This window comes from Megascapheus bottae, chromosome 2 (genome assembly GCF_031878675.1).
Source record: "Megascapheus bottae isolate mThoBot1 chromosome 2, mThoBot2.hap1, whole genome shotgun sequence".
NCBI classification, from domain to species: Eukaryota; Metazoa; Chordata; class Mammalia; order Rodentia; family Geomyidae; genus Megascapheus; species Megascapheus bottae.
The window spans coordinates 51,612,537-51,684,625 of NC_143510.1; the positions used below are offsets into that span (position 1 = coordinate 51,612,537).

Here is a 72,089-nt window from a genome sequence, read left to right on the forward strand (position 1 = left end):
TGTTGGATTTCTGTTCTGATCTCTTCAATGATCCATTGGTGATTCAACAATGTGTTGTTCAGTCTCCATGAGTTACAGGGTTTTCATTGGTGGAGATGTGTGTTCAGTTCCAATTTGATGCCTTTGTGGTCTGAGAGCGTGCAGGGAATAATTTCAGTGTTTCTGAATCTGTCTAGGTTTGTTTTATGGCCTAAGATGTGGTCTATTTTGGAAAATGTTCCAGGTGCTGCTGAGAAAAACGTATATTGTGTTGTTGCTGGGTGGAATATTCTGCAGATGTCTGTTAGATCTAGTTGGTCTATATAGTTGTTCAGTTCTAAGGTTTCTCTTTTGAGTTTTTGCCTTGTTGATCTGTCCATAGGTGAGAGTGGTGTGTTAAAGTCACCAACAATCACTGTGTTTCGATCTATGTATGGTTTCAGTGAAAGTAAAGTTTGCTTGATGAAGGGCAGAGCTCCGGGATTGGGTGTGTAGATATTTAGGATCGTTATGTCTTCCTGGAGGCAAGATCCCTTTAGTAGTATGTAGTAACCTTCTTTGTCTTTTCTTTTTTTTTTTTCAGTTTTAATTCCTGTTTCTTTTTTTTTTAATTTTTTTATTGTATTTAGTAAAAGGGTTACATGATATTTGCCAGATAGAAGGTGCATTAATTCACATACATTGATACCCTTTCACATGTCTTGGTACCCATTTCCCTCCCCCTCCCACACCCCCCACCCGTCTTGGTTTTCCCCCCTTCCCTATCAAATTTCAAATATCCAAATACAAATAAATTCAATATATCAGATAACAAAGTGAGATACTATACCAATATGAGATAACCAAGGGACAGCAAGTTGTGGTATTTGTACACAATGGAATTCTATGCTGCTGTCAGAAAGAATGACATCGCCCCATTTGTTAGGAAATGGAAAGACTTAGAAAAAATCATATTAAGTGAAGTAAGCCAGACTCAAAGGAACTTAGGCTTTGTCTTTTCTTAATAATTTTAGTTTGAAGTCTATTTTATCTGATATGAGGATGGCAACTGCAGCCTGTTTATGGGGGCCATTAGCTTGATAGAGTGTATTCCAACCTCTCACTTTCAAAAGATGATTGTTTTTTGGGGTAAGATATGTCTCTTGAAGACACTAGAACGTTGGATCTTGCTTTTTGATCCAACTAGACAGCCTATGCCGTTTAATTGGAGAGTTAAGTCCATTGATATTGAGAGTTAGGATTGAGAGATATTTATTAGTTCCTACCATTTTTAAAAGCTTTTATTAGGGCCTGTGTCTTGACCGTTCTTGTGGTCCTTAGATGGTATAATGTTCAGGTGCCATTTCTTCCCCTATATTGCATTTATTTTGGTTTTCTATGTGTAGAACATCTCTGAGATTTCTCTGTAGTGTTGGTTTTGTTGCTACATATTGTTGCAGCTTTTCCCTGGAATGGAATGTTTTTATTGTTCCCTCAGTTATGAATGAGAGCTTAGCTGGGTACAGTATTCTTCGTTGGTAGTTATTTGACTTCAGGGCATGACATATATGCTTCCAGTCGCTTCTTGCTTGCATGGTCTCTGCTGAGAAATCTGGGGTTATTCTGATTGGTTTGCCTTTATAGGTTATTGATACCTTTACCCTGGCTGCCTTCAGGATCCTTTCTTTGGTTTCTATTCATCTAGTTCGGATTACAATGTGGCGGTGGGATGTTCTTTTCTGGTCTGGTCTGTTTGGGGTTCTGAAAGCTTCTTGTATCTGGATGGGCCTGCCCTTCTGGATATTTGGGAAATTCTCTGAGATGATTCCCTGGAGTATATTTCCAATACCATTGACCTCTTTCTCCAGACCCTCCTCAATACAAATTAGCCTTAAATTAGGCTTCCTAATTGTATCTTGGACCTTCTGAAGCACTCTCTCATATTTCCTAGATTTGCATTGACTTATTTTCAGTTCTTTCTCTATAACAACTAAATTATCTTCAGCCCTGGAAATTCTCTCTTCTGCATTGTCTAACCTGCTATCAAAGCTATCTACTTTATTTTTCATCTCCCTTTTCCAATTGCTCATTTTTGGTGCCTTGCCTCTCTTCTTTTAGATCATGTATGGATTTCTTTAGCTACTTGATTTCCATTTGAGTGGTTAGCTCAGTAGCTTTATTTTCTTTGGACATTTGCTGGAGTTCAGTCACCTTTTTATTTGTGGATTCTATGAATTCATCCATTTTTCTTTGAAAAACCTTTATTATGGCCTCCTTTATGGCTTCTTCTTTTTCACTTATCCCCTTGTTTATGGTTTCCTCTTGTTTTGTTATGGCTTCCTCCCTTATCTCTTTCTTTATATTTTCACATTTTTCATTAATGATGTTTACCAATTGCATTTGTATAGCACTTGGGAGACTCTCCTCTAGGTTTGCCAGTGACTGTTCTATTGTCTGTTTATATTGGGTGGGGGATGTTATTTCTTCATTTGACATTTTTCTTGAGTTTCTTGTTCCCATTTGAAAATGGGAGCAAGATTAATACTAAATACGATTATAGTTTTTCACATATAACCAACCTAGACCTCTGTAGCTGGCAGACACTAGATGTTCACAATTTTTGGTTGGTGTTATCACTCTTTCTTTTTGTGCACTTACAGACCAGTCCAATACAACCACTGATAGGCGATTTATGACCAAAACTGAAAGCCTCTCAATCCAATCTCTATTGTATTTAAGTCCCTCTGAGCCTAGAGTATAATTGAACACCTAGATATACAGTATTGCTCAACAGCCATCAAGTGTAGATCCATGCATTATAAGGGTTGAAAGACGAACAGAAGACCAGAGATAGAAAAATAGAATGAGAGAGATCAGGGGAGGTACAAGAGGATTAACATAGGAGTGTAAGATTATTATAGTAATGAAGAAAAGGTATAGCGTAAGGATACCTGACCTAAGTTGGTAAGTAGGTAGCGTATTTGAGTACAAAGTTTGGGAAGTATTAGACAAAACTTATGTGTTGCTGCACAGCTAGCTCTCAGCCCAACCAGTGGCCTCACAGTGGGCCTTGGGATGGATCTGCGAGCTTCAGTCTGAGCACGCTGGGCAGACATTTTCCTGTGCTGCTTCCAGGGGCGGCCCCGGCCAAGAGTCTGGGGTTTGAGAGTTTCCAGGGGTTCTCAGCAGGATCAGCAGGAGACCCCTATGTTCCCAGGGGCGGGGCCCAGCCGAGGACATGCGCTCCAAAGGGGAGCCGTCCCTTTCTGATTCTCAGAAGGGAGCTTGGCTGCTGGTCGGGCCTTCAGATCCCTGCTGTGTTTCCACTGCTTTGTGAGAGAGTCTGTGACTGTGGTGGGCCCCTCGGTGCTGTCTTGCTCAGGATTCCCAGCTGGAGGATGACCCACTCAAGATTTGAGGGGGACAGCTGCTGGCTCCTATTTTCCTGCACACCCCACCCGCTGCTGTAAGGCAGGGACTCAGCGCCCTCCACTCTCCAGATCCAGTGGCCTGGGAGGGGATTCTGTTGGGTGGGTGGGAGCTCGGACACCCTTGCCTCCCCTGGTGGGGTGCTGAGTCTTACCGTACCCCGCCTGTCAGTCTCCAGTCAGAGGGCTGGGAGTTGAGCCTGTTGGGCGGGTGGGAGTTGGGACAGTTCTGCCTCCCTTGGTGGGGTGCTGGATCTTAGCACCGCCCACCTGTCAATCTCCAGTCAATGGCCTGGGGGAAGGGGCTGTTGAGGGAAGGGACAGGATTCTAAATTCCTTTCCCCCTTGCTCCTGCCAGTCTTTCTTGGGTGGGAGGGAGGGGTCTGAGTTAAGATCTATGGCTTGGCACCAGCTCTGCTTTCCCGATGTGTTTGGGGACCCTCTGTGTTACTCACACCTCTGCGTTCCATCTGTGGGTGTTCCACGGTGGTGGGGAGTCTTTCACTCGCCTCCGGTCTCCGCCGCCTGTGGTCCACGTCTAGGTTCCGCTGCTTGCTGTTCTGGTTCTGCGTCTGGGTTCCGCTGCTTCTGCGGCTTGCTGGCCCAGTCCTATGCTGGTTTCAGCGGGTCGGGGCTGCCCGGGCCGGCGCCCTCCGCTGCCGCTTTTCATGGCACAGAGCCGGTGGGGAGGGGTGGGGGAGAGGACCTTGAATTCCAAATTCTTTGAGAAATTTGGATGTGGGCTTTATCTGGATTTCTTTTCTGGTTTGAGTCCTTCTCCGTTGCTTTTTGAGTTTGTTGTTGTGGATTCTTAAGGTAGTTGGCTCGTGGGACTCCCTGGTTCTCTCTTTTTGTGACAGAGAGCTAGGCAGCGTCCCTATTGTCTCATCGCCATCTTCCACTCGAGATTTATCCTTGTGGTTTTTTTTTTTTCAATGTGCTATGTGAAGTTATTTCTTTACTGTGTTGATGTTTTCTATTATTGTTTCCTTTCCTCCCCTTAGGGTTTATCCCCTCTTGTTGTTGTAATCTGACTTTGTACCTGGTGTACTCTATATGCATTTATTTGCTTGTTTGAATCCAGAAATGGGACGAGAAGTGGAAAAACAAGATGATGAGACAAGGACAAAGGGTGAAACAGTGTAACAGTGATATTTACTGGACAATATGTTTCAGTTGAACTTTACAACTTGGTTGGGGTGGGGGAAAAAGAAAATGGGAGCTCGCAGAAGCATGAAGGCGCTGGAACTATAGGGACTCAGCCTAGCTCTCTCCCACAAGAAGAGAGAATTGAGAAATCCCAGGAACCAAGTATCTTAAGAAATCAACAACTACAAATTTACGAAGCAAAGGAGAAGTATACAAACCGGAAAAGAAACACAGATAAAGCTTATATCCAATGTTCTCAAAGAATCCAAAATGCAAGGACCCCTCCCCACCACTTGCCAGAACCTCTGAGCTGCAAAAGTTGTGGCAGCAGGCTCCAGAGCCAGGAAGCTTGGAACTCCAGCAAGCGGTGGAATCCAGATGCCGGAATCCCACACAGAACAGGTGCGGACAGCACAGACAGTAGCCGAGACTAGAGTGGAGGCAAATGACCCTCCAACATCATAGAGAAGCTCAAAGCCAAACCCCGAAGTGTAAGTAGCCAAGCAGGTTCCCCCAAACCTATCAGGAAAGCAGAGCTGGTGAAGAGCTACAGAACTTAACCCAGACCCCTCCCACTCTGCTCAAGAAAGATTGGCAAGTGCAAGGGGTGGGGGCAAGGAATTCAGAATCCTGTCCCTTACCCCAAAAGCCCCCTTCCCCAGGCTACTGACTGGAGACTGACAGGCAGGCACTAAGACCCAGCATCCCAACAAGGGGGTATGGAGGTGTTCCTGCTCCCACCTTCCAAACAGCCTCCTCCACCAGGCTAGGGAATGTAGAAACTGAGCGGCACTAACATTCTGTCTTGCAACAGTGGGTGAGGGTGTGTGTCCTTGTGCCTGAATCTGAATATGCCAGAACTCAGAGAGATGCCCCCTGCTGTGAGTCTCTGGCAAGCCAGCACCAGGGGGGGACCTCCCAACTGAGTCACAGAAAGATTCACAGTCAAATGCAGCCCCGTACTTCTGGGGGAAATCAGGGGTGCTCTCTGCTCTAGTATGGAAAAACAGAAAGAGCAGGGATCGTAACCCCGAAACACAGAACAAAACTGGCGGACAGACCAGCAAGGGCCAAGCCTGCATTCAGAACCAGAAAGGCCTGGCTCCACCCTAATTCATAAACTCGCAGAGCACAGGTCCTCAGGTGGGCCCCGACCCTGGGAATAGCTGGCCAACTAGCATTTGTGCTAGCTGAGACCTTGGTATGCCACTGCACAAGTTCCCAAGGGAACTTGTGGATACATAAGCAAAATCTGCACAGTCAGACCCAGTTAGCAACGGAATTAATTTGGCTGAGAACCACACATATACACAGATACCCAGAACCACCAGCCCCAAACCAAGTAAAGACTTCTGTCTATTGACCACAGAGTGAACCTAAAATAGTCTCAACTCCCCTAATGCAGAAATCACAGCAACAAATAATGAAATAAATAAATAATCAAAGTCCCATACAAATCCCAAAAGGAAACAAGAGTGAAGGGATGACAGAGATGTCAACATCCAAAAAAATGACACCTGAAGAGACATGAAACATGACTCTGTTCAAGGAGATGAACAGCTATATGAATACATGCACACTAAACCAGCATTACAAAAATATTAAATAATCAAGAACAAATTTCAGAACAACAAGAACTCTCATCAAGCATCTATCACCTATAAATCACTGAACACAAAGGTGGGAAAAAGAGAGAGAAAGAAACTCAGAAGTAAAAATAAATAATGACAAGGACACTAACCACTTGTCCATAATTTCCCTAAATGTGAATGGGCTGAATAATTCAATCAAAAGACACAGAACAGAAGACTGGATTAAGGAACAAGACCCATCAATATGTTGCCTCCGAGACTCCCACCACACTGTCAAAGACAGAAACAAACTCCAAGTGAAAGAACAGAATAGAATTTTCCACTCCAACGCACCGTGCAAAAAAACAGGAGTAGCAATCTTAATCTCTGACAAATTAACTTCTCAGTAAAATTAGTACATAAAGATAGCTACTACATATTAGTACAGGTTACAATTCATACCCAGAATATTACAGTTATAAACATTTACTCCCCCAGCATGGGAGCACACAAATTCATCAAGCAAACTCTCTTAGAATTACAGACCAAGATAGAATCAAACACAGGCATAGTGGGAGACTCCAGTATGCCACTCTCATCAAATGACAGGTCAACTCAACAAAAGATAAGCAAAGACGCCACTGACTTAAATGACACCACAGCCCAGCTGGGCTTAACAGCTTTACATAGTCTTCCATCCAACAGCAAAACTTTATACATTATTCTCAGCAGAACATGGAACATACTCCAAAATAGTTCATACAATAGTTCATATAGAAAACTTGTGCAGATAAAAGAGGACTGATATAATCCGATGCATTTGATCTGATCACAGTGTAATCAGACTAGTTCTCAACAACACAGTAAAAGGTAAAAAAAACATGCAAACACTTGGAAGCTGAACAACACACTTCTGAATAACCCCTGGGTTACAGAACAAATCAAATGAGAAATTCAAAACTTTCTTGAATGTAATGACAATCAAGAGACATCACAAAGGAACTTAGGGGACACAGCAAGTTCTAAGGGGCAAATTTATCGCACTAGGAGCCCATATTAAAAAGACAGAAGAACATGTAAATAACCTAAACAAGAAATTGATGGACTTACAGGAGCAAGAAAAAGTTAATCCTAAAACAACTAGAAGGACAGAAATAACACAAATAAAGTCAGAAATATCAGAGACTGAAATAAGATCTACCATACATAAAATTAATAAATCAAAAAGTTGGTTCTTTAAAAGAGTCAACAAAATTGACAGACCCCTGACAAGATTAATCAAAAAAAGGAGAGGGGAGACTCAAATAAACAAGATTAGAGGCTCTATGGGAACAATCAAGACTGATATCCAAGAAATTCAGTCCATTATGAATAAGTACTAGCAGGGCCTATATTCAAAAAAGCAGGAAAATCCAGTAGAAATGCATAATTTCTTAAATAAATATAGTCCACCCACATTGAACCATGAAGTGGTAAACAAACTGAACAAACCAATTTCATACAATGAAATAGTGGAAGCAATGGCCAAAATGCAAACCAAAAAGATCCCAGGTCCAGACCGTTTCACTGCAGAATTCTACAAGACTTTTAAAGATGAAGTAATACCTACACTCTTGAAACTATTCTGAGAAATAAAAGCAGAAGGTGCCATACCAAACTCATTTTATGAAGCTTATATTAAGCTCATCACCAAACCAGGGAAAGACCCAACACAAAAAGTGAATTACAGATCTATCTCTCTAATGAACATAGACACAAAAGTCCTCAATAAAATACTAGCCAACAGAATCCAGAAATAAATTTTAAAAAATCATACACTACGATCAAGTAGGCTTCATCCCACAGATTCAAGGCTGGTTTAACATTTGCGAATCAATTAATGTAATACATCATATCAATAGAACTAAGGATAAGGATCATATGATAATTTCTCTGGACATGAAGAAGGCAAATAACAAAATGCAACATCCATTCATGTTGAAAGTACTAGAAAAAAAATAGGAATAAGAGGTACATTCCTTAAAATAATTAAAGCCATGTATGACAAACCTACAACCAGTATTATGCTAAATGGAGAAAGACTGGAATCATTTACCTTAAAATCAGGAACTAGACATGGATACCCACTCTCTCCACTTCTCTTCAATATATTGCTGGAACCCTTAGCCAGAGCAACAAGGAAAGATAAGTACATCAAAGGGATCCACATAGGGAAAGAAGAAATTAAACTATCCCTTTTCACAGATGACATGGTCCTCTACTGAGTGACCCAATAAGCTCCACTCCCAAACTACTAGTATTAATAAATCACTTTAGCAGTGGCAGGATACAAAATTAACCTGCAAAATTCAGTAGCCCTCTTGTATGCCAACAATACACAAACAGAAGACCAAATCAAGAAAATGATCCCATTTGCAATAGCTTAAGAATTAACTTAACCAAAGATGTAAAGGAATTATTTAATGAAAAATATAAAAGCCTAACAAAAGAAATTAAAGAGGACACCAGGAAATGGAAAGACATCCCATGCTCATGGGTAGAGAGAAGCAACATAGTGAAAATGGCCATACTGCCAAAACTGATATACAAATTCAATGCAATCCCCATCAAAATCCAAAAGACATACTTTTTCATATATATTTATTGTAATTAATAGAAGGGTTATATTATATTCATCAGATAGAGGGTACATTACTTCACATACATTGATACCCTTTCACATGTCTTGGTCCTCATTTCCCCACCCCCCTGCTCCTCATCTTTTTCCTCCTTTCCCTATCTGATTTCAAATAACCAAATATGCATATATACAATATATCAGATAACAAGGTGAAATGCTGTAACAATATGAGATAACCAAGGGACAGCAAAGGAGAGGAGAGATAACAGTACATTAAGGCCAACACTCACTCATTATATGGTTTTTGTTTCGATATCCTGGAGGTCCTTTCATTTAGCGTCATACTATATGGCCTTATATAACTAGGTTTTGTTCTGTTGTAAACTGCTGCTAGGAGAGCCCAAGGTTTCTACTGATTATGAAAAATGAGGGAAACCATTGAGCCTATGGCTTACTTCACTTAATGTGATTTTTTCTAAGTCTTTCCATTTCCTTACAAATGGGGCAATGTTGTTCTTTCTGATAGCAGCGAAGAATACCATTGTGTACAAATACCACATCTTGTTGATCCACTCATCAACTGATGGGCATCTGGGTTGGTTCCATATCTTTGCTATGGTAAATAGCGCTAGTGGATTTAGTATGTCCTTATTCCTGGACAATTGGGTAAATGCCAAGTAGTGGAATTTCTGGGTCATAGGGGAGCTCTATGTTTAGTCTTTTGAGGAACTGCCATACTGCTTTCCATAGTGGTTGAACGAGTTTACACTCCCACCAACAGTGTAGTAGTAATCCCTCCTGGTCACAGCCCTCCAGCATCTGTTGTGATTAGATTTCTTGATAATGGCCATTCTAACTGGAGTGAGGTGGAATCAGAGTTGTTTTGATTTGCATCACTTTTATGGCCAGAGATGTCGAGCATTTCTTCATGTGTCCATAGGCCATTCTTATTTCTTCTTCAGAGAAGACTCTCTTTAAGTCCAAAGACATTCTTTACTGAAATAGAAGATATAATCCAAAGGTTTATATGGAACAAGAAAAGGCCTAGAATAACTAAAACACTTCTAGGCAAAAAAGCAACGCAGGTGGTATCACAATACCAGATTTCAAACTCTACTATAGAGTCATAATAAAAAAACAGCATGTAATTGGCATAAAAATAGACCAGAAGATCAATGGAATAGAATAGAAGAACTAGAAATAGAACCATGTACCTATAGTCTATTTCTATTTGAGCCAAAGATATACAGTGGAACAAGCACAGCCCATTAAATTATTGGTGCTGGCAAATCTAGGCAGCCACATGCAGAAAACTGAAAATTGACTCTAGCCTTTCTCCATGCACAAGCATTAACTCAAAATGGATCAAAGACCTCAATGTCAGACTGAAGTACTTGAAACTGCTATACGATAGAGTTGGCGAGACACTGGAACTCATAGGCAAACGTAAAAATTCTTGAGCAGAATCCCAGGGTCACAACAGATTGGAGAGAGACTCGACAAATGGGACTACCTAAAAATAAAAATTTTCTGCACAGATAAAAGCATAACTACTCAAGTAGAATGACAGCCAAACAACTGGGAAAAGATATTTACCAATAATACATTAGACAAATGCTTAATATCCAGTATGTACAGGGAACTCAAGAAACTAATCCCCCCCCAAACCCATCAAACCAATCACTAAATGAGTAAAGGAACTAAAGAGAGACTTATCAAAAGAAGAGGTTAATATGGCAGAAAAGCATATGAGAAAATGCTCCTCATTCATGGTCACAAAGAAAATGCAAATACCACCTTACTCCAAACACAATGGCCAATATCCTGAACTCAGACATCGCCAAATGCTGGTGGGGTTGTGAAGGAAGAGGAACCCTACTGTACTGCTGGTGCGATTGTATGCAAGTTCAGTCACTCTGGAAAGCAATGTGGAGGTTTCTTACAGAACTGAAAATTTACCTTTCCTACAATCCTGCCATACCACTTCTGGGCATCTACCCTGAACATCATAAACCAAGATATGATAAGGACACCTGCTCAGCTATGTTCATCTCTGCACTATTCACAATAGCCAGGTGATGGAAACAATCCAGATGCCCTACTGCAGATGAATCGATACACGAAATGTGATATATATACATATATATGTATATATGTATATATATATATATACACGCACACAATGGAATTCTACCTAGCCAACACACAAGGTAAAATAATGGCATTCACAGGGAAGTGGATGAATCTAGAGTGAATCATGTTGAGTGAGACAATTCAAGACCAAAGGAACAAAAGGTGCATGATATCCTGAATATGTGGCTATTAGATACAAACAGTACAAGAGTGAGGACTCAGTTTTTGCATAGCCAATGCTAAGGACATGATAATTAAAATATAAACACAACTACATAGACATAAAAATCTATGACTCTATAGGCATATCATTTTATTACATATATTAATATGTATCTATGACATACAAACCCTCAGCATAATTTTAATTATGTTCTTAAATCTAAGTGCCAACAATAAAAAATATATGAAAAAAAATCTAAGTGCCAGTGATTTTATATAGAGATTCCCTTCTTGAATACTTGTTAAACATGTCATTTGAAATATGATGTAAAAATCAATATCAATAAATTCTTCTAAAAAAAGAAATCATCCATCTCTACTAAATTTTTCTCTTTCTTTGAATATAGTACCTCGAAGTACTTATTCATAGTGGAGTGAATTTCTTGGGTATTGGTCGTGATTGTTCCCATAGGGTCTCTAATCTTGTTTACTTGATTCTTTGAGAACGTTGGATATAATAAGCTTTATCTGTGTTTCTTTTCCAGTTTGTATATTTCTCCATTGCTTCTTGAATTTGTAGTTGTTGATTTCTTAGAATAGTTGGTTGTGGGATTCCCTGATTCTCTCTTTTTGTGGGAGTGCTAGGCTGGGTCCCTATTGTTTCAGGCCATCTTGCTCCCTCCTGATTTCTTAAATAAATAAAAGCTACCCACATGGAACAATGAAGAGGTAAACAAATTGAACAAACCAATTTCATACAATGGGATAGTGGCAGAAGCAATCAGAAACATGCCAACTAAAACAGCCCAGGTCTAGATGGTTTCTCTGTGGAAGTCTACAAGTCATTTAAAGATGAATTAAAATACCTACAATTTTGAAACTCTTTCTGAGAAATAGAAGCAAAAGGAGCCATACCAAACTCATTTTATGAAGCAAATGCCACACTCATCCCCAAACCAGGGAAAGACCCAAGAAAGAAAAGAGAACTACAGACCTATCTCTAATGAATCAACTGATATTTGACATAGGAGCCAAAGATATACAGTGGAACAACCACAGCCTATTCAATTATTGGTGCTGGCAAAACTGGGCAGCCACATGCAGAAAACTAATAATTGACCCTAGCCTTTCACCATACACAAGCATTAACTCAAAATGGATCAAAGATCTTAATATCAGACCTGAAATCTTGAAACTGTTACATGATAGAGTAGGAGAGACACTGGAACTCATAGACACAGGCAAAAACTTCCTGAACAGAGTCCCAGGGTCACAACAGATTGGAGAGAGACTCGACAAATGGGACTACCTAAAAATGAAAAGTTTCTGCACAGATAAAAGCATAACTACTCAAGTAGAATGACAGCCAAACATCTGGGAAAAGACATTTACCAATAATGCATTAGACTAATGCATAATATCCAGTATCTACAGGAACCTTAAGAAACTAATCTCCCCAAACCCAACAAACCAACCACTAAACAGGCAAGGGAACTGAAGAGAGATTTATCCAAAAAAAGAGGTTAAAATGGCAGAAAAACATATGAGAAAATGCTCCTCATTTATGATCACAAAGGAAATGCAAATGAAAACAACTCTGAGATACCACCTTACCCCAAACACCAATGGCCAATATCCTGAACTCAGACATCGCCAAATGCTGGCGGGGTTGTGAAGAAAGAGGAACTATACTGCTGGTAGAATGTAACCTAGTTCAGCTGCTCTCCAAGGCAATTTGGAGGTTTCTTAAAGAACTGAAAATAGACCTTCCCTAAGATACCACCATACCACTTCTGGGCATCTATCCTGAACATCATAACCCAGGACATGATAAAGACACTGCTTAGACATGTTCATCTCTGCACTATTCACAATAGCCAAGCAATGGAATCAACCCAGATGCCCTAGTGCAAATGAACGGATACAAAAATTGGTATATATATATATATATATATATATATATATATATATGCAATGGAATTCTACATAGCCAACAGGCAAGATAAAATAATGGCATTTGCTGGGAAGTGGATGAAATTAGAGAAAATCATGTTGAGTGAAATAAGTCAAGACCAAAGGAACAAAAGGTGCATGGTCTTCTTGATATGTGGAATTTAGATCCAAACAGTATAAGGGTGATGACTCAATATTTGGGTATCCAAGGTTATGGACATGGTCTTGGAAACATAAACATAACTACATAGGCATAAAAATCTATAATGGGATATTCTATAGACATAATATTTTCTTACATTTATTAATATGTATCTATGACATACAAACCCTCAGCTTAATTTTAATTATGTTCTGAAATCTATGTGCCAGTAATTGTATATAGAGATTCCCTTCTTGAATACTTGTATGTTAAACATGACATTTGAAATATGATGTAAAAATCAATGCTAATAAATTCTTTAATTAAAAATTACATGTAAAAAACAAAAGGAATTCAATTTATATTCTACAAAATTGAGAAAAGTAAGGGAAATGGTTGATAAGGAAGATCCAGGTGAGAATGCTGTAAGAAGTGACATTGTTTAAGATATGTTGTATTCACTGTTTTCTCAAATGGAAACTCTTTTTTACAACTATTTAAGGATAAAAATAAAAAAGAAATAAACCATGTACTACCAATAATTGGCACTTGCACGCCAAGTTAATAACAGATAAAACATCAGACTTAGTTAGGAAAATAAATCCAGTATTATAATAATTTAGTATCCAGAGATGGAACTAGGTTGTGGACAACAGGTCAGGAAGGTAGAGCTTCCTGAAAACCTCTCAAGCCACTGTCCCAGACAGTACATATTTGCACATATCAACCCAAAACGTCAATGTGGTTAAATCCTTTACTTACCAGCAGAAACCAGGATGGTTGAAACTCCCAGTAATATAAGGAGTGCTAAGAGCATCATGGTGCTGAAATGAAGACCTAAGAGTCACATATAAGATAGCTCCAGTACTAGAAGAAGGCAAGGTGTTGACTCCAGAATTCTAGATGTGATGTTTTATATATAATGAGTGCACCAATTAGGAATTCCAGTTAAATGTGTGGCTAGATAATTGTTGGAGAAGTTGGAGCACAGTGGACAGAGGATATTCAAGATTAAAGCCGGAAGTCATTGAAAAAAGTCTTGCCTTCTGATCCTTGATTCTGATATCACAGTTTTCATTTGAAGAATGTATTTGTTAAATATGTTCCAGGTCATAACTTTCTTTCACCTAACTCTTACTCTGGGACTTTTAGCTACCTTGTTGTAATCTCTTTTGTCAAGTTGGGCAATACAAGGCCCAGTGTCCTTGATGTGAACTGCTCCTTCTAAAATTATAATCTTACAATGTTTCTATTTTCTACTTGAGGTAGAATAGCAACCTGCAAAGTCTTTCTTGTCCAGGCTGTGCATTCTAGAAACTGACTTCCTTCCTGGACATGTGTGGAGTGTCATCAGGCCTTAGGCAGATTGATTCCAATGATAATATAAAAAATAAAAACAAAATTTCTTTTTATTCAAGTAACCTGGATTAAAAATGCAATATCCAACCAGGCATTGATGGATCTTGCCTAGAATCCCAGCTTATCTGGATGCAGTTGGGCAGGAAACTACAAGAGAATCTTATCGCCATTAGACTAACAAAAAACCAAAAGTGGAGCTGTGGCTGAAGATTTAAAACAATGGTCTTGAGGAAAGGAAACATCATCCAAACCCTGTGGAATCCACAAAATTGGCACACACATGAAAAGCAAAATCCAAGAGGAAGAAGAGAACAGAGGAACTATTTACAATTAAACTAGGTAATCAGTTACCTGTTTTTGTTTGAAAGTATCACTTGGTCCCCATTCTATATACTTACCCCAACTCCTTTTGGGAAGTGCAGTGCATGCCGCTCTTTTCAGGATTACTACCATCCTGAATAGGCTGAGTTTTGTATGTTTCAAAACTTGTTACTTGAAACTAAACAGAAAGGTTTCCCTATATGTATTTTTTTTTTATGGAATGCCTCTCAGAAAAGAGTGAAAACCTGTAATTGTGTGAGGATTCATTTTATGTCTTGGGATTAAGCCTCTTCTTAGAGGACCATGAGTTTGAGAAATGAATTCTTTCTATTTTTCTGGTTAGAGATAAAAAAAATTGGAAATTAAAATTGCAGAAGTATTCTGTGTGGTAAACAAGAGAATTTCCTTATCTCAAAGTCTGAAGAGTCAACAAGTTTTTGGTCTCTCTAGAGGAACAGCTGAACCAGATAGTTCCTTTTTCTGCCTAAATTTCCAACATTTTGATTTGCATAATATGTGCAGAAAACAAATTGCTCATTTAGCCAAGTGATGATGAAGAAGCAATCATAACTTTAGCTCAAAGAAAAGCATATTAGCTTTTGTGTAAGTTTTCACATTGCCCAAGGATCTTTCTTTCTTTGCTTCTTTCTTTATTTCTTTGTTTCTTTCTTTCTTGCTTGCTTGCTTGCTTTCTTGCTTTCTTTCTTCTTTCCTTTTTTCTGTCTGTCTGTCTTTTTTATCAAAGCCATTTTTAAAATTTTGTCATTTTCTCTTTTTTTCTGCTACTGGATTGAACTTAGTGTCTCCAATTCTTTTTTTTTAATTGTCGGGATAATGTATAGAGGGGTTGCACTTACATTCATTAGGTAGTAGATGCATTACTTCTCACACATTGATGGCCCTTCTCATGTTTTTGTCCCTATTTACCTCCCCCCACCCTTTCCACTCATCTTGCTTTCCCCCCTTCACTTTCCTATTTCAAATAAACAAATACAGTATATCAGGTAACAAAGTCAGGTATAGTAACAATATGAGATTAACCATAAGGACAAAAAAGAGAAGAGAAATAACATAGTACATTAAGAACAACAATCACACAAGATAAAGCTCGGTTCCTTCATTTGTAATAATTAGTACACATCTAGGACTCTCCTAGCAGAGAATTACATTAGCTCAAAACCTATGTGCATAAGGTCATATAGGATGAGACTAAACGAAAGGAACTCTAGGATATGGAAACAAGTGCCTCCACTTCTCACTGTGCTGGCTGCTCCTGGATTTTAGTGTCCCATGCAGTTAATTGGACAGAGAATGAGACACACTGTTCTGCCTTGAATGGCTTTCTCCTCTTGGCACGATCCTATAGATCTCCTGCTCCAAACCAAGCACCAAATAAAAGGGGTACATGATTTTATTAGTTGGCTTTTTATTCTAATTTTCTCCTGGTCACTCAGTGGCCCTATCTGATGATGACATTTTAGGAGCTTGCTGGGTCCACCTAGAAACCTGATCTAAGATATTTGATAGCTACTGTTCAGTACTAAACATTTTGAATACTGAATGATTGCACTAGAGCTATACCAGAGCTTCCATCTGCTCTTTCATCTCTGATCATCACATTCCACAAGAACAAATCCTTGTATGTCATGTGATAGAACGGTTTGGTGGGATGATCCTGGACATTGAAATCTTGTAAGTGATGATTTAGTTTGATTATGTAAAGACATGACATGGCTCTAGTATTATGTCTAAAAAAATACCAAACATAAAGTCTAGTACAGAGACAAAAACACAGAAGGTTTTAAATAAAAGTCTTGAATGGATTGTCTGAACAATGGTGAATTCCAGAAATTCATAATAAAGAAAACATACATGATTATATACACATTAACTATTTATTTGAAAGATGATTGAAGTGATTGGACATGCGAAGGTACATTGCCAGGGTGGGGTCTGATGGGCTCAATTCAAATGAAAGGCGGTTCTGGTCCAGTCAAGAGGAGCAAATCCTGATGATGAAAATGTTTGCGTTCTTACTCCCAAATTTATACCCACCAAGAATTCAATATTTCTTCTAAAGTGTTCTGAAAATGTAAAATAAAACAATGTGAGGAGGTTGGTCATGAGGATGGGGACTGTATTCTCTGAGTCTTGGAATCTGAGTGGAGAGGATGAACTACAGAATGCTACTGGAATGCTACTGTGTTCCCAGGAGTCACCTGGAGATGAATGCAGCAATGGAAAAAAGACCTCATGCTGATGAAGATCAGGTTCCCAAGTCGTCCTGACTCTCTCACAGAGGAGTGCACCTGCACAAGCTGCATCATCAAACCTTTCTAGTGTCTGAATATTTCCTAAATACAACAATGATTTTAATTAAAAATGAAATGTTTGCATGGCACACTGAGTTTTGTTCTTCCAGTAATTTCTACTAAGGATAAAGTTTGTCCAATACCATTATTACAGCAAGGATGCAGATAATATTGAAATCTAAAAAAAAATACTTTAACTTCTTCCCTCCTTTGAAATTTATATATTAACTTGAATCAGAACATAAAGAATTAGAGAGCGGTGGGAAGAAAATCAAAGTTTATTCCTGCTACCCTTTTTTCCTCATGGAGTTTGCTAAGGTTAGAAAAAAACAGAGAATATGTAAGAATAACGAGTGTCACAAAGAAAAGAACCATTAAGGCCAGGAGTTTGGCCTAGTGGTAGAGTGCTTGCCTAGCATGCACAAAGACCCAGGTTTGATTCCTCGGTACCACACACATAAAAAAGGTGGAAGTGGTGCTGTGGCTCAAGTGGTAGAGCACTAGCCTTAAGGAAAGCCCAAGGACAATGCTCAGTCCTCAAGTTCAGTTCCCAGGACTGGCAACAAACAAACAACTACTAAGATAAAATGTTCTTACCCAGAAAGCTTCTGGGGAGAGTGAAACTATCTATGTAGTATCATCTGCAGCAGTGTCACTTCCAACAGAGTCATCTGAGGACATTGAAATTAGAGAGAAAACTGTCAGGTGACACAGCCTCTTTCCTTCAGGTAATAATGTTTCCCACCCATTATTGCATATACATTATTTCATTCCAAAATCATGTCTGCATTCTTGTTTTTAATGTGCTCACATCTTCATTCTACCAATAAGCTACCATTATTCCCCATTCCTTTTGTCACTTATTCTTGCTGAGAAACAAACATAGTGAGTCTTCATCCATGTACTGTGATAGTAACAGAGAAGTTATATCTCGTAACAGAGCTAGTTATTTCTGCCAGGAATGAGAAAATAGTTCAAACCCACTTGTTTTATTATTCAAAGCAAACTTTTGCCCAGAAGCAACAAAGGAACCTGCAGTACACAATTTTGGTTGTCAGCTCAGAGACTGGAAGTGAACGTGGCATCAGACATAGACATATACCCCACTTGTCACAGCACATCTTGGACCTGAGTTTCTTCATGCTTATAGATAGCATCCTGTCCTGTACCCAATTCTTTGTTCATTAAACAGAGTCTATAGGGTTTATTACCTTTTACTTTAAACTCATAAAAGTTGTCTTACTTGTAATATTAGATAAATATTTGTATGTGTAAATTATTCAGAGCTACAAATACATTAAACAACATCAATACTGTAAGCAGAGTTCTGAGGACTCTTATTTGTATTTCAATGTGCTCAGTAGGCTGAGAGCTGAGGATGTGGGGTCAAACACAAGCAATAAAACAAAACACAAAGCACTCAATCACCCAAGTCTGGACTCACAGCTTTGAGCTTTTGGCTAAGGAAGGAAGAATAATATCTATAGACTTGATAATTCTATGTGGAAGGCTTTTCTATAACAATATATAAGAGGAGGAGATTTGAAAGCAGATACTGAACAATCTCCAATAATGCAGGTTTCCCTGTAAGTCTTTATAACACAGGATATGTACCTGGGAGGTGACAGGAATGAGGGTGGCAAGGAAATGTTTTTAGAAAGGAGAATAGCAGAGCAGGTTTCTAGTACCTGTGATGTCAGAACTAGTCCCTGTTGACTCACTCATTCTTTGAAAAAGACAAAAATTAATGAAACAGCCTTTGATAAGAAGATAAAGTGAGAGCAGTAATGGGAATGTTTGTCCTTGGGAAACAGGGTGACACTGAAGAAAAATAGCACCTGGACAAGACAACACAATCCTTCTACACTTCTTCAAATAAGCCACCGATTATCTCCTAAGCACCTTTTACTACTCTCCATTTGTCAACCCTTTTTCCTTGACCTCATCTCACCCCTTTTGAGTATCGGTTTCCTGGTATTTTAATTTTGCTGAACTTGATTATGGCTTTCTAGGGATTTGCACAGTTCAAGGGCCCCCTTGACTCTACTGTATTTCAGTATTTTAATTTGAATTTATTTGCATGCCATCCAACATATATACTTCTGAGTTTGTAAGCCAAATCTAGCTTCCACATAGAAGGGAAAACCTGTATGAAGAGATGAGGAGGGGGTAAATGCAGGCAAGAATTCAATATTCTATAAAATTGAGACAATTAAGAGGAAGGGTAGGATGGAGAAGACCTGGTGAGAATGTTGGAAGAAGTGAAATTGAATAAAATATATTGTGTTCACTGCTATCTTAGATGGCCATTATTTCTAGAATTAAAGATAATAATAGAAAAGAAACAAAACTTATATTCACTCTAATTGGCACTAACATGTCAAGCTAACAAAAGACAAAACATCAGACTGATGTAGGAAAATAAATCCAGTGTCATGATAATTTAGTATTCAATCAGAGATGGAACTAGGATCTAGAAAACAGGTCAGGAAGGTACAGCTTCCTGAAAACCTCTCAAGTCACTGCCTCACACAGTACATATTTGCACACATCGACCCCAAACTTCCACTTGGTTAAATCTTTTACTTACGAGCAGAAACCAGGATGGTGGAAACTCCCAGTATTACAAGGAGTGCTAAGAACTTCATGGTGCTGAATTAAAGACTTTAGGGTAACACACAAGGCAACTTCAGTACCAGGAGAAGGCAAGATTCTAGATATGTTGTTTTATATATAGTGAGTGCACAAATCAGGAAGTCCCAGCTAAATATCTGGCTAGGTAATTCTTGGGAAAGCTGGGGCCCAGTGAACAGAGGAAACTGAAGATTAAAGCCAGAAATTATTTGAAAAGATCTTGGGTTTTGATCCTTGACCCTGATGTCACAGTTTTCATTTGAAGGAATTTTTTTGTCCTTTTTTTGCCAGTCCTGGGCTTGAACTCAGGGCCTGAACACTGTCCTTGGACTTTCTCAAAGCTAGAGCTCTACTATTTGTGTATCAGCACCACTTCTGGCTTTTTTCTATGTATGTGGTACCGAGGAATCGAACCCGGGTCATTGTGCATGCTAGGCAAACACTCTACTACTAGGCCAAACTCCCACTGTGAAGGATTTTATTTTTTTTGTTAAATATGTCCCAGGTCATAAATTTCTTCGGCTTACCTCTTACTCTGGAACTTTTAGCTTCCTTGGTATAAGTTGGGCAGTGCAAGGGCTAGTCACCTTGATATGAAATGCTCCTTCTAAAATTGCAATCTTATAATGTTTCTATTTTCTATTTGAGATAGAGTAGCAACCTGTAGAGTCTTTCTGGTTCAGGCAGTGCACTCTAGAAACTGACTTCTATCCTGGACTGGTGTGGAGGGTCATCTGACCTTAGGAATATGATTTCTAATGCTATTTTTTAATTCAATCTAGCCACTCAGCATTCAAGCAACCTGGTTTTAAAATTCAACATCCAGCCACTTGTTGACCATTCCTGCCTGGAATCCTAGCTCATCTGGATATACCCGAGCAGAAAAGTCCAAGAGAATTTTATCTCTACTAAATTACCAAAAAGCCAAAAGTGGAGCTGTGGCTGAAGAGGTAAAGCAAGGGCCTTGAGCAAAAGAAGCTCTGTTGTAATTCAAGCCATGTTCAATCCGCAGAACTGGCATACACATCAAAAGCAAAATCTGGAAGTAAGAAGAAAAAGCAGAAAACTGTTTACAATTAATGTAGGTAAGCAGTTACCTGATTCTTTGAAACTGTCACCTGGTTTCAATCCTGTAAAACTTCCCAATGCCCTAAGTCTCTTTGGGGTGGTTAGTGACTGCCCCTCATATCAGGATTCAGGATTATTCCACCTCAAATTGGCTGAGTTTTGTACTTTTCAATTCTTGTTACTTGGAATTAGTCAGAAAGGGATTCCTGCATCTATTTGTACAGGAATATGTCTTAGAAAAAAATGAAAACATATGATTGAGGAATTGAGTCTTTTGTGTGTGGGGCGGGGCATGGGGCTTTAACTCAGCTGTCCATGAGCTCTTCAGCTCAAGGCTACTGTCCTACCCTTGAGCCAAGCCCCACTCCCCACTTTCTAGAGTTTAATTGGAGATAAGAGTCTCAGGTCCTTTTGTGCTGGGCTGGCTTTGAACCTTGATCCTCAGACCTCAGCCTCCTGGGTAGTTAGAATTACAGGCATGAGACACGGCACCCAGCGGGATTAAGTCTTTTATTGTAGGTAAATGAGTTTGAGAACTGAACTCTCTCCATTTTTCTGAAGTTAGAGATAAAGAATTTGGGAAATTAAAGTTGGTCCCAATGTCCCACGTAGTTAATTGGAGACAGAATGAGACATACTGTTTTATTTTATTTTATTTTTTTTATTATTGAGATAATGTATAGAGGGGTTACAGTTACATTCGCCAGATAGAAGGTGCATTACTTCTCACACATTGATACCCCTTCTTATGTTTTTGTCCCCATTTCCCTCCCTCCACCCCTCCCAGTCATCTTATTTACTGTTATACCTTGGTTGGGTTTCTCCTCTTGCCATGATCCTATAGATTTCCTGCTCAAAACCAAGCACCAGAAAGAAGGGGTACATAATTTTATTAGATGGTTTGTTATTCTAATTTCCTCCTGGTCACTGAGTGGCCCTGTTTGATGATGATATTTTAAGGAGCTTGCTTGGTCCACCTAGAAACCTGCCCTAGGATATTTGGTAGCTGCAGTTCAGCACCAACCACTCTGAATACTGAGTGATGGCATCAGAGCTGAACCAGAGATTCCAACTTCTCTTTCATTTCTGGTCATCAAATTCCACAAGAACAAATCCTTGTATGTCATGTGAAAAATGGTATGATGGGATGACCCTGGACATTGAAAGCCTGTAAGTATTGATTTAGTGTGATTATGCAAAGAAATGACATGGCTCTATTATTGTGTCTAAAACCATACCAATCAAACATAAATTTCATTTATGAGGAAGAAAACACTGAAGTCTTTACATAAATGTCTTAAATGGATTGTCTAAACAATGGGAAATGAAATTCATAATAAAGAAAATCACATGTAATGATCATCACAATTAGTATTTATTTGAAAGATGATTAAAGTGACTGGAGATGAGAAGATCCATTGCCAAGGTAAGTGATTGATGGAATCAAATCAAATAAAAGGAAGTTCTGGTCCAATTCTGAGGAACAAATCATGATGACGAAAATGTGTGCATTCTTTTACCATATTTATATCCGTGGCAATTTGATTATGTCTTTCAAAAATTCTGAAAATGAAAAACAATGTGAAGAGATTGATCATAAGAATGGGTACTGTGTTCTCTGAGTCTTGGAATCTGAGTGGAGAGGATCAACTACAGAATGTTACAGAATTGCTCTCCAAGGAGTCACTTGGGGAGCAAAGGGAAGATGAATGCAGCAATGGAAAAAAGACCTCAGTGCTGATGAAGCATCAGGTTCCCACAGCCGTACTGACTCTCTCACAAAGGAGTGCGCCTACAGAAGCCACATCATCAAACCTTTCTAGTGTTTGAATAATCTCCAATAATAACAGTGATTTCAATTAAAGATAAAATGTTTGCATGCTGCAGGGAGAAGTTATTTCTTTTCAGTAATTTCTACTAAGGATAAACTTTGTCTAATACCATTATTGCAGTAAGGATGCAGTTACTGTTGATAACTAAAAAACAACCTTCAAACTCATGTCTCCTTTTTGCATAAATTAAATTGAATCAGAACACAAAGAATTAGATAGCTGTGGGAAGAAAACAAAAGTTTATTCCTCTTACACTTTCTTCCCCGTGGAGTTTGCGGAGGTAAGGAAAAACAGAGAGGATCTAAGGATAATGATTGTTTCAAAGAAAAGAAGCAAAATAGATAGGAAAAGGAAAGAAAAGAAAATCAGTAGATGATATGTTCTTACTTGGTTTATCCAAAAAGAAGAAAAAGTGATTTCGGGGGATGCAGCAGCTATAGTATCTTCTTCAGGGAAGCTCTCTATAATGGAATCATCTTCAGCAGTCAGCTCTGTAATGGAGATTTCTGTAGCGAAATCAACTGCAGCAGTCTCTGATGACATTGGTATTGAAGAGAAAACTATCAAATGACACATCCTCTGCCCTTCAGGTGACCCACTCAGAATTAAACATGCTTTATGCTGTTCAGTCATGTCTGCTTTCCTGTAATTAGTGGCTCATATCCTCATTCTCCCTATAAGTTCCATGATTCCCCATTTCTTTTGCCACTTATCGTGTAGAGAAAAAAACATATGGAGTCTTCCTGCATGTGCAGGGACAGAGACAAAGAAAGTGAGCTTGTTCTTTGTCTCAGAAATGAGCAAAAGTTCCAGTCCCCCTGTTTTCTTATGCAAAGCAAACTGTTGCTCAGAAGCAGAAATGGAACCTGCAGTTTACAGTCTTGGTTGCTAACTCTGAGATTGGAAGTGAACACGGTTTTGGCACTAAACATATGCCCACTTGTTACAATACATGTTGAACCCCTCTTTCTTCATGCTTACAGCATCATGTATTGTACCCAGTACTTTCCTTATTAAACATACTCCATAGGATTTATTACCTTTTTTTGCCAGTTGTGGGGCTTGAACACGGGGCCTGGGCACTGTCCTTGGGCTTTCTTAAGGTTAGGGCTCTACCACTTGAGCCACAGAACCACTTCTGGTTTTTCCATCTATGTGGTACATGGAAATCCAACCCAGGGCTTTGTGCATGCTAGGAAAGCACTTTACCAACTAGGCTATGCTTCCGGCCTGATTTACTACTTTTTACTTTATGCCTGTAAATGTTGCCTTGGTTTAAGCATTAGCTACATATTTGATGTTGCAAAGTATAAAGAACTGCAAATAAATTAAACAATAATACTCTAAGCACAGTGTTGAGGGCTCTTGCTTGTACTTCTGTCTCAGGAGGTTGAGATCTGAGGGTTAAAGGTGGCACACAAACAACAAAAAGGAAAACACAAACCACTCAATGCCCCATGTCTGGACTCACAGCTTTGAGCCTTTGGCTACAGAAGGAGGAATAGTATCTGCAGATCTGATAATTCTCTGTGAAAGGCTTTTCTATAATAAAATGTAAGAAAGGATGAGATTATCTGCCTTCAAATAATCTTAATTATCAGGAATGTAGCTTTCCCAGGAAGCCTTAATAATATAGAATATGTACCTAGAATCTGACTGGCATGAGGCTGGAAAAGAAATGGTCCTAGATAGAAGGAGAATAACAGAGCAGTTTTCCAGTACGTGTGCTGTCAGAGGTAGTCCCTGTTGACTCCTTCTTTGAAAGTGAGAAAAAAGGTAAAAGAAACAGCATTGGAAGAGGAAGGTAGAATGAGAAGAATAATGAGAATGTTTGTCCTTGGGTAGCAGAAGTCCTGAGTGGTGACACTAAAGACAAATGGCACCTGGACAAGCTACCACAGTCCTTTTTTCACTTCTTGAATTAAGTCAATGATTACTTCAAAGCACCTTTTACTACTCTCCATTTGTCTACCCTTTCCCCTTGACTCCATCCCATCCCTGTTGAGTATCAGCTGCCTTTTGTTTTATTTTTCTGAACTTTGACTTTAGTTTTCTAAGGATATGCACTGTTTGAGATTCATCTAGATTCTTCCGTAGTTCAATATTTTTATTTGTATGTGTTTGCCTACCATCCAGTGCATTTACTTCTGAGTTTTCAAGCCAAATCTAGCTTCCACATAGAAGGAAAAACATGGATGAAGAGAAGAGGAAGGGGTAAATGCAGGAAAAAATCCAATATATCCAATATATTCAATAAAATTGTGAAAGTAAAGGGAAGAATGCGTAGGGGAAGGCCTGGTGAGAATCTTGAGAAAAGTGACCGGATGTATTGTATTCACTGTTTTCTTAAATGACAACTTTTTGTACAATGACTTAAAGATGATAAAAAATAAACAAACTTTATACTAACAATAATTGACACTAGCATGTCAAACGAACAACAGACAAAACTTCAGACTGATGTAGGAAAATGAATCCAGTGTCATGATAATTTAGTATTCAATCAGAGATGGAAGTAGGAACTAGAAAACAGGTCAGGAAGGTACAGCTTCCTGAAAACTTCTCAAGTCACTGCCCCAGACAGTACATATTTGTACACATTGACCCCAAACTTCAACTTGGTTAAATCTTTTACTTACGAGCAGAAACCAGGATGGTGGAAACTCCCAGTAATACAAGGAGTGCTAAGAACTTCATGGTGCTGAATTAAAGACTTTAGGGTAACACACAAGGCAACTTCAGTACCAGGAGAAGGCAAGGTGTTGACACAAGATTCTAGATATGTTGTTTTATATATAGTGAGTACACAAATCAGGAAGTTCCAGTTAAATATTTGGTTAGGTTAGGTAATTTAGGGGGAAGTTGGGACACAGTGGACAGAGGAAATTCAAGATTAAAGACAGAAGCCACTTGAAAAGGTCATGGCTTCTGATTCATGATTCTTATGTCACAGCTTTCAATACAAGGATATTTTGTGTTAAATGTGTTCCGGGTCATAACTTTCTCCTCTTATTGCCTCTTCCTCTTGGAGTGGTAGCTTCATTATAATAATCTTTTTTTGACAAGTTGCACAGTGCAAGGGCCAGTGTCCTTGAGATCCTCACTTCTTAGCCTCCTGAGTAGCAAGGATTACAGGAGTGAGCCACCAGGCCAACCTGATATTCAACATCTCTGGCAATAAAGGGAATTGTAATTAAAACAACATTAGGATTCTACTTCACCCCAGTTAGAATGACCATTATCAAGAAAGTTAATAATAAATGCTTTTGTGGATGTTGTTGCCAAAAGTGAACTTTATTACACTGTTGGTAGAAATGTAAACCAGTTCAACTACTCTGGAAAGCGCTATGGGTTTCCTTAAAAGACTTAACATAGAGCTTCCCTATTACCTATAAATTTTACTCATGGTCATTTATCCATTAGAACACAAACACAGCCTCACTAAAGCTACTAGCACAGCCATGTTCTTTGCAGCCTAGTTTACCACAGCTTAGATATGGAAGCAGTCACATGCTCTTCACTGGAAGAATGGATCAAGAAAGTACAGGAATTCCACTCATTCATCAGAATGAATGATATTGTACCATTTGTAGGGAATGGAAATTTTTGGGAAAAGTTATATTAAGTGAAGTAAGCTAGAGTCAAAGAAACATAGGTTGCATGCTTTCTTTCTTTAGTGATAGCCAGAATATGCCTATACATCTGAAAACACATGGAATGCTAAAAATATACACTGGAACATGATAAATTATGCAGGTCTCAAGGCCTTCATATACACTGATACTAAAGGAGGCTATTTGGACAGGATCACAAAGACACAAGAGCTAAATGCATCTGCTCATATAAAATAATATTTATTGAAATGAACTTGAGGAAATGGAAACAATTGTCTTTTTTCTTTATTGATCTTTTTTTTTAACTGAGGGCCCTGTCCCTGTGCTTCTTCTGTTCAAGGCTGGCACTCTACCATTTGAGGCACAGTGCCACTTCCGATCTTTTATGAGGAGTTTATTAGAGATAAGAATCTTATGGACATTCCTTTTTTGCCTGCCTTTGTACTGCGATCCTCAGACCTCATACTCTTGAGTAGCTAAAATTACAAGCTGAAGACACTGATGTCTGGGTTTTTCCATCTGTCTTGTGTATTTATTTATATTTTGGAATGGTTAGGGGGAGCACAGAAATGGTGGGAGAAAGCATAAAAAAACAGCATTAGTACTTACTAGACACTATGTTGAAAATGAACTATGAGAAGGAAAAATTGGGAGAGAGTGAGGGTGGAGATGACATTAGCCAAAAGTAATGTACTCCTTTAAATGTACTCTGACACGTATAACTGTAACCCCTCTGTTTATTACCTTTTCAATAACAATAAAAATGTATTAAGGGCAGGGAGTTTGGCCTCGTGGTTAAAGTGCTTGCCTAGCATGCATGAAGACCCGGGTTCGATTCCTCGGTACCACATACATAGAAAAAAGCCGGGAAGTGGTGCTGATGCTCAAGTGGTAGAGCTCTAGCCCTGAGAAAGTCCAAGGACAGTGCTCAGGCCCTGAGCTCAAGCCCAGGACTGGCAAAAAAAAATGTATTAAGAAAAGAAAGAGGCAAAGGAACTTAAAACACTTCTGATGATTGAGACCTAGTAGAAAGGGAAAGAAACACTGAGCACCTAAGCCTTGTGGTCTTCTATTTGTCTTTGCTGTTAGGTCTCAAAACTTTACTGACGTACACATCAAACTACTTGTGTTTCTTGTTTTGTTTTTAAATTTTTATTGAAATTAATAGAGGGGTTGTATTCACCAGATAGAAGGAGGATTACTTCACACACATTGATACCCCTTCTTATGTTTGTGTCCCCATTTCACTCCCCCCATCTTGTTTTTCCCTCTTCCCTTTCTGATGTCAATTAAACAAATAAAAATACATACAATATACCAGATAACAAGGTAAGATACTGTAACAATATGAGAATAACCAAAGAACAACAAAAGGGATGAGAAATAACATAGTACATTAAGAACAACAATCACATATTATATAGCTCTTTCAATATCCTGGAGGTCTTTTCATTTAGCTTCATCCTATATGGCCTTAAGTATCTAGGTTTTGAGCTATTGTAATCCTCTACTAGGAGAGTCAAAGGTTTGTACTAATTGTTACAAATGAGGGAAACCATTGAGCCTATTTCCTTTGGGTCTGACTTACTTCACTTAATATGATTTTTTTCCAAGTCTTTCCATTTCCTAACAAATGGGGCAATGCCGTTCTTTCTGACAGCAGCATAGAATTCCATTACTCTATAAATACCACATTTTGTTGAGCCACTCATCAACTGAGGGACATCTGGGTTGGTTCCATATCTTTGCTATGGTAAATAGGGCTGCAATGAACATTGTTGTTCTAGTGGTCTTATTATGTCCTTGTTTCTGGACAATTGAGTAAATGACAAGTAGTGGAATTGCTGAGTGATAGGGGAGCTCTATGTTGAGTCTTTTAAGGAACTGCTAAACTGCTTCCCATAGTGGATGAATGAGTTTACACTCCCACCAACAGTGTAGTAGTGATCACTCCAGGCCACATTCCCACCAGATTCTGTTGTTGTTAGATTTCTTGATCCTGGCCATTCTAACTGGAGTGAGGTGGGATCTTAGAGTTGTTTTGATTTGTATTTCTTTTATGGCCAGAGATGTCGAGCATTTCTTCATGTGTCTATAGGCCATTTTTATTTCTTCTTCAGAGAAGACTCTCTTTACGGCTTTGGCCTATCTTTTAATGGGATGTTTGTTCCTTTGGAGATTAATTTTGAAATGACATTGGGGAACTGAGGAAATGGAAAAACCTCCCATGCTCCTGGATTGGAAGAATTAACATCGTGAAAATGACAATCTTGCCAAGGGCTATCTACAAATTCAATGCAATACGCATCAATATCCCAATGGCATTCTTTAAAGAAAAAGAAGAGGCAATCCAAAATTTCATATGGAATAATAAAAGACCCCATATAGCAAAAACACTTCTTAGCAGAAAGAACAGCGCAGGAGGAATTTCAATACCAAACCTTAGACTCTATTACAGAGCTATAGTGACCAAAACAGCTTGGTACTGGCATAAGAACAGGCCTGAAGACCAGTGGAATAGAACTGAGGACCCAGATATTAAACCACAGACCTATGGCCACCTAATCTTTGACAAGGGAGCCAAAAAAATAGAATGGAAGAAAGACAGCCTCTTCAATAAGTGGTGCTGGCAGAACTGGTTAAGTAACTGCAGAAAACTAAATTTAAATCCTTCTTTGTCACCCTGCACTAGGCTTAATTCCAAATGGATCAAAGACCTGGAGGTAAAAGCAGACACACTGAAAACTTTACAAGAAGGAATAGGAGATATACTAGGTCTCCTTCTACAGGACGAAACTTCTTAATAAGGACCAAAAATCACAACAAATCAGAGAAAGTCTGGATAAGTGTGACTGCATTAAACTGCAGAGCTTCTGTATAGCAAAGGACATAGCTAGTAAATTAATTAGGAAGCCTACAGAATGGGAGAAGATCTTCACTAACCATACAATGGACAAAGGCCTCATATCTAAAATATATCAACAGCTCAAAAAATTGAATCACTTCAAAACTAATCTCCAAAGAAACAACCATCCCATTAAAAGATGGGCCAAAGACTTAAAGAGAGTCTTCTCTGAAGAAGAAACGAAAATGGTCTATAGACACATGAAGAAATGCTTAACATCTCTGGTCATAAAAGAAATACAAATCAAAACAACTCTAAGATCCCACCTCACTCCAGTTAGAATGGCCAGGATCAAGAAATCTAATAACAACAGATGCTGGTGATATGGCCAGGAGGGATCAATACTACACTGTTGGTGGGAGTGCAAACTTGTTCAACCACTATGGAAAGCAGTATGGAGGTTCCTCAAAAGACTAAACATAGAGCTCCCCTATAATCCAGCAATTCTACTACTTGGCATTTACCCAATTGTCCCAAAACAAGGGCATACTAAATCCACTAGCACAACAATGTTCATTGCAGCATTATTCACCATAGCAAAAATATGGAACCAACCCAGATGTCCCTCAGTTGATGAGTGGATCAACAAGATGTGGTATTTATATACTATGGAATTCTATGGTGCTGTCAGAAAGGACAACATTGCCCCATTTGCAAGGATATGGAAAGACTCAGAAAAAATCATATTAAGTGAAGTAAGCCAGACTGAAAGGAACATAGGCTCAATGGTTTCCCTCATTTGTCATAATCAGTATAAACCTTGGGCTCTCCTAGAAGATATTTAAAATAGAACTAAACTTAGATACATAAGGCCAGATGTATGAAGCTAAATGAAAGGACCTCCAGGATAAGGAAACAAAAGCCATACAATGACTGATTGTTGTCCTTAATATACTGTGTTGTCTCTCATCTCTTTTGCTGTCCCTTGGTTATCTCATATTGTTGCAGTATTTCCCTTGTTATCTGATATATTGTATATATGCTTGATTGGCTATTTGAAATTGAATAGGGAAGGAGGAAAAACAGCATGAACTGTAGGGGGGGCGGGAAATGGGGACCATGACATGAGAAAGGGTATCAATGTATGTGAAGTAATGCACCTTCTATCTGGTGAATATAATGTAACTCTTCTATTAATTACAATAAAAATATATGAAAAAAGAATGACATTGGAATGTTGATCGGTAATACATTGAATCTGTAGATAGCCCTTGGCAAGACTGACATTTCCACAATGTTAATTCTTCCAATCCAGGAGCTTGGGAGGTTTTTACATTTCCTCAGTTCTGCTTTTCTGGCAGTAAGATTCTTATCACAGTGTAGAATTTGGGAATATTTTATATTATAATTCCTATTCGGTGGATCTGTTTGCACAGAGTACTAGTAACTTTTGCCCTCTGCTTCAGTACATGGTTCTATATATGTGTTAACTGACCTTATAAGGTGAAGTTAAAACTAGGCTTAGGTCACTCAGTTCAGTGTTATGTTTCATTGGTGCTAATCTATTCAGTGAAATGCATTGCTAGTTTTAGTAATGTGCAAGAGAAGGAAACCAGAGAAAACGACTACATATTAGTTGGTGAAAGGTTTTCTTATCTAAGTATCTGCTTCTTCTCATGTTGACCAACAGGATTATTATCTTTTGAATGTGAACACAGCAAAGCTTTCTCTGGTCTCTTTAAAATATATTATTTTTTTTAAATATATTATTATATTATAGTTTAGCCTGGTGGTAAGGTGCTTGCCTAGCATGCACGAAGACCTGGGTTTGATTCCTTGGTGCTAAATACATAGAAAAAAGCCAGAAGTGGTGCTGAGGCTCAAGTGGTAGAGCTCTAGCCTTGAGAAAGTACAAGTACAGTGCTCAGGCCCTGAGCTCAAGCCCAGGATTCGCAAAAAAGTATTATTTCTTTTGTAATCTGATTTTCTTTTATTTCAGGTTATGGACGGTTGTCTGTTGGATTTTACAACTCTGAAACTGGTGATCCTATATTGCCATTCTTCTCTTTCTTTTTCTTTTTAAAAGTAAACACATCGGCTTTAATATATCATAAAAATAAATAATAAGACCTAAACCAGCTACTGTGGGAGGATTACTGCAAATGGCCAAACTGACTGAAGTATGCTCACTAAAATCCTGTCACCTGCAGTTTAATCTAGTAAATGCTAGATTGTAAACACATAACAATATGCCCTTTCTTATCTTTATGAGTAGACTTTTGCCTAATTTGATGGTTAACATTTTTATATAACATAAAAAAGAAAACCGTAAATCTGTAAATGATCTGTAATGATCACAACAGGCATAAGGATATAGGAAAATAACACCTTTTCTATAAATTATAAAGGACAGTTAATAGAAAAATGCATTACTTTTCTCTCAAGCTCAATCATACAGTATGTGTTACTCGTAGAAATTGGCAGCAGTCAAGGATGAAAATTGTCATGACACCCAGCTCTGTTCCTAGTTCTTAACTGGAATGGAGCTTCCTTTCATTGTCTTTTTCAGATGGTGGTAATTTGCCAGCTGTAGTGTCTGGGGCTGTGGTCGCTCAGTCTGTACCAGGCAAAGGCAGTCTGTACCATTGATTACTGTATTCTCAGGAATGACCTCAAAAGTGTTGAGGTTGCAACAAGCCCCGATGATGCAGCCACTTGTCAGGATTGCATTCCGGCCCACATATGCTTTTGATTCAATGACATTGTTATCTCCCATTTTCATGGCTTGGGAATAGCAGCCAATTTCACACATATTATTGGTTCCAATGAACATAGGTTTTGGTTCTGGATCTTCAGTGTCGGGGTTATATTATCTGGGTAAGCATTTATGATCAGGGCTTGTTCCTCTATTAAGTTCCCTTAGCAATAATGACGGGCCAAGCTTCCTCAATAATTCGCGCTTAAGGGTGGATCACCATTTGATGTCCTATCCTTACATCCCCTCTGATTTCACTTTCTACACACACAACAGCTCCAGGAGCAATCTTCACACTCTTGAGTCTTCTCTGCCATCATAAAGCTATAACCTTTTATCTTCTCAGTTCGTGTTATTCAGCTTCCATGTGTATATTCTAAGGAGTCTAGGAAATAGATGCAATCATCATATGTAGTAATAAACCTTTAATTGTCACAGGTTTAAGATGACTTCTTTCTAAGCATTCATATTTTAGTGTAGAAATGATGATATGAAGGATAATTTCACTTGAATTTAAGAGAACTAACAATCTATTGTACAAAAAATTAAGATGTCAGTTTTCCTCAAAATGTTTAATATTATAAATGGCAATATGATAACATATCTCTTAGTACCCCAAAAGATAAGATTAGAAAATCAATAGATAAACAGATGGAAGTAGAGAAATCATGGAAGATAAAATTCCATTTTTTCTATTTGCAACATAATCAAATTTACCATATGAGAAAAAGCATAGTTAAGGGAACAAATATTTTCTAAAGCTATTGGATAGGTTGAATTAAATTATGGTGACATATAATAACCTGGATAAGTAATGTCCTAATAACTATATATATTTCATATATATGTTTCAAATTCAATCTTCTCAATGTTGTTATTCGGAAAAGACACTGATTTTTGTGGGTAATGAAGGGACTCCTTTCTTGACTTCCCCCAAATCCATCCCCTATAGGCATTTCCCATCTTTATGACAAAAGAGGACTTGACCTAAGGTGGGGGCTGTAGAATCCCTGATAACAGCTCAGATTACAAGAGCAGTTGAACCAAGTGGAGTTACCAGAATTCCTCCCCACCCCACCCCGCCTTGGCCTGCCAAGGAAGTCCCTCCCCTTCCTTTGTCGTCAGAACAGTGTGCCAGAAGCCCGCTGAGATGATAGGTCAGTTCAAACAGCAAAGGTGTCAGTGGTTGCCCCAGCCATCAATCAACTATGTTGAATTCCATTGGCCACCTGTGTATGGCCAGCCCAGCCATATGGCTGGGGTCTATAAAGGTAGCCTGTGAGATTAGGTGGGGTCACTCTCTCACTCACATCTTAGAGACGGCCCTGATGGGTCAGTATGATTCTAAATGCTAGGCGCGGAATAAAACCCTGTTTAACTTAACTTCCAACTTCCGCTTTTGTGTCAGACTCATTCCTTTGATCACGGACCCTAACAGGTAAGTCATGTATATATATGAATGTATAGAGTTAGACCTCCCAACTTCAAGAAATCCAGCCCATTTTGGTTCTTCTGCATTATTTCTTTCATTTTTATTGTTCTTGTAGAGGTGAAGTACAGAAGGATTATAGGTTCCTCTACATATTTTAGCAGAAGATTTTGTGCTATCTACAGGTTTACTTTTCATCTTGCTTTGGTTTCAAGTGAATTTAGTGATACTTGACAACTGTTAAGTCACTAATTCAGATACTAAAAAAATGAATATAAATTCTCCATTCTTTTCTTGTAAAACTCTTTTGATAATATTTTTTTTACTTTTAGTAATTTTCACTGATGAGTGTGTCCTGGAGAACATATTAGGATGACAATCAAAAAGTTTGCATTTTTTATATATTAACTTTCTGGACTGGATCAGATTATACACTCATTTGATTTCTTTCAACTACTTAGTTTAGTTCTGTGTGTCCTACACCTTCAACCATATTATCATCTTTCAAATAAAAATAAATGTGAAAAACACCGCTAATGTTATTTTTTTGTATTTGTGGTCATTTTCCATTCTTCAGACAATCCATAATGCCATTAGATTTTTATCTTGTACTTCCTGCATTTATGTTAATAAGTGGACTTTTACATGATTAACGGTAATGCTTTATTTTGGTCAAATAAAGCACAGACTTTGACATCCTTGTAGGGACTAGAGATTTCTCTACATGAAAGGAACTGTCTAAGGATATTGAATATATGAGGACCTTGTCTGATGTGTAGTAGTAAAGGTCTTCTCCTGTTGGGAGCCAGAGTGGAATCAAACTGTACTTTGATTTGCATCAGATAATTGCTTTATTGTCTTATTGTTTTTTGGCCTTGTTCTGTTTAATTGATCTGAGATTTACCATATGAATGTAACCCCCAACAGTTCCCTGATTTACCATCTGGATGTAACACCTGGCAGTGCCCTGGTTTCAAGAAAGAATATAAGCCTTGAGTTGGAAATAAATGGGGCTGCAGTCTTTACCTGGGCTGCAGACCTCCTGAACCCCATCTGTTTGTCTCTCTTCTATTTTTTCCAGTCCCTGCCCCCTATTTTAGGAATCCAGGTTTGCTGCTGGCAGGCACCGGCATTCTCCCATTCTCTGGGCTCTCTATCTTGTTAGATATATCCTTTGCTCTGCAGAAGCTCTTCAGTTTGGTGGAGTGCCATTTATCCAGGTTTTCTTTGATCAGTTTTGATTCTGAATCTTTGCTTAGGAAGTTTTGACCCATGCCAAGGAGACCTATGGCTTCCTTTAACCTTTCTTGTAATATTTTCATCATGTCTGGCCTTTGATCTATGTGGATTTGATTCTGATGTACAGTGATATATAAGATTTTAGCTTTATCTTTCTGCATGTGTGTAGCCAATTCTGCCAGCACTATTTGTTGTCTTTCTTCCATGCTGGGATTTTGGCTTCCTTATCAACTTTTAAGTAGGTATAAGACTTTGGGTTCATTTCTGGGTCTTTTTGTTTTCTGTTCCATTGGTCCTAAGGCCTATTCCTATGCCAGTATGAAGGCAGTTTTTATCACTACTTTGTGATACAGTATGAAGTTTGGTATTTCCATTTTTCCAATACTGTTATTCCTGCTAAGGATTGTTTTTGCTATTCAAGCTCTTTTGTCATTCCATATGAAATTTTGGATTGCTTCTTTAAAGAATGTTGATGGGATTTGGGTATTACAACAAATTTATAGATAGCTATGAACATTATTGTCATTTGCATGATGTTAATCATTAGCATCCAGAAGCTTGGATATTTTTCCACTTCCTTAAATCTGCTTTAATTTCTTTTTTTCAGATTTCTACAGTTTTTATCATAGAAGTCTTTCACATCTTTGGTTAATTCCTATGGGTTTTTTTTTTTTGAGGTTATTACAAATGGAGTAGCTTTCCTGATTTCAAATTCAATCATCTCATTGTTGTTATTCAGAAAAGCTACTGATTTTTGTGGGTAAATCTTATATCCTGATGCTAGGCCAAAGTTTCAGATTAGCTCAAGTCACTTCAGGGAGGAATCTACAAGATACCGTAAATTCATGATCATGCTTTTTGCAAAAAGTTTTTTTATTTTGTTTTTTACTTCCTTTCCCTGTTTGGATCTACTTGATGTTTTCTCTTGCCTTGTTGCTCTTTCTGGGAATTTCTGTACTACATTGAAGTGGAGCGGACAGGAAGGATATATTTGTCTCATTCCTGATGTTAGAGGAAATGGTTTTAACTTTTCACCATAAACCATTAAGTACAGTTCTAGCTGTAGGTTTGTCATATACAGCCTTTATTGTATTGAGAATACAAAAGCTTCTCCAGAGCTTTTTATGATAAAGGGTTATTGAATCTTGTCAAATGTTTTTGCTGCATCTGTTGAGATGTTCATGTGGTTTTTGTCCTTGTTTTTTTGAAGTGTTGAATTACATTAACTTACTTTAGTGTATTGAACCAGTTTTGTATCCCTAAAATGAATCACATTTGATCATACTATATTATTTTTTGGATAGCTTTTGAACTCAGCTAGAATTTTATTGACAAGTTTTGCACCATTTTTCATCAAAGAAATGGGTTTATAGATCTCTTTTTTATTTAATTTTGTTGTCAGGGTGATATACAGAGGGGTTACAATTACATCTGTAAGGTAGTAAAGACATTTCTTGTAGAACGTTCTTTCCTCCTCAACAGTTTTATTTTATTTCCCTTCCCTTAATCCCCTTCCCCACCCCCAACCTGTAAAGTTCATTCCCAATGTATTGTCTTGTGAGTGTAACTTTTGTATTGGTTCACCCCTTTGTCCTTTTATCACTATTTTGTCTAGTTTGGGAAACTGCATTATTCTGGCTTCATAGGATGAGTTAGTAGTGAGTAATCTCTCGTTTGAAGGTTTTATGAAATTTGGCTTTCAATTGATTGTGTCCTGGGCTTTTCTGAGATGAGAGGTCTTGTGTTACCATTTTTATTTCACTGCTTGTCATGGCTCTACTGAGTTGGTTTAAATCTTCATAGTTTAATTTGGGTATATCAATATTCTCTAGTAATTGTTCCATTTTTCTGGATTCTCCAATTTGCTGGCATAAAAGTTGGAAAAATATTCCTTTGCCTGTTTCTCTTGTGGTATTCCCATTTTCATCTCTAATTTTAATTATTTTTGTATGACCTTTTCATTTGTTGGTCAGATTTGCTAAGGTTCTATCAGTTTCATTAATTTTTTCAAAGGAATCATTTTGTTTTGTTTCTTTCTATGATTTTTGCTTCTCATTTATTATAATTTAATTGTGATTATTTACTTATTTGCTATACATTTTTTGATTTGGGGTGTGGACTTGCTCCTTTTTTCTAGGCATTTGAGGTACATCATAATATGAGATTTCTGGAAGTGAATGGGTTGGGAGGCATGGGTGAGAACATTAAAGGGGTGACATTGATTGATCAAGATGCACTGCTAATAAACTCCTCCAGTAAATTTAAAAAATTCCTTTGTACAACTACTAAAAACTGATAAAAATGTTTTTTAAAACCTAAACAAAAGTCATACCGTTGTCTGTTGACATGTTTCTCTTTGTAAGTGAATATTCCGTTTCTAGTGGCAAATATTCCAAAATAGAAAACAGTTTGAAGTGAAGTCTTCTTAGGATAACTGACTTGAATGTTATTTTGTGAAATTTTGAGATAGTTTCTGGATCCAGGTACATTTTATGTTCTAGCTTCATTCCCTTTTTCTCTTCAATGACCAGGTAATTTTAATTGTGAAACTTTATATTCCAAATGCATGTTGGTTAATATGTTATTAAATTTACATATGCAATATAAGTTATAGCTTACAGACTATCTACAAAACAAACTTCATAAAGATGGGGAGATTGTATGTTATAATGATAAGCTTGTGCATATGTGTAGTATAAAAATGTCCAGAATTCCATTCAAATATTTGAAGTTCAGGGGACTTAAGATATTTCTTTCCTATTTGCAATTTAGTAGCCATTTATTGAATCTTACTAGTCTCCATTGCCCAGTGGGACAATCACTGTGGGAAAACACTCACTCTCTATTTTGGAAGAAGCTGTTAGACCATGTCATGTCAAACTCTAAGACATATTCCTATGGAATTGGACCCTTGGTAAATTCTGTAATCTCACAGTTTACTCATTGTCCACCAGAAGATACATTTCCAAATATATCAGATGAAAAATCATGCTCCATTATTTTAAAATTTAAAACATATTTCTTTGAATTTCATTTGAATAAAAGGTTATTTTAAAGTTGTTAGTCTGAATTAAGAAATTCTAAAGAGTGAAGTCTCTTTCTCCATTCCTGCACAGGAGCTTCACACTATTGTTTATTTTCTTTTCATGGGAAGCTTTTATCAGAAATACCATTGGCTAAATATGGAGAAGTTTGCTGCTTTTACGATATTCCTTTTGAATAGAACAGAACTCACCATTTGATGCCATTCAACAAATCATCTTTGTCTTTGCATCTCCCTCATCTCAGTTAATCTTTCAAATAAAGAATATTTGAGAAGAGCATTAGTTTCTCTCTTTTTAATATATTTTATTGTTGGGGTGATATATAAAGAGGTTAGAGTTACATTAATCAGGTAATGGGTACATTAGTTCTTAAACATTATATCCCTTCCCATGTTTTTCTCCCACTTTCCCTCCCAGTCATCTTATTTTTCCCCTCTCCTTCCCTATTTCAAATAAACAAATAAGCATAGGTACAATATATCAAGTACCAAAGCCAGATACAGTAATAATATGAAATAAAACATAAGGGGAAAAAAGACAAAAAAAAAAACTTCCCATAGTACATTAAGAACAACAATCACTAAGATAAACCTCTTGTTTCCATATCCTGGAGTTCAGTTCACTTAATCTCATCCTATATGGCCATAAGTTATATAGCTTTTGAGCTAGAATTGAGCTAGAATTTGAGCTAGAATTCTCCAGTAGGAGAATTCTAGATGTATACTAATTATTAAGGAAAACCACCAAGCCTATGTTTCTTTGGTCTGACTTGCTTCACTTAATATGCTTTTTTTTCCAAGTCTTTCTATTTCCTTACAAATGGGGCAACGTCATCTGCAATTTGTAATTTATAATTCATATTTAAACCAGAGCAATGGCTATATACTGGAAACAAGAGACCATAACGCCTAGAGGTGCTGTTTATTGAAGAAATTCAACACCTGTAGCACCAAAGTGTAGGACAGGAAACTTTGACTGGTAAAGATAAGTCTAAGATTTTCTGTTAGAAGTGTTACACATGTTTAACGCTCAAAACAATGTTTGCTTCCCTGATTGCTTGGGACAGTGGGAGACCCTTATATTTTTCTGGATGGCTCTGTCTGTGAATAGGAAATCAGATGGATCTGATCTTCTGCATGTCTGAATTTCTTCTCTGTGAGTGCCAATGGACTCAGAGGGACACCCCCAAATCCTTTGTGTCCCAGCAAGAATATGAGTAGAGGGATAAAGATTGGAAAAAGTTTGTAAGTAGAGTGCAGATGTTTCTACATTGCCCACAGGATTGCAATAATGAAATAGGAAGGAAAGATATAGGTCTAATCCTATGTCAACACATTTCATTCAGAGAGAAAGAGAGAGGAGGGAGAGAACATGTGTTATTAGATACATTTCTCCCTGTCTTTCAACTGCTCCTTTAGATGTGTCTATGCCTGCAATCTCCATAATCACAGCTACAACTAACACAACTGCTGCTTCTGATTTGTTACAAGGGAACAGTATTGTACACATGAGGTCCTTTATTTATTGTCAGGCATGGGGCTTGATCTCTGGGCCTGGGCTCTTTCCCTGAGCTCTTCAGCTCAATGCTACCACCCTACTCCTTGAGCCACAGTGCCACTTCCGGTTTTGTAGTGGTTAATTGAAGATAAGAGTTTCATGGATTTTAGTGCTTGGACTGGCTTTGAACCCGATCCTCAGAAATCTAATACATGTTTATTGTTGCTTTCCTTAAGTTATGCCTTTGATTATTTTCTTAAACACATTCACTGGGCAAAAAACCTTGAATAGGGTGTTAATGTTAGCACAGAAGAAAGATGTAACAGACAGAAGAAATACACATAGCAAATGAAGTCCACATCTCATAGGACAAGAATGGAACAGCTGGAGAACCACATAACAGGAATTGTTTCCTATTCTTATTATAGACACTGAGTTCAAACTTTCCAACAGTACGTACATTTATTTCTAGGGCCCTCAAACTTCTGTTCAGGTAAGAATCTTTACTTTTGCTTTGTCAGTAAAGCAAAAATTCTCACTACAACCAGATTTGAAAGAACTTCTTGATAGAAAATGAAAACCAAGCAACCCTGTGAAGGTGGCTTCAGAGGATAGCAAGGTACTGACCCAGGGCTCTCCATCAGGACACGTAATCCACGGAGTACACAAGGGGCTGCCAAGCCCAAATTTGGCTTGCTTAATGGCAGGAAGCTTGGGGAAGAGAGGAACCAAACAAACAAACAGCACAATGGATTGCCATTTGTAAACAGTGGAAGTTCAAATGCCTGCCAGATTCTTAACATGTTTTAATTCAACTGTTTTCCATTTTAAATACTTTTCAGCAACTTCTTTTCCAGGTTTCCTCTTCCTCATGAAAAGCAGAACTTGCATCATGCAGTGCTTGCCAGCACTTCTGGCAAATTGAAGAAGCCCATACCACACAAACTGGTACCTGATGTGCCCTGTTTAGATTTTTACAAGTGACAAACTTACAGCATATACGTACATACTTAAACAGCCTACATCTCTTTGGAAAGCAGAGCAGAGCAGCCAGTTCCAAGGCCCGTGTCCTGAGTCAGTCAGGGTGTACATTCTTCATATTAGAGGCCCCCTGCTCCTCTACCTGTGGTGAGGTCAGATGAATTCATAGTAAGTGAGATAAACTCTGATATAAAGAAGTAAGTCTGCTCTCACTAGATTTACATCTTTTGCATAAAAAGTTCAAGAGCAAAATGATATTAAATCAATGGATATTTATGAATTAATGAGCCTACTGTGTCATTGGTTTAGCAGGTATAGAGGGGGTTTGCACAATGAAAAGTATTGGAACAATGCCTTAGAAGCCAAGTACAACACACTTTATGCCATCTGAACTTTAAGTAAATCAGTGCATTGAAAAGTGATTAAATGAAGAAGGGAAAGGAAGGCAGCAGGTGATGTGTCATGTATGAGGATGTCCCCTAAGCACTAATATGTGGGAGATACACGAACAATAAAATTGGAGGAAGAAAATGGTGAAGTAATTTTAGATCAGTTGAACCAAAGTGACATTATGTCTTAAAAAAAACAAAATCCTCGACACACTTGATATAGTAGTCTGGATCTTGAAAGTCCTTGTGTGAATGTAATTACCTGTGATGCAGTCTAACGCAAGGAAACTGAATTCTTGCACACTATTTTTTCCAGGGGTCACTGCAGTACTTTGATGGAGCAATGACTGCATCAACATATGTGCAAGTTCTTTCCATTGGAGTAAACTCAAAGGGAAGTCAATATATATGTTCAATTCATTTGCCAGACCTAACACTAGGGCCTAAAGGGCAGGGAGAACTGCTTAGAGTTAATCTTACTAATCAATTGCCTGAATGCTTCAACAGTCATGTTGTCTCTATCCATTACCTCTCCCTAGCCAAATGTCTCCAGACAAGGCTGATACCTATCCAATCACTGAGGATCATAGATATTTTGAGAAAATTGTATTTTGCATCTTTCAATGCTTGTTACTTTTAACTAGTCAGAGTTTCTTTTAAGAACTATTTTACTAGGTGACCCATCTTAGAAAAATCCCAATCTCATAGTACATATACAACCAATTATTAAACTTGGATAAAACATTGTAAGGGATTCTTATACAGTGGTTAAGTCAAGTTATGCAGGCATGTTGCTTAAGAGCATATACTTGTCTGCTTTGCTGAGTATTAGAGATGTAGAATGAAAATACAAATAGCAGCAATGTACAATAATGAATCACTTTCACCTTCCATCAGCAAATCCAGAGCCACAAACTTTTCCCACTCTCAGAGGAAAAAACTGAACTAGACAATTCTCTTCTCTACATAAAATTACCAAAAGTTGATTTGTACATTATGTAATGTGGCCAAATCCCAGATAAAGTACTTTTTCATATTTATATATCATAACAATAGTCCCTTGTGAGATCATATCTTCAGCCCTCTTGCCAACAAGACAGTGGGTATTATAAAAGTTTGAACTTTCTCTTCTCATTAAAGAAGGACACATATAATAAAGACTTCCAAAGGTTTTCTTAATGAGAAGCTTTTAGAAAAGACTTAATGTAGGAAGTCTATGTTGCTTGGTGAGTATATGAAAAAAATAAATATTTGTGACTAAGTAAACTTTAGGAGTAAGCAGAGGAGGGTAGAGGGAAGGAAGGGCAGAGTGCAGGCAAGGAGCAGAGTTACAATTCTACACTACCAAGTAGAGGATGAAGCAGCAGTCACATTGGTAGTAGAGAAAATAAGTTTTGGCTTTGTTGTTTTGTGCGTGATATTGATTTGCTTTTGCTATTTTCTGATTTGTTGTTTTTCTCCGAGTTGTAGGGCTTTAACTTAGTGAGTTGTTTTTATTTGTTTTACTGTAGCAAACAGATGATCTTCTATGATGGTAGTATTTCGTGAGATTGTTAGTGTGATACAAAGCTTTCATTTTAATTGTAGGAGAAAACAGGTAAAGAAAATTTATTTATTATTATTAAATAGTTGCATGAAGGGGTTTTCACTTCCAGAAGTCAGATTATCAGTACAATGAATCTTGATTAATGTCTTCCCTTCCCTTGTCCTCTCCCTTCTTTACAGTTCTTTTTTTTCATATTAAAACATCTTTTTATTTGTCACATAAGAAATTTAAGCATGTTATGCTATCTTAAAAAACACAACTAATGCATTTTAATAGCGAAACCCTCCCCCTCCCCCCACCCACTCCCATTCTTTTCACGAATTAAGAATCTAAGAGAAGTGATCGTAAAACAAAGGTTTGTGGAATCCTTCATCCAGAGTGCTTACATGATGATTAGGTTAATATTGCCTTCTTACAAAATTTTTCTTCTCTTTTTATTAAAAAAATTGCCATCTTGATTGCGTATTACAAAAAAATTCAGTACAAAAGTTCAATATAGTGAAAAATGCCTCCCCTTCCCTCACAGCACCATTTCTAATAGAGCAGAGAATAATAAAGAGCAGATTGCTTTACAGTTCTTCACTCTTCCTTAAGTCAGAAAGCAGGATGGTAGAAATTCTCAGAAATGCCCAGAGTACCATGAACTTCGTGGTTTTGAATTGAAGATTGGGAATCACATATCAGAAAACTGTGGTACCAGGAGGAAGCCAGAGGCTTTTATAATCTTCTAACATGCTCAGTCCCATATCTTTCCCCAGCAAATATTTAGTAAAGAGCAGCAATTTCCAGAAATCAGCCTTTATAAGTCAGCGTATGCATTGTTCAAAGCTGCACTTCCTTCATTCTGGACACAGGAAGAAACTCAATTGGTTTTATGCAGAGGGATCTCAGCACTGTTCTTATGAATCACATATGACCTTGTTTCTGGACATTTGGGTAAATGCAAAGGAATGGGATTGCTGGGTCATAGGGGAGCTCTATGTTTAGTCTTTTGAGGAATCACCATACTGCTTTCCCGAGTGGCTGAAGAAGTTTACACTCCCACCAATAGCATAGTAGGGATCTCTCCTGGCCACATCCCCACCAGAATCTGTTGTTATTAGAGTTCTTGATAATGGCCATTCTAGGTAGGATTACAGATATGAAATATTGGCACCTGGCTTTAATAAACTATTTTAATGGTATTGGAAATATAAACACAACTACATAGACATAAAAATCTATGACTCTATAGATATAATGTTTTATTACATAGATTAATATGTATCTATGACATGCAAACCCTCAGCCTAATTTTGATTATGTTCTAAAATCTAAGTGCCAGTGATTATATATAGAGATTCCCTTTTTGAATACTTGTTTGTTAAATATGTCATTTGAAATATGATGTAAAAATCAATGTTAATAAATTATTTAATAAAAAAGTATATAAAGGGGCTGGGAGTTTGGCCTAGTGGTTAAAGTTCTTGCCTAGCATGCATGAAGACCCGGGTTTGATTCCTCGGTACCACATACATAGAAAAAAAGCCGGAAGTGGTGCTGAGGCTCAAGTGGTAGAGCTCTAGCTTTGAGAAAGTCCAAGGACAGTGCTCAGGCCCTGAGCTCAAGCCCAGGACTGGCAAAAAAAAGTATATAAAGAATGTTGCTATGCTTTGCTCATTACTATTTTTCAGTGACATATAGTAATATTTGCTACTATTAGGAAATCAACAAAATGAATCCATGAACACAGCAATTTATAAATGCTCTTTCTCTTATTACTCTTAGATTTTTTATTTTTATCCAATCATCTCTTAAATGAGGTCATATTTAACTCTTTAGAATTATTGGACTCCATTTGCCTGAGGCCAGATGAGCTTCTGCACAGGTCTAGGAGGGAAATCCCAGATTGATGAAGGCATAGCCTGGCCTGGAAATGCTGCACTCTTGACCTTGCTGCTCTATCCCAAAGATTTCCATGGAAAAGTAATGAAGGAGACAATGTTATATGAAGAAGTAGTTTATGAATAAGGGAGATGGGTCTGGGATTTCTCCAATTTGTAAAAGGAGATGAAGCTCCAAGTCACATGGGGAGAAAAGCCTGGGAGAGAAATTGTTGCCTGGAACATAATTAAATAGGATATCTTTGAAATGAAATCTTTATCGTAAGAATCAAAGGATGAAAGTCATGAATCTAAATGAAATGTACAAACACTCTTGGAAACCATAAGAAGGTTTATTTTTACTTATGGTTTTTACCTATACTAATTTATTTCAGCAACTGACAGGTAGAACTCAAAAACCTCCACTGTGGCTTCTATAACTCAGGAATTTTATAGCTATTCAGAGGCCAGGAATGGCACAGGTGGCAGTGGTTCAATCAGATGGCATAAACTACATGTATATATATATATATACATGTATAAATAAATACACATGAAATATATTTATAAAGGACTGGGAGTTTAGCCTAGTGGTAGAGTGCTTGCCTAGCATGCATAAAGACCCAGGTTTGATTCTTCAGTACCACATACATAGAAAAAAAAAGCCAGAAATGGTGCTGAGGCTCAAGTGATAGAGCTCTAGCCTTGAGAAAGTCCAAGGACAGTGCTCAGGCCCTGAGCTCTAGCCCAAGACTGTCAAATACATATTTATATATATTTAGAAATAATATATATTAAATATATGTGTACATATAATGTGTGTATGTGTATATACATACATATATGTATATATGTATATGTGCATATATTCATATATATTCACCAGAAGCAGGTGACGTTTGGTGAAGTTTCCCTTTAAATGTAGGAACTATTCACTTAAGGTCCTTGATTTTGACAGCAGAATAAGAATTTCTGGATAAGTCACAATGGTAACAAATCGTGGCAGAGCTTTATTCAGAAAAAAAAAACAGGCAATCAGACAAATAGACAAAAAGCAGACAAACAATAGGGCGGGGGCACACTCTAGTGATTGTAAGTGTTCTCACAGGGAGACACACACACACACACCCCTTGCCAAGGGACTAAAACACTGATGAAAAGCTATACATGTCCAACCAGTGCTTCATGGCAACACTGGGACAACAGTGGAAAAGATTTTGTCAGAACTGGTGGGAGCCCAATAAGTTTAACCAGGACTGTATATTTCTTGGCTTCATCATAGGAAAAACCTCATATCATTAGCCTTGCAAAACTGGCCATCACATCATGTATCTGTTGCCAAGAAACAGACAAAAACTCCGTGGCAGGGGAAAAATGGGTGTGGTGTTCACTTTCTCACTACTTATTCCCTCCATTCCGGGAATTCTCCATCATTCTACCACACCAACACTTAAATTTTATCCCTTCCCTTGAGATTGTCCCAAAACACAAGCTGCACAAATCCTTGTAGGCGTGACTCACATTGGAAATGCTTGAATGCCTCTCTTGAATGTGAGGATGCTCTCTTTTAAACTTCCTCCCAATTTATAACTCTATTTTATCTCTGAATTCTTTTCTGATAATGAAAAGAGCTTGGAATCACTGAGTAGTGGTCCCTACTCTCATCTCCATAGAAAAGCACCTTTTACTGGCTTTCCACCTGCCTTCTTCCTTACAAAGAAGATAAATGAAATTTTAGGATATTCACAGTATTAGGGTATTCATTTTCCTTCATGAGTTGCCCATGTCCAGGATAATAAATTTCTGTATGATCATCTTTTATTTTTATCTATTTGAGTTTATTCCAGAGAGTTGGATTACATGATGCAAGGGGAGAGGAGAATAATTTCTTTTACCTCTGTAAGAATACTGGAAGGAATTTAGAGAAAGGAAGAAGTAGATGAAGAGGTAGAGATGCATGACTTCTGAGTCTGGTCACTTAGATAGACATGTATCTCATAGTACATCTAGCATAGAACCTAAACCAAAAGTTGGTAACTGAAAGAAGTCAATGGGTTGAAGCTTCATAAAACTGTGTTTTGTTGTGAGTTATACATGTATAATTTATCAGTGGCATCCTTATCCTTTCTTTCAGCAAATAAATTTATCGTGTTAAATGTAGGCTTGAGCATACATCTGTTCAAGGCCAACCTGAACTACAGAGTGATTTTTAGGCCAGCAAGGGCGATAACCAGATCCTTTAATGTACATGTATGTACAAAGGTAGAAATTAGGAGGTGAAGGGTTATAAAATGTTAATACCAAGCAGAAAAATGATAAAGAGGGGTCAAATCACAAGTGAAATCTTAAATGAATGTTGAAACTCTGAGTTAAGTACTTCCACATAAATGTGTAAATCTACACTTTCCTCCCTACAATGTTCACCAGGATAATATATACAACATATAAATAATGCATATGTTTTATATGTACACACACATACTTGTGTAAACACATGCAACACATACTAATATAATTGTTCTATCTGTGTGTTCATGTATATAGATGTATGTATATTTACAGATAAAGGTTTGTAGATTTGTCTATCTAGTGATCTTTCCATATGCTTGCATACAGCATATGTATTAAACAGACATTTGTGTGTGTGTGCATGTATGTAAAGTCATGATTTCCTGATCTTAAATGTGCTTCCTGAAATTTACTTGCATTCTCATGATACATTAGACACTAGATTTTCTGGCAAATGTCAAGGCCCTGTTTTCCAAGTCACGTCATCATTCCAGGGAGGTGTTCTGGTGTGTAGGAAACTCTGAAGCTGAACTGTGAGATCTGGAAAAGATTTGAGAGGATGGAATGCCTCCTCAACAATACTCGAGGGCTGAGAACTGGCCATGGAAAGGTTAAAACTGTTAGCTCCGGAAAGGACTAAGAATCTGGAATGCTGCCTCCTTCTTTAGTGCTAGAAGGGCTGAGCGCAGGACCTTGAAAACTAGATAAAGTAGAATACGTTTAATTTATGCTGAGTTTGCGGTCTTAACTCTTAAAACAATGAGGGAGCCAGTCATTCACACAAACTGTTTTTCCCTTTGATTGTAATAACTGTATGTATGCCTTATTTTCAGCATGTATCCAAGGAAACCACCTAATAAATAAACTCGCTTACAGGAGCACTGCTGGGTTCAAAAGCTAGTAATCACTGAACCCCATGGTACCCAGCCATCTCTGTCTCTGTCTATCTCTTTCTTTCTCTCTCTGTCTCTCTCTCTCTCATCCTCTCTCTGTCTTTCTGTCTATCTCTCTCTTTGTCTCTGTCTGTCTGCCTGCCTGTCTGTCTGTCTGCCTGTCTGTCTGTCTGTCTGTCTGTCTGTCTGTCTGTCTGTCTGTCTTTTCTCATTTCTTTGCCTTTAGTATCCCATTGTGTTGTCTTGGGGTGTGGTTGGCAATGCTGGTGAATCATTTATTTTCTAGGGAAAGTCTCCAATGCAAGCTTCTTTTAAAGTTTAACAAAAACTTGACCCCAAATACATTCTAGGGATATAGAGCTAGAGAAACTCAGGACTTCTTTCCTTATTTGTGCTTTTATCCAACTTGCAAATTTTTATGCTGACTGTAGAAAGCCATTCCATAATCTCAGTTTCAATTCATCACTTCCTAAACTTGAATCCAGAGTCAAGTTGTTGGCTTGACTTCTCCGAGTTGTTAACTCTGAGAAATACTGGCATGATGCCTTCAATGCTTCTGTACAACACATTTTCTATGTTACCTAAATCTCACACTGGACCTGTGTTGGCTCTGAACTTTACTCTCTGGATTCTACCCATGAGATGCCTTATAAGGATCTATCCTGCTCTTTATTATAGCTGATATTCAAGTATGAATAATCTCCAGTGCCTTTCAAGATTCAGTTATTACTTGGCTATTTTGAGGTGTAGTCCTTAAATATAATTTATCTCTAAGAATAGCTAATTATAGTATATACTTGTCTATTAAGCTCATTTTAGAAGTAATTTAAAAGGGAACTGAAGGTGGAAAATAAGTAAAAAATAAAAATAAATCCAATGGAAAAAGATAGTAGTCCATTATTCATTTTTAGTATTTCCTGTGACATTTATCAAGATGCATTGTATATATAAATTGACAAGATGAAGTGAAGCCCCTTATACACTATTCCAAGACAATAAAAATAAACATTAAAAATAAAAATTTTTGAGTCAGAAAAGAAAGAAAATCTTTAAATAACTGACAAATACAATTACTGGTTATGGCTGAATGATTATATCTGGGGGTTCTTCCTATTGAGATGCAAGGATTCAAATTACAGTTGCCTATGGAACAAGCAATAATGATACTTCTGTTATGTGTAGTAAGTTCTTTTATTACCTGTAACCCTCCTTCAAATAATGTCAGATCACATTTTCCCTTCTCCTTTCCTAATAGAAAAAGGAAATGTTTAAAATTTCACAAGACCTAATTGTCAAATTTATTGGAAAGTATTAAAAATTGTCTCCATATCTACATATTTAACAAATAAGCAAGAAACCCAATTCTTTTTTAATGACCTGGGTAGTGCTATTCACATGTATTCCCAGCAGTCCTGTGTCAAAGATATCCAGATGACCATGAGTTCAAGGTGACTCTGGAGGTGTTGTATCAGACACTGCATGCCTCAACTTGAATGCCCAAACTGTATCCTGTCATTGTCTAATTTCATATAGTCTCCTCAGCTTTCCGTTTAAGACATAAAATCCTTGACTTGAAGATTCCATGACATCCTGAGATGCTTAGGAAACAAAGACTTTAAAATCTTTTGAAAAAAAAAAACAGTTTTCTTAGAAGTAATCATCATTAAGTATCATATAGAAGTAAGACAATTGTTTTTGTACAGTATGGAGTAAGAAAATTAGATAGATTTGAGCACATTCTACTATGTATCACGCTGCTATTGTGTTTAGATTTCAACCTGAATGCATTGCAAAGGTCAAGATAATAGACTCTTGACTTATGAATGAAAAATACTTCTTGGATAGATGATTCAAAGTATCTTAGGTATAAAATAATTTTTCTACTTGCTATAAATGAAAGATCAATGGATATTTTCTGGTAAAAACCAGGCTTTATCTGCTGTACGTATTATTCCAATTACTTGATGGTCTGAAGACACAAATAATAATAAGACAAATAGCTGTAACTCTGTTCCAAAGAATCTTCCTTTAAAAAAATCATATGCTATCTAATCGACCTGCAATTCACTTTTTAGATCATACCTCCATCAATCTTCCTTGTTACATTTGACATTCTGCTAGTTTAGTATGTTTTCTGCTGATTCCAACCTTCAAACCTCAAGTCAAACACGTTTATTTATGTATTCTATAATGTAAATGATAATTGAATCTCTGGTGCTTTCTTTTGGGTAATGTAAGTTTGTTTAGAAAATGAATTGGACTTACAACTGGATGCATGAGGCTGGATATGCCCATGAGCATGAAGAGAACCAAAACCTTCATTATGATACATGGAAGAATAAACCTATGGCAAACACAAGTCTAGATCTTTTAGTAGACAAAGTGTTTCCATACTAGTTGAGCCTTTTGGAACAGCAGTGACCTTTTATTGGACTGTCCTTTTCATAATTGATTTGCAAGAAGACAACTGTAAATGAACCTAAATAAACATGTGATGCAATGGCAAGTCTGTTTGCTGCTAAGGACCTTAGTTTTTTCTTTTTGTTTTTCTTTTTAGAGCTGAAGTTTGTGAATTTTTAGAAAAAAATTAATTTTATTGGTCAGGGTGATATATATAGACGTTACAAATTCATATGTAAGGTGATGAGTACATTTCTTGTTGAACATTGTTACCCCTCCCATGTTTTTCTCTCACTTTCCCTCCTTCTAGTCCTCCCTCCTCCGCAAGTTGTAAAGATCATTTCCAACATATTGTCTTCTGAGTAACATTGTTGTATAGGCTTTAGTTTTTCAAATACATGATCAGGCCAAGATAGCTGAACAAAGAATTATCTGAAAAAGATATATATTTCTGGGCTATATTTCAGAACATATTCTGAGATTTTCTACAACATTTTGTTTGGTTCAAATGTAGGATATAGTTCAAATGTTGTTACTTAGCATGTAGGATTTGATGTTCAGTACCATAAAATTATCCTAATTATTCTTTTTTATACTTTAAAATTTATTTATTTGAATATTAAGTGAAGTAAGCCAGACCCAAAGGAACATAGGCTCAATAGTTTCCCTCATTTGTAATAATTAGTACAAACATAGGACTTTCCTAGCAAAGGATTACAATAACTCAAAACCTAGATACATAGGTCATATAGGATGAGGCTAAATTAATGGACCTCCAAGACAGGGAAACAAGAGCTTAATTATGAGTGACTGTTGTTCTTAATGTACTGTGGGATTTTTTTTCTTTCTTCTCTTGTGTTGCCCTTTGGTTAATCTCATATTGTTACAGTATCTAACTTTGTTGCCTTATATATATATATATATATATGTGTGTGTGTGTGTGTGTGTGTGTGTGTGTGTGTGTGTGTGTGTGTTTAGTTGTTTATTTGAAATAGAAGGGGGAAAAATGAAGGGGGGAGGGAAATTGGGGACAAAAGCATGAGAAGGGATATCACTGTATGAGAAGTAATGTACCTTCTATCTGGTGAATATAACTGTAACCCCTCTATATGTTAAAATAAAAATTTAAAATTAAAAAATAAGTAAAATTCATTTAGTTGTTTTGAACTTTTTTCTTTTTTTATAATTTTATTATCAGGGTGATGTATAGAGGGTTTACAGTTGCATTCTTAAAGTAGTGAGAATATCACTTCTTGAGCACTGTTACCCCTTCCCATGTTTTTCTCCCACTTTCCCTCCACCACCCTCTCCCAAGTTGTAAAGTTCATTTCCAACATATTGTCTTCTAGACCATTTCAGTTTAATTGGAATTTTCCAAATTTGCAAGATTAAATTATTTTATTTACTAGTTCCATTCTCTTCAGTGTCTTCCAAATAAATTAGTATCCTTTATTTTTCCTTCTAAACTTCTATTAATTTTGTTCCTATGGTAAAACATAATTTTATAATGATACTTCATAATTGAGTATAAATAATTTTTCATAGATTACTCAAATAAGTAAACAAACTGTGAGATTGAGAAATTAAGTCTTTTAAAACAGTTTATTTTACAGATGCCTGTAATTTTCTCCAAAATAAATTCACTAAATATCACAATTTTTTTTCTTTCTCTACTCCATTCCCAGTTGGTAAATTGCGTTAATATCATAACCTCATCCCGGTGACATATTTAACGTGATGTAAATTGCTTTCTGTAGCATTATTTAATGTTTGCAGAAAGCCCCTGATCAGATGTTTCTTTTCCAGCATGATTCTCTATCAACTGTCAGTATGTTTGACAAATAAAAATATATAAGCAAAAGGAGGCAGATTACTCTTCCTAAAAGTAGAAGCCATACAAAATATAAAGTCGGTCATAAGACCTTTGCATTGAATCTCTCCAAAACAATTCTCCAAAGAACCATTCCATTAAAAAATGGGCCAAAGACTTAAAGAGAGTCTTCCTGAAGAAGAAATAAGAATGGCCTATAGACATATGAAGAAATGCTTGGCATCTCTGGCCATAAAAGAAATGCAAATCAAAACAACTCTGAGATTCCACCTCACTCCAGTTAGAATGGCCAGGATCAAGAAAACTAATAACAACAGATGCTGGCGAGGTGGCCAGGAGGGATCACTACTACACTGTTGGTGGGAGTGTAAACTCGTTCAACCACTGTGGAAAGCAGTATGGCAGTTCCTCAAAAGACTAAATATAGAGCTCCCCTATGACCTAGCAATTCCACTACTTGGCATTTACCCAGTTGTCCAGAAACAAGGACATACTAAACCTACTAGCACAACAATGTTCATTGCAGCACTATTTATCATAGCAAAGATATGGAACCAACCCAGATGCCCCTCAGTTGATGATTGGATCAACAAGATGTGGTATTTATACACAATGGAATTCTATGTTGCTGTCAGAAAGAATGACACTGCCCCATTTGTAAGGAATTAGAAAGACTTAGAAAAAATCATATTAAGTGAAGTAAGCCAGACTGAAAGGAACATAGGCTCAATGGTTTCCCTCATTTGTAACAATTAGAACAAACCTTGGACCCTCCTAGCAGAGGATTACAATAGCTCAAAGTCTACATACATAAGACCATACAGGATGAGGCTAAATGAAAGGACCTCCAGGATATTGAGACAAGAGCCATATAATGTGTGATTGTTGTTCTTAATGTACTATGTTATTTCTCATCCCTTTTGTTGTTCTTTGGTTATTCTCATATTGTTACAGTATCTTACCTTGTTATCTGGTATATTGTATATATGTTTATTTGTTTATTTGAAATAGAATAGGGAAGGGGAAAAAGCAAGATGAGTGGGGGAGGGAAATGGGGACAAAAACATGAGAAGGGGTATCAGTGTTTGTGAAGTAATGCACCTTCTATCTGGCAAATATAATATAAACCTTCTATTAATTACAATAAAAAAAACATTAAAAAAAACTGTTGAGTGAAGTTTAGTATTACTCCTTGGATGAGTGTAGTGCTTCAAAATTCTCTTTGACTATGGAAAGTTTAACTGCAGTGCTTTGTCACAGACCTTGTGATCTTGTCTTGCGTTTTACATTTCTTTTGTACTTTTCATTGTTCATTTGGCTGTCTGTCAGTGTGACCTGTATTTTAGCTTGCTATCAGCATGACCTACATTTCAACAGGAAGTAATGGGAAGTAAGGTGTAAACTGTCTGTTGCCTCCTTTATTTTAAACACAGTATTCTCATTTATCCATTGTAATGAAACAAGTGGGAATTTTTGGGTTATGTTGTGTTTTATTCTACTATGTTGTTACTTTGCTACTTATTTTGGCTACTCTATGATTTTATGGCTGTTGGGACCAGTAAGATCTTTTGGCCTAGTGGTAGAGTGCTTGCCTACCATGCACAAAGACCTAGGCTTGATTCCTCAGTACCACATAAATAGAAAAAGCAGGAAGTCATGCTATTGCTCAAGTGGTAGATCTCTAGAATTGAGCAAAAAAGCCCAAGGACAATGCTCAAGCCCTGAGTTCACACCCCAGGACTGGCAAAAAGATAAAAGAAGAAGAGGAAGAAGAGGAAGAAGAAGAAGAAGAAGAAGAAGAAGAAGAAGAAGAAGAAGAAGAAGAAGAAGAAGAAGAAGAGGAAGAAGGAGGAGGAGGAGGAGGAGGAGGAGGAGGAGGAGGAAGAGGAGGAGGAGGAGGAGAAAGGAGAAGGAGAAGAGGAAGGTGGTGGTTTTAAGTGAGGGAAATGGTGGGGCAGGAGAGGTGGATGAGAATATTAAAAGGGCTGGCATTGATCAAGAGATACTGTATTCATTCCTCTGTTGAATGGCAACTTATTTGTACAACTACCTAAAGAAAATAAAGCAAACGTTTTGTTGAAAAAACCTAAGTGTTTATGTAACCATTGGCCAAATCCATATGCAATATCATTCATACACAATAAATTTACAGGTTCCCTTAGAAAGCTCTATGCTTAAGTTTAACTCTTGGTTAACTCTGGGTATTTAGCTTTGGAATCATGACCAGATTAATGGTACTTTTCATAGTGAAAAGTGTACATTTCAAACTCCCCTGGGAACCTCAAGAGCAAGAATGCTTATTCATGGTAAATCTGACTTGACCAAATAATCACAGGGGAACACACATTCCTCCTGAGCCTTGCTCCTCAGTTAATGTATACCACAGCTTTTTCAGGGGGTTATTGCATAGATCCTGGTGGTTTATTCTGGAGTTAAAGCACAGGACAAGTAAGGAGCATGGTTGCTTGTATATGAATAACTTTTGGAACCCAGGGCTTGTCTGCACTTTTTCTTGCTTCACCAGATTCACATGAAAGCTTTTGCCTTCAAATAAACACCTTACTTGAGTAGAGTTTACTTGAAAGCTATGCAAGTATTCTGTGGAGTCTTCTGAGTACATTTAATATTCATACTTGAATATTTACACCAGATTATGTCAGTTTATCAACATCATTACCTCCACATCTATGTCTTTAAATAGATTCTTTCTTTGGGGCAGCATGGATTTGAATATTATCTCCTGTGCAGCTCTTTATTATTTGTAAATAAAAATTCCTTCTTAACATTTTTGTCTCCTGATCATGGCTTACTGGCTTTGGTCTCACATGGGAAGAATTCAGGGCATTCAGCTACAGACAGTCCTTGTTGGTTTTAGAGTGGAGACAAAGCAAATTGGGGAGAGCTGTAGTAAGAGCTGAGTAGGAGAGCCCTATGTTTTGAAGTAAGGATGTTGGATCTGGCCGGTGCCATATTGACCATGTGGTGGCTAGGGAAATGGGTTTAACGGAGAGGGAAGAGGAAGTTTCACCTCCTGGATGGTGGGCATGCCTGAATTCCTTGAGGCAAGGGTGGGGACTTGGACAATAGGTTATTGGGCCTGTCAACGCTTTCAACTTTCAAGACACTTGAGTTTCCTCTGATCATCCCCTGTGCCCCTGCCACTATTAGGCCTGGACCAGCGCAGAGTAGGGACTCCATGCCACTTTTCTCCTGTCTGCTCCTGGCCTGTCTCCTGGCTCTTCCCTGTTCAACAAGGCTTCCCACTTCAGCTCTCTATTGGAGTTGATCTGGTTTGTTGGTATTGTTTTTCTGCCATTTCAGTCCTCTCCGGCTCTCATGGCTCAGTTTTCTAATGTGTGAAGTGCACTCAGGGGGCTGCAGGCCTTTGTGACAGGAGTCGGCCTACATTTGCCAGCTTTGCAATAAAGACTCCTGATTGACCTCTCAAGATGTGGCTTCTCTGTTTTCTTGCTGTATAAGTTTCTTAGGACTAATAATAGACCCTCTTGCAAAAAGATTCTCGCTCACCTTCTAGCTCACCAGGTTCTGCTTTAAACAGGGAATTGGGGGCAGAGAGTGAATGACAGAGGGAACAAAATACATTTCTCCATTCTTGTACTGCTCCATCCATTACTCCTCCTGGAATGTGTCCTCTGACTGCCTAGACACAAGGCCTCTAGGGAACAGTGGAGTTGGTTCTTGGCCAAATCCTCTGTCGTAGCAGGTGGTCTCACCTTTGGATCAGCAAACACTTCCACCTACACACCTACACACCTCCAGTCAATCCTTTCTCTGGTTCTAATAATGACTTTGGCCCAAATCAGGATGTGAGGATTGTCTCTACTGATTTTGTCAACAAGATGGGATCATCTGGGTTGTTAGTTTCCAGAGCTCTTTATATGAAATAATCTTCTGCTGTCTTTTGTTACCAAGTTTCCCTCAGCTTGAGGAAAATAAAATTCCCTTCTGGAATCTCAGCTCTTGATTTTTCTTAAGGCATTTGCTTTAGAAAATTTGCATAAACTTTTTTTCTGTCCTTTGAAGTTACAACTCCTCTCATAGCCTTTTCCCAGATTTGCAACTCAGGCATAACTTCCTCAACTAATGGAGAGCCATGTCTTGGAAGGTAATGATTAGAGAAGGGTGCCAATGGCTCATGCCTATGATCTTAGTGACTCAGGAGGCTGAGATTCGAGGGTCACAGTTTGAAGCCAGCCTGGGCAAGAAAGTCCATGAGACTTCCCACTGAAGGACCAACCAAAGCCAGAAGTGGCTCAAGAGGTAGAGCATTAGCCTGGAGCAACAGAGGCTCAGGAACAGCACCCAGGCTATGAATCATGGGGTGAAATCAGTGTGACAGGCCTTCCAAGTTGCACAGTTCTCTCCTATCATCATGGCAGGCAACAGTTTACATTTGGATAAGGCCAGTTAGTGAAAATAGATGGTGTAAAATTATCCCAAATTTACTGTTCAGTTATGTGAGTGCTCTGTCTGACTCTTAATGTAGAACCACAATAGTAAGACTGAGAGATCTCTGAACTCAAAGGGTTTATTGAGCTATTATCTTATTCTGTTTGCTGGAAAAGATCCTGAATGAGTTCTGTAGGTTGGCAAAGTGTCTGTTGAATTTAGGGCAGTTTTATCAGGAAAACTTGGGTTGGAAAGGCACAAATTGTTTGCAATGAACCTCCACTGATTGTAATAAGAGAGACAGGATAATCTAAAGTGAAAAGATATGAGGATTGGGGAACATCTGTAAGGATGAATTGTTTTTGAGTTCTAAGTAAAATATGATTTTACCTAGGAGCTGCTTACCTCGAGATTTTGCTAAGGATTGTATTATACATTCAGAAAATGTGAAATAATATGTGGCTTCTGTTGGTGATGGTAATTCAGACCCAAAAGGGTGACTTATTAAGATAATATTCTTCCACCTTACCCCTTTGCAACTAAGCTTAATAACATCAAAGATTTTTTTCTCATTTTTCAATATCCAGACTTCATCTCTGCCCCCCCACCTATTGCTGGCAGTAATGTCATAATAAAATTGTAGTTTTCCTGACCAGAAATCTGGTATGAGGCATTCTTTAGGATTATAATGTCCTTCAAATAGTTCTCTTCTAGCCTTTGATTTCTCACAATTTATAAGCAACAAAGTAATTACTGAAAATGTGTACTTTTCCTCTCTTATTTTGCTAAAATTTTTCCAGGAAATGACTGGGGTCTAAGATACTCTATGCCATATTCTACTGAAAGTGCTCAAGCCTTGTGTTCAGACAAAACATTTTCTCTCCAAGAAACCAACAACTAATTAACAGTTAATTGCCTGTGAAAATCACACCAAATGCACAGAAATAGAAGGACACAGGATAAAAAAATGCAGCAATAGTACTCACTGGACACCTGTTAAAAATGAGCTATATAACTTGTAGGTGAAGATGGGAGAGGAAAACTGGGAGTGAGAAAAAAGGTGATATGTCCAAAAAGAAGTGTACTCTTTACCTGTCTTGTGTAACTGTAAACTTTCTGTACATCACCTTTATAATAACAACTTAAAATTTCAAAAAATCATGCCAAAAAGGTGACACTGATCAAGATATATTGTATTCATCCACTGCTTTGTTAAATGGCAACTCCTTGTACCACCAGTTAAAGGTATTTTTTAAAAGTATGCCAAGATAGAGGCACAGTGCTTCATATCTGTTACCCCAGTAACAGATATGGTGAAGGTAACAGATAGAGGTGAAGGTAAAAAGATCTGGAGCTTGAGGCTAACCAGGTTACATAGTGAATTCCAGGGAACTGTAAGCTGCATAGTGAGAATCTGTCTCAGAAAGAAAGAAAAAATTATGCCACAAGGAGAATACATTTTTAATTGTTTTTTCTGCCAGCAGAAAATATCATGTTTTTTATCTTATTTTTTGTGTAGACTAAGAGGAAGGATTCTGAGGCCAATCCCTATATTTCTGTATGAAGATTCAAAATCTTGAGTGGTCAGAGTCAGACTTAAAGGGTGAAGATCCAAGACAGCACAGACGTGAAGGAAAGTCACCAAATCCAAGTTGGATCCAACTCTGGTGCTGTGGATGATTTCAGGTACCTGGTTAGGTGTGCATAGAGATGCAGAAGAGGTCCACAGGGAAACCCTGGCGAGGCTTCACTGAGGCTTTTGTCTTCTTGTTCTTGTCTTTTTTTCCCTGTTGTCTGGGTGCTGTCCTTGAGCTCTTTAGCTCAAGGCTAATGCTCTCCGACTTTGAGGCACACTGCCACTTCTTCACTGAGGTTTTTGAGGTGAGGTTTCTCCTTCCTCTGTCAGCTTGAGGCCTTTGAGAGCATTCTAGTAGACACCTTTATTCCCCAATTATAATCATCCTTGAATATTCTCAGTGCCTTCAGCCATGGCAGAGTTTGAGAGAAATACATGTCTTTGTCCAGTTATCTACCTACCTGGTAGAAAAACCAGTGTGCTGGAAAATGAAGTGATGTGCCTCAAGTCTTTCTTTGTGTTGGAGCACACACCAGCATCAGAATGTAGAATCCAGCTCTTTTGGTCTGATCTTCTTGATATACCATGCTGTGGGTCTCCTAGTACACTCAGGAGTTTGGAGTGCTAAGGGGCAGCGGCTGGATGGGAAAGGATATACAGCTTCCTGCCAGAGATGGGAAGTAGGATCTTCGGGGAAGCCATTGTTTGTAGGATATGTGTTATGATGTTGGTTAAGAAGGCCTGAAATGATAATTTAAAAGAAGCACATGATTCATTTCTGAGACAACTTTCTATGACTACTGAGCGTGGTATTATTATTATTATTAATTATTTCTGCTGATTGTAGGGCTTAAATTCAGTGCCTGGGTGGTGTCCCTGAGGTTTTTCACTCAAAGCTGGCACTCAATGCTAGCACTTTGAGTCACAGAACTACTTCTGGTTTTCTGGTGGATAGTTGGAGATAGGAATCTCAAGGACGTTCCTGTCTGTGCTGGCTTCAAATCATAGTTCTCAGATCTCAGCCTCTTCAGTAGCTAGGATTACAGGTGTAAGCCACGGGCACCTGGCTTGGGTAGAAATGTTTATATTTCACTTGTGGAAATCCTCTATGATTAATAAGCGATCAGGCTCAAATGAGGCTTAGTGATAAACCACATGACCAGCATGCCAAAGGCCCTTAGTATTTCAAAAATGCTTAAGAAAGAAATAGTTAATGTTTTTAGCAGCAGCAGCCACAAACAAGAGTCATGTGGCTTTGGATTTCTGGACTTCTCACTAGAGGCAAGATTCCTGGAGAGTGAACCCCATTCCTTGATACTTATAAAAGCTTGCACTTATACATCACATAAATTCTGTTGTAGTTAAATTTATATTATTTGTATATATTATTAAATACTGATGGAGAATAATTTTTTAAAAGTACCTCCAATTAGCGCTCTGCACCTTGAGCCGAATTTCTGTCATTTGTTCCATTACCAGTACACATTTCTATTAATAAATATTTCCCTTGAGGGGAATTACTGTCCCCTGAAGGGACAGTAATTTCAAAACTTTCCTCTGTTCCTCAAATCATATGCTCATAGGTTCATTGACAATCTCCAAACATCACTCCAGAAAAAGAGAAAAAGAAAACAATGGATAATAATTTCATTGCCTTTCTCTTCAGAAGACCAGTTGATGAGCATTCCCACTTAATCATCTTTCTTTTTCTCAAATCTCAGCTAAGGTGTGGACCACTGCTTCATGGGTCATCTCAGTCCTCCAGTGACCTCAGACCATCGTTTATATTTTATACATGCCTTATTTTCTTTATCCATCTAGCCACATGGAAAGCATCCCCATATTTGATCATTGTGGATAGTACTAGAATGAACAAAAGAATACTAAGTTCTTTTGGAGATTCTGATTTCAACTTTTTTTTAATCAATGGGATTCCTAAGTCCTACAGAAGACCTAAATGTAATTTTGCTAGGGAAACTCCAGTTATTCTCCATAGAAGCTGCTCCATTTCCTATCTCCAACCACAGTGTAAATTGGCTCTACTACATCTTATTCATTCTTTATCTTATTCTTTTTTAAAAATTGTATTTGATTATTGGGGCGATATATAGAGGCGTTTCAGTTATATTTGACAGGTAGTGAGTATATTACTTCTTGAACATTGATACTCCTTCCCATATTTTTCTCCCAGTTTTCCTCCCCCACCTCCTCCCAATCATCTATCTTATTTTTAAATGATAGAATGATAGCTACCCTAACAAGTGTGATATTTCATGTGTGAGAAGTAGTGTACCTACTATCTGGCAAATATAACTGTAACCCCTCTGTACATTACAATAAAAAAGCAGTGTGATATTTCATTATACATTTGATTTACATTTTTCTGATTTTGATTTTTTCTGATTTGTGATGTTGGGCTCCTCTTGAGATACCTACTTGTCATTTCTATGTCTACAGAGGAAATGTAACTACTCCAAAATACATAAGGAATTTCAGCTTAAAAGCAAAAAAAAAATGTTTTTGTCCATTGTGGAGCTTGAACTCTGGGCCTAGGAATTGTCCCTGAGCTCTTTAGCTCAAGGATACCACCCTACCTCCTGAGCCACAGTGCAACTTTCAGTTTCCTAGTTGTTAATCAGAGATAAGAGTCTCATGGACATTTTAGTGCTCAGGCTGACTTTGAACTGAAAACAATAGAAAGCAAACAACAACAACAAACCAAACTATTTTGTTAAAAAAAAAAAAAAAAGGATATTCTGGGCCAGGAGTTTAGCCTAGTGGTAGAGTGCTTGCCTAGCATGCACGAAGACCGGGGTTCAATTCCTCAGCACCACGTACATAGAAAAAAGCTGGAAGTGGTGTTGAGGCTCAAGTGGTAGAGCTCTAGCCTTGGGAAAGTCCAAGGACAGTGCTCAGGCCCTGAGCTCAAGCCCAGGACTGGCAAAAAAAACAATGGATAATCTGGAGACTGAGATCTGGATGACTTTGGTTTCAAGTCATCCCAGGAAAGAGAAAACTGTGACACTCCATCTCCAAACTAGCCAATGGAAAAACTGGGCTGGAGGCATGACTCAAGTGATCAGACACCAGACAACCAAATATGAGACTCTGAATTCAAACAGCAGAACTGGTTAAAAAAAGTTATTTTAAAAAAAAGGATCAACAGTTTTGGGATCAGCTCTTTGAAATATAATCAGCAAGGATAGCGCCTCTCTCTGTCTCTAAGGGAGGGTGGGATTATTCTATTTCAGTGAAATCACCTCCCATATAAAATGATAGGAAAACTTCTTTTCCATTTGACATAAAGGGGTCAGCTAATATAGATAGCCACCATATAGTCAAGTAGATCTTAGGTAAATCCTGTGTAACTAATGGTACTGTCAGTTCTTATTTGGTGATTTGTTACAATATATATGTAATGTGTTATTTTTGCTTCATCATATTTGAAAGGATAATCTTTGCAGGTTTTCTCTTTATTCTTTGGCAAGGTCTTTAAGAGATTTTATGTGATTCATATTGTGTCTTGATTTTCATGATTAGTTAAAAATAAACTGCTTTAGCATATCTTTGTAGAAAGACTTTTATAAAAGTATCAGGAGATAATGTTTTAATTTTATTTCTCCTCAGAGACAGTACAAGCTTGATAAGAATTGCAACTGAGGTGGAAAATATTATGCCATTCTAATTTTTCCCTAAAATTTTCCCATCTGATAATCTCTTAAGAAATCACTTTGGAATCAAAATAACTGTCTCTTACCACCATCTATCAAATGAGTAACAGCAAAATATATCACAAGGATTAAATTATTTTTAAAACCTTATAAATGTTAAGGATAGTGTCTAGCATGTAATAATATTTATTTATTACCATATTATATCGTGGTAAACAATACATCTAAAAGGAAGGCTATAAGTAACCAGTTCATATAAATTTGCCAAGTACAACAAAGTGCTTTGGGCTATCTGGGATATCAAAGATTGCTAAGCTTCCTTCTTTGTCTTGGCCAGACTTCTCATCCAATCCCCATTTTTTTCCTCCCATGGCCTCTAGCAGAGTGACCACAGAATCCAGGAGAATTATAAGAATAAAGCCATTTCCTTGGCTCTACCACTTAATGTGATAGAAGCCAATTGCTTTACATTTCAGCAACAGAGTACCATGACTGTGAATTTGAAATTTTGTGGAATTATGAGGAATGATGAGGGTTATCTATTCCCAGGAAGGAGATGAAGGCATCTTTGCAGGGATTGAACGAGAAAGGAAGTTGGTAAGAGGGAAAGCTACTGGTTTGAGAGCCAGGTCTTATTTTTTAATTATTAATTTTTTTAATTATTAAATTATTGATTATTTTTTCAGGTCATCTTTTAACAGAAAAGGTATCCTGATTCTCATTTCAGATGTATTATATAGCTGAATTTGATAAAAGAGAGCTCCTTCAAAGATAAGTCCCTGAAGTTTTTAGGGAAAACAAGGCCCAGTGAAGGGAACTCAGAAACAATTCAGAATTTCGTTAAAAACAAAAGCACTGTCTTTCCATCTAAGAGAAACAGTAGAATACTTTCCTTACCTCAAGGATAAGCCTCAGTTTTATGTCTGGATGCATTTTTTTAAGACTTTTTATTTTTTGATCAGTCCTGGGGCTTGAAGTCAGTGCCTGGGCACTGTCCTTGAGCTTTCTCAAGGCTAGCTCTCTACCACTTGAGCCACAGCACCACTTCAGCATTTTTCTGTATCTGTGGTATCAAGGAATTGAACCCAAGGTCTCGTGCATGCAAGGCAAGCACTCTACCACTAGGCCACACTCCTGGCCCCTGGCAGGATGCATTCTTATTAGGAAGACATGTCCATTACATCCAGGAACTAAAATTGTGTAGTACCAGGAGTAATAAGAGCAAAAAGAAAACCTTTTTCTCCTACACCGCTGGGTAATTCCTAAGAATGTCCAGTTGGACTAAGTGGGCAGTTCATTGTTGCTACTACTTCCTAACCTCTTGTCTACTGGTAACAGAGAGTAGCAGATTAATACCTAATGCTTGATACAACACTATATAGAATTACTGCTTTCTGGGAGATATTACAACCTCTTGAAGAAGTAGCCATGAGACTTTCTCAATATATCCGAGGAACTATCTCATCTACCCCTGCCTGTGATGGTAGGTGAATTTCTTTTTTCTTTCCATATATTTTTATTGTAATTAATAGAATTATATTTCACCAGATGGAGGGTGCATTACTTCACATACATTGATACCCTTTCTCATGTCTTGGTCCCCATTTCCAATAGAATTATATTTCACCAGATGGAGGGTGCATTATTTCACATACATTGATACCCTTTCTCATGTCTTGGTCCCCATTTCCCTGGTAGGTGAATTTCTCCACTGTGCATTTGTCAGATAGACATTAATCTTCTCAGCACTAAGCTGTTTTCATAACCAGCTCACTCTCTTATGATTTCTTGAAAGATAATAGAGGACTGTGTTGAGAAAATTTGTATAGCTTTTTGAAAAAGATAATTCAATGTGAAGACTACTGAATCTGGTTGGGAACCACTACACTCAGCCATTCGGCCAAAGGCTGTGTCAAAAAGAGATCTCCTATTCTTCCAATAATCCAGAAGGGTGGAGTACAGAACATTTATCTCACTTGAAAGAACTAAGGGTATTTGTTTCTAATGTTACTATATTTAATTGAATCTGGTAAACTGTCTTTGGTAAAATTTATGATTACTTTATATTTCATGTAAGAAAACCAAAAGAAAATCTTCTGATTCCATCATTAGCAAGAGACATCTTGCGTGTAAAATGCTAAAAGATGGGGAGATATGTGTTTTAGAATGAACTTAATGCAGATATCTTAGCCATAATATCCTTGCTGATAAAAATCCCAATATCTGACCAGAAAATAAATTTACTTAAAAGGTGTAACTCAGTATAACTGAGTAACTCAGTATAACTTCCTCACAACTTATACTATTACTTTTGAGGTGATAAAATGAAGTTAAACTGTGGACAACGGATGGACAAATTTATTAGAAGCAATGATATTCCAAGGATTGCCTGAAAACCACACATAGGCCTAGAAACCATGACTGGGGATTCTATAGGGCCTGGATCCCTGGCATTTTCTTATGTGACACTGACATCTGCTGGACACATAACAGTGAAGCAAAGCTTTGTGTTTTAGCACAAATCAAATTCTTGGCAAGGCAACTTAGCAATAGGTGGAGGGTATGTTAATCATGCCCACTTAAACATGGTAAATCAAGGTGTTGATTTCTTTTTCTGTATTCCATGCAGAGTTTGAATGAGCTTGAGAATGAGGATTTCCTGAATCTCTAATGCACACAAGGATAAAGCCCTTTGTATGAATCTGATATTTCTTATTATCTGTCATAGACTGTTTATAAAAAAAAAATCCATGACTGCCACATCCTTTTTAACACTTACACTTTGCCTCATGAATAAAAAGCAGAGCCTTTTTCCATCCTTTTGAATTTACATTAGTTCTATTGTTTATGATGATCAATGTTATATAAAAGAAGGAATAGTGTGCAACTTTTCAAAGAGCCATGGCATCTCTTGTTCATGCTGAATTTCCACGTAAGGAAGATAGCCAAGGCACTAAAGGATCACACATGGACAAACACCCACCTGGCATTTAGTACCAGGGTTACAGACTTGTAGGTGAGCCCTTTTTGAGACAGGGTCTTTGTAGGCAGGTTCCCTTAGCCTGGAACTCTTGCTTACTGTTCCTTGTCTCTGAGTGCTAGGATTACAGGTATGAACCACTATTCCTGGGCTAGATCAGCCTATCTTAAGCCTTTCAATACAACCAGGAGCCAAATACACCAGCACAAATGAATCTTAAATGCAATTAGAAAAACAAAAAATAGCAATAATCTGAGAAAGCAGCTTCATTCCAATTCTGAGTGTTGATCCTGCAGTAAGTGAAAGCTTCAGAAGAGGAGGAATCCTGGGATGGACCTCAGGAAATAGTCACTTTAAAAAGCTTTTTGCCAATTGAGAACTACTGGTATTGTGTGATGTGTTTGTGTGTGTGTGTGTGTGTGTGTGTGTGTGTGTGTGTGTGTGTGTGTGTTAGTATATGTGGGGGTATCTATGCGTGTGCGTGCATTGGTCCTAAGGTCAGGGTCTGGACACTGTCCTTGAGTTTCTTTGGCTCAAGACTAGTGCTCTATCACTTGAGCCACAGCTTCACTTCAGGATTATTTGGTGGTTAATTGGAGATGAGTCTCACAGACATTTCTGCACTGGCTGCCTTTGAAACACAATCCTAAGAACTTAGCTTCTTAAGTAATTGGGATTACTGGCTTTGACATATTTCATGTCTGAGACCTTTTTTTGCAAAATGCAGTATCATCACTATTATTGTTATTTCTATGTCATGCTTCCTTTAGATATGCCAAATTGCCTTCCAGTGTGACTGGGCTATTTTTTACTTCACCAGGAATGAGAGTTCCTATTGTTTCACATTCTCCCTAGCAATTCAACTAGTGTTGAAATTGGCTAGATTTCATCCATTTTATCAGGCCTATGGAGCATCTTCTTGTTATTTTACTGTGCATTTCCCTTATGACATATAATGCCATGTGCTTTGCCACACCTTTATTTGCCATCTGTTTATCTGTCAGGAGATGTTTGTAAAGGTTGCTATCCCATTTTTGAGTCAAGTCATGTGTGTTCATATAGATAGTTTTAAAGAATTCTTTGTGTACTTTGGACAGTAGCTAGCCATCTTTTACAAATATTTTCTCCCACCTGTAGTTTGTCTTTTTCCTTCCCTGATCCTGTCTTTTGCAGAGGAAGAACTTTTCATTTCCTCCTTCCTTTCTCTCTCTTTCTCTTCTCTTCTCTTCTCTTCTCTTCTCTTCTCTTCTCTTCTCTTCTCTTCTCTTCTCTTCTCTCTCTCTCTCTCTCTCTCTCTCTCTCTCTCTCTCTCTCTCTCTCTCTCTCTCTCTTTCTTTTGTTGATAGGAGTCAACAATGACCTCAGTCCCTGCTACACTGGAAGGAAATCCCTGATGCCATTGCTTGTGTGGTCCTAGTAGAGAAGTAGTTAAAACCAGAGGCGATGAAGTTCCACTCCATTTGATAAAGCTCTTGTCAGACTGTTTAAAGGTGAAAGGCATAGCTCTGAAAGAGTTAACACTGAACAACAACAACAACAAAGAAAAAACTGTCACCAGGCATTGTGGCTCATGCCTGTAATCCTAGCAACTCAGGAGACTGAGATCTGAGGATCAAGGTTCACAGCCAGCCCAGGCACAAAAGGACCTGAGACTCTTATCTTCAATTAACCTCTAGAAAATGGGAAGTGGGTCTTGGCCCAAGGGTAGGGTGGCAGCCTTGAGCTGAAGCGATCGGAGATAGTGCCCAGGCCAAGTTCAAGCCCCATGAGATCCACACACAAAAAAAAAACAAAAAAAACAAAAAACAAAAAAAACTGTCATAACTAGAGCAAAGAAATGTTTAAGAATTAAACAATACATTTAGTTCTTTGTCCTGCTATGAGGAGAGAAGGAAGCTATGTCCTAATTGCAGAAAGGAACGTAGGATCTACCTGAGCATAGCAGCGAGTTACAGAGTCTTGAGATCCCAATGTAGGCAGGAGGATAGAAAGGAATCTGTAACTACTACAAAACTTTTCTACAACAATGTTCCAAACAAGGTCTGGTAACATTGTTACTGATTAATCCAGGCGATGGTGTGCACCTGAAATCCCTGCTGCAGTGAAGGCTTCCAGAAGTAGAAGGCAGACCCAGGCCAGCCTCTGGTGGACTATGAATCCCTACCTAAACCATGTTTGGTTTGGAAAATGAAGCAATTGAAGTATACCGCAAGTGATAGAGCACCTGTTTGGCAAGCAAAATGCCCTGAATTCAAAACCTGATACCCAATCAAAAGAAGTAAATGCAAAGTCTCATGTCTACTCTAGACCTACTCAATTAGAAACCCTGAGATAGGATCCAGACAATTGAATTTTAACACGAGTTTTTAGGCACTTCAGAATAGCTAAAGTCTGAGTATCACTGATTTAGAAAATTATTTCCCATACATATATTCCATATATATATGCATATTCCATATATATACACATATTTCATAAGTATGTATGTTGTGTATATACACAGAATTATAGGATATAAGATTTTTCATCATGGCTATATATATATATACATATACATATATTTGTATTTTATTTTAAATCTCCCCAGGAGTAAAATATGCAGCCAACTCTAAGGCATGGGCCCACTTACTTTGTGAGTCTTTGCTGAGGTAAGTCTGATAAAAAGGGTGTTTTATAGGTTTGTCAGGCGTGCAGCTCTCTTCTTCTTCACAGTTGCTTTGCCCCTGTAACCAAGACCCCAAACAGCCCTCAGTCAGAGCCCAAGAATGGTAGAGAGAGGTGGGGAAGGCAATCTAGGGGTATTTGAGAAACTTGACCTCTTTTGCTTGTCAAGAATCCAACAATAAGGAGGAAGTAAGAAGCTGAGGTGCCAGTTCTCCATTCAGTGAGAGACATGCTTGTGAATTACATTTCAAATAATCAGACTTTTCTGTGTGGCAAAGACTTGAGAATTCTTCTAAGGTACCCTGACAGTTGATGGCAGTACCTTCTACAGACACAGCAGATGAATTCCATGGCATGCTGTGGTTACCCTGAACCACTAAATAAGGGGGTCAAATGGACCTGAACTAGATTCAGGAAATTGCATTGGCTTTTGATTGGCATTTGTACTGACAAAGGCTGACCTCTCCATGAGGGAGAACATCTCTAGGCCTGAGTGATTACCAATGGACGGCTGTTTGTGTATGGAAGAATTATAGTATTGGATAGGCAGGCTAGATGTGTAAGTTTCCTATTGTATAGACAATGTATAAATATAAGATGAGGTGTGAGAGCAGGGGCAAGGGAGAAGTTCTGCTTACTACTGTCTTTTTGCACAAGAGCCATAAGAATATGATTTCCATATGAATCTGGATTTCTCAATCATAATGGCTACATATTTGTCAAGGCTGAAGAGTCTGTAGTTTCTTTCAAAGTGTTTAGTGTAGAGATAACTTTCCTTTGTACTTTTATAAAGACCCACCTGCCACTGTTAAGGATAAGTGTGTTCATGAAAACCTTCCAGGAAGGTCAGATCAGACAAGAATTACAAAAGCAACTGTGAAGCCTGGACACTGAAGAGACCAGGGAAATGTCTCTTTCTCGCTTGCATGAACACACTTCATGTAATGTGATGTATCTGGCCCAGTCATGACACCTGGATCTCCTTTGCTTAAGAGCCTTTTCCTCTCGACAAGAATCTGGAGGAGCTTACCTCAACCAGCCACTTCATCAACTCCAATCTACTCACCTCTGCTGAGCTGAAACTGTCCTGGGGGTGTTGAGTTAGAGATTGGTACATTTCTGATGTGTTTGGGCTCTGCTTCTGCTGGGTGCTGCACAGATCCAGTGACTCCACTTTCTTGTCCGAAGGGCTCTTTTGAAATAGGCACTTTCTTGCTTTGCTCTTTCTTGTCCAGAAAGTCTCATTGTTGTCTGAATGGCTTTCCTGTAAACTGCACAGTTCTTCTCTTGCCTGTACAGGGTGTCGGCTCCATGGTGGCTGTGTTTTGTTTAAGGGCTGTGTCCAGCAGGATGGCTCAGCCTTACAGTCCAGAGTTTGTGGAACTGCCAGGATTTCTTGCTGTGGTTCCTCTTTGGGGCAGAGGACTAATGGAAAGGAAGAAGCAGAAAATTTCCTATCTCCTATGGTGAGTTTGGGATCTTCCCCCTGGCCTTCCTCAAAGCCAGCTCCTTTCTGGAGAACTAGTTTCTCTCCTCTTACTCTGTCCATCACTTCCCATACTACTTGGTCCAAGCTGTTCTTTTTGGGGGTGTCGCAAAGTAATGACAGCTGACCTCGGGCACCAGTATAGAGGCACATTTTGGAGATAGCTTTCCGCAGGCGTTCTCTCGGTGAGTGGGGTTCAGGCTCTGGGGTCAGAATCTTGATGGATGGCGCATCAGTGGGGTTGTAATTCCAGAACATGTGTGATGGTGTGAACTTCTGGACAGGTGTCTTAGACACGTAGGAATAGAGACAGAAGAAGGCGTCTGCAGTGACAGCCAGTGTTTGCACCTGCTTAAACCTGCCTGGGTATAAACATCAGACATGATGATTCAGGGGCTTATCAGAAAATTACCTTTTTAAATGTGCCCCAGCAAAAGCCCTCCCAAAGCTCCAGCTACACAAACTGCTACTTTGTCCTGTTTGGAGTTCAGACATTCAAGGTCCTCTTTCTTATCTTTCTTGACTCCCAGTGGCCACTGGATATCTCAACTAGGAAAAATAGAATGATATGTAAAGAATTCAATGAAGGAGACATAAAGATATTGTGAGGATTTGACTCAGCTGAAGGAAGGCTTAAGAGGAGCAGTGGTGGTTGGAGGTTTAAAAAAATTTTTTTGTGCTATTTCTGCTGGTTGTTTGGTTTGAAATCAGGGCTTGGACACTGTCCTTGAGCTTCTCAGGCTGAAGACTAGTGCTCTACCACAGATCCATTTCTGGTTTTCTGGTGGTTAATTGGAGATAGTCTCACAGACTTTCCTTCCCCTGCTGGCTTTGAATCAAGATCCTCAGATCTCAGCTTCCAAAGTAGCTAGGGCTACAGGCATGAGGCATGGACACCTGGCTTAGACTCTTTATTCAAGAGAAAGAAATAGGTGAAAAGGGAGTTCTATTTTCAGTAGAAACAGAAGAGACAAAGGATCAACCGCAGCTAGTCAAGAGAAAGTGGGGTTCCAAGACACTGAGCACTTCTGGGAATGGACAGCTCGGTGGAGAAGTGGAGCAGAGCTTGGTGGAGAAGAGGAGCAGGGCACGGTGGTAACACTTACTAGCCAGCATGAGGCAGGGGTCCTCCATCTCAATCCTTCGCACCTGGGACTTCAGGAAGAGCTGGAAATCGATGCCCTTGGCCTGGGAGGGGTTGGTAAAAAATCTCGCAGGGATCCGAGATGTGTCTTTGTGGTCCTCTTGGCCAAAGCCAAGTCTGAAGAGGACATCTTCTGCATCTTCTTGTACCTGATCCAGAATCTCAGAGATGCTGAAAGGGTTGGGAGAAGAGGGGCAGAATTGAGGATAAATATAAGATGCTTTAAGACACACTGTAAGTCTAAAACCTATACTAACACTATGTTTCAGTGTGACTTTCAGAAAAGTTTTCAATACTCTGAACTTAAATTCTGACCAGCGCCTGGGAAGTACATTCCGTATGTGGTTATAAAACCTTCATAAAGCATTAGTACAATGGTTGGAGCTACTTGTAGTGGATGAAAACAAATCTGAGTAAATCCTTTCAGAAAAATAATGAAAAACAATACAGAGGCAAAGGAAGCTTGTAGTTGCACTCACTGGTCATATTCCCCTTAGGATGCTGAGTGAGATCTGGCTTTTGCCAAGTGAGTTGCCACTTCCAAATCAACTTGTTTTGGGAGTTATGTGATATAATCGAGCAATGAGCATGCAGGAATTGAGTAGATATAATTCAAAAAATAAGTATTCATTAACAGGAATCTCTGTGTCAGTGGGAAGTATCAAGAAAGACCACTATGCCCCTGAATGTGTTAAATCCCTTCAGGGCCTCAAGTGATGGGAATCTGCTTTGTTCTCAGAGCTCCACATTGCTCCCTTGACCCACTGGCAATAACCTCCCCCAGAGACCCTTCCTGATTCGCAGGAAAACTTCACCCTGACCTTATGTGAAAATGCAGACATTCCAGAGAACACTCATATTTAAACCCTAAAACCCTCATGTTCCTTGTTTCACTGACTTTGCTGTTTGGAGTCCCTCTGAGTCCATGATGAAAGGCTGTTATGATATGTTGAGGCCTATGCCTTCTCTCTCTCTTTTCATCTGCTTGATCTTTACTAACAAATGGGTTCATTCCAAATGATTTTGAGAGCTATACTTATTAATATTATTACCATTTTGCCAATCATAGAGCTTGAACTCAGGGACTGAGCACATTCCTTGGGCTTTCCTCAAGGCTAGCACTCTACCACTTGAGCTACAGCACCACTTCTGGCTTTTTCTATGTATATGGTTCTGAGGAATGGAACCTAGGTCTTCACGCATGCTAAGCAAGCACTCTACCACTAGGCCTTGATCCTGGCCCTATACTTCTTTTTTAATTGTTATCTTTTTGTAGTTGTACAAAGGAGTTGCCATTTAACAAAGCAGTTTAGGAATATTGTGATCGATACAACCCTTTCAACGTTCTCATCAACCCCTCATCTCCCACTCCTTCCCTCCTTTTTTTTGTTGCATTTCCCACCTCTTCTCTTCATTCATCTACCCCTTTTCTCTTGACATTTGAGATCCCGCTTTGTGGTGTTTTATTTCACTGAACTTTGATTTTGGCTTTCTAAGGCTCCCTTGAATCTGCCATATATCAGTATTTTGTTTGTATATACTTACATACCACCCAGTGCAGTTAATTATGAGTTTGTAAGCTAAATCTGGCTCCCAGATATAAGGGAAAACATAAATCTTGCCTTTCTAGGCCTGGCTTGTTCATTTCACATGGTTCTCTCTAGTACAATTTTTAGGAGAAAAGCCCTGTGCCACAGGGCACTGTGGCATACTCATTACTGTTTCCACAGTATAAGGTTCAGTTGAGGTGACACTGATATTTTATATACAGCATTCAGCACTGAGGAGAGGATTCTTCCATATACCATAGTATTTTTATATAAATATGGTCAGATTTCTCTAGTAGGCATTGGAAGTACATAAAGATTTTCATAAAATATCCTAGAAAAATTGTGAATGATAGCTGTTGGTTCTATTCTCCTTTGTGTCTATAATCCCAAGTTCTAATAGACTTAGTACCTACCTTGAACTAGTCTTGTTAGTCCCACCAGTCATGCTGCTGGAAGCCAGACTACAGCCAAGGTCAAGTAGCTGGCCAGGCCTTGCTGTCTGAAGGAAATTCCTGCAGAGATCAAAGCTAATGTCATATGAATCTTATCATCGTGCTTCAAACACCCCTCACTGGGCATAGTCACCATTGGCTGGGTACCATGAAGTCTGTGCCTTCATTGCTAGTTAGAAAACCTTTGTCTCTTCTCTGAATTAGTAGCTCTTGGTCTCTCTGTTCTCTCTGACATTGGCAGCTCCTGTACTTTGCTATTTCTTAAGGGAACATCATTCAACCTAGATGACCCTAACACTTACCTGGAAAAGAGCTTGCCATTGGCATCTAGCAGCGTGGCTAGATAAGAAGAGAAATGCAAAGAACAAGTTAGAAGGGGAAATAAAATCCATGTCATTGCTTATACATAATGTTATAGAACTAAATTTCCTCCCCAGATAGGAGCTGGGGGAAAAACCTGCCTATTTTTAAAGTTTTTCCTTTCCATTCCACCCTTAATTCAACCAATGTGTTGCTTCTTCTCTAGTCTCAGCTTCAGAGAATTGTATCACTCACCCTCAGCTCCAAGGGTCAAGTCATCTTCAAAGCTGGTCCCATGGCTGTAGCACCCTATCAAATAATCAGTCAATCTCATATTGTTTTAGTATCTCACTTTGTTATCTGATATATTGAATTTATTTGTATTTGGTTATTTGAAATTTGATAGGGAAGGGGGAAAAACCAAGACTGGTGGGGGGTGTGGGGGAGGGGAGGGAAATGGGTACCAAGACATGTGAAAGGGTATCAATGTACGTGAATTAATGCACCTTCTACCTGGCAAATATCACGTAACCCTTTTACTATTACAATAAAAAAATGCAAAAAAAAGATCACATAGCAATTTTCAAAAAAATCAAACTA

At 38.2% G+C, this 72,089-nt stretch overlaps 1 protein-coding gene and 1 pseudogene across 1 annotated transcript in view; both read right to left on the bottom strand.

Annotated features, from left to right (window-relative positions):
• Positions 1–31,580: 31,580 nt before the first annotated feature.
• LOC150066958 (dynactin subunit 6 pseudogene) lies at positions 31,581–32,019 on the bottom strand (annotated as a pseudogene).
• A 25,094-nt stretch (positions 32,020–57,113) lies between these two features.
• Positions 57,114–72,089, bottom strand: part of Tespa1 (thymocyte expressed, positive selection associated 1) — a 23,672-nt gene continuing 8,696 nt past the window's right edge. Inside the window, exons 4-10 of the mRNA XM_090356516.1 lie at positions 71,745–71,798; positions 71,492–71,528; positions 71,151–71,249; positions 69,150–69,358; positions 67,624–68,405; positions 66,523–66,616; positions 57,114–57,983 (exon numbers count right to left, since the gene is read on the bottom strand). Coding sequence (XP_090212642.1) covers positions 57,781–57,983; positions 66,523–66,616; positions 67,624–68,405; positions 69,150–69,358; positions 71,151–71,249; positions 71,492–71,528; positions 71,745–71,798 — 1,478 coding nt within the window. The 3' untranslated portion in view covers positions 57,114–57,780. The remainder of the gene's footprint in view (positions 57,984–66,522; positions 66,617–67,623; positions 68,406–69,149; positions 69,359–71,150; positions 71,250–71,491; positions 71,529–71,744; positions 71,799–72,089) is intronic.